This window comes from Chenopodium album, chromosome 16 (assembly GCF_948465745.1).
Source record: "Chenopodium album chromosome 16, dcCheAlbu1.1, whole genome shotgun sequence".
NCBI classification, from domain to species: Eukaryota; Viridiplantae; Streptophyta; class Magnoliopsida; order Caryophyllales; family Amaranthaceae; genus Chenopodium; species Chenopodium album.
Window position 1 is genome coordinate 4337385 of NC_137849.1, and position 68284 is coordinate 4405668.

General features: G+C 33.4%; 4 protein-coding genes, 1 long non-coding RNA gene and 1 pseudogene across 7 annotated transcripts; 2 read left to right on the forward strand and 4 right to left on the reverse strand.

The window, feature by feature from the left end:
• Positions 1 to 515: 515 nt before the first annotated feature.
• On the forward strand, positions 516 to 6603 carry LOC145586109 (uncharacterized). Of its 2 annotated transcripts, none has more exons than XM_081642851.1 (3): positions 516 to 827; positions 2584 to 2720; positions 3044 to 6603. In XM_081642851.1, the coding sequence occupies exons 2-3, from the start codon at positions 2600 to 2602 to the stop codon at positions 6316 to 6318; spliced, it is 3396 nt and encodes a 1131-aa protein (XP_081498977.1). In that variant the 5' UTR covers positions 516 to 827; positions 2584 to 2599; the 3' UTR covers positions 6319 to 6603. The 2 variants fall into 2 exon arrangements, with proteins under 2 accessions (XP_081498977.1, XP_081498978.1); XM_081642852.1 differs by having other exon boundaries at positions 3057 to 6603.
• Positions 6604 to 8328: 1725 nt separating this feature from the next.
• Positions 8329 to 18088, reverse strand: LOC145586111 (putative aarF domain-containing protein kinase At5g05200, chloroplastic). The gene is made up of 11 exons (XM_081642853.1): positions 17771 to 18088; positions 16121 to 16235; positions 14467 to 14609; positions 14147 to 14260; positions 13771 to 13959; positions 13537 to 13692; positions 12355 to 12620; positions 12167 to 12264; positions 10755 to 10933; positions 9452 to 9568; positions 8329 to 8888 (listed from the first exon to the last, which is right to left on the reverse strand). Exons 1-11 carry the CDS (start codon positions 17843 to 17845, stop codon positions 8709 to 8711), a joined length of 1632 nt encoding a protein of 543 aa, XP_081498979.1. The 5' UTR covers positions 17846 to 18088; the 3' UTR covers positions 8329 to 8708.
• Positions 18089 to 20030: 1942 nt separating this feature from the next.
• Positions 20031 to 39242, forward strand: LOC145586112 (uncharacterized). Of its 2 annotated transcripts, XM_081642854.1 has the most exons (19): positions 20031 to 21008; positions 21101 to 21307; positions 24593 to 24654; positions 27406 to 27883; positions 29402 to 29602; positions 30124 to 30379; positions 31091 to 31331; positions 31456 to 31619; positions 31742 to 32293; positions 33448 to 33614; positions 34255 to 34471; positions 34560 to 34757; positions 35064 to 35180; positions 35393 to 35638; positions 36569 to 36749; positions 37069 to 37265; positions 37375 to 37526; positions 38175 to 38445; positions 38748 to 39242. In XM_081642854.1, the coding sequence occupies exons 1-19, from the start codon at positions 20212 to 20214 to the stop codon at positions 39000 to 39002; spliced, it is 4959 nt and encodes a 1652-aa protein (XP_081498980.1). In that variant the 5' UTR covers positions 20031 to 20211; the 3' UTR covers positions 39003 to 39242. The 2 variants fall into 2 exon arrangements, with proteins under 2 accessions (XP_081498980.1, XP_081498981.1); XM_081642855.1 differs by lacking the exon at positions 24593 to 24654 and having other exon boundaries at positions 20808 to 21008.
• A 13157-nt stretch (positions 39243 to 52399) lies between these two features.
• Positions 52400 to 56044, reverse strand: LOC145584714 (uncharacterized). The gene is made up of 2 exons (XR_014100398.1): positions 55782 to 56044; positions 52400 to 52696 (listed from the first exon to the last, which is right to left on the reverse strand). It is a non-coding gene; the product is annotated as an uncharacterized LOC145584714 (long non-coding RNA).
• Positions 56045 to 59356: 3312 nt separating this feature from the next.
• On the reverse strand, positions 59357 to 60819 carry LOC145584715 (glucan endo-1,3-beta-glucosidase-like; annotated as a pseudogene).
• Positions 60820 to 67389: 6570 nt separating this feature from the next.
• LOC145583767 (glucan endo-1,3-beta-glucosidase GIV-like) lies at positions 67390 to 68111 on the reverse strand. Its single transcript, XM_081640744.1, has 2 exons — positions 68078 to 68111; positions 67390 to 67733 (listed from the first exon to the last, which is right to left on the reverse strand). Exons 1-2 carry the CDS (start codon positions 68109 to 68111, stop codon positions 67390 to 67392), a joined length of 378 nt encoding a protein of 125 aa, XP_081496870.1.
• Between the last annotated feature and the right edge of the window lie 173 nt (positions 68112 to 68284).

Below are 68284 nucleotides of genomic sequence, written 5' to 3' on the forward strand. Positions count from 1 at the left end.
TTTTAATAATATACTTCCTCTGTTTTTTTAGTTGACACCCTTCTATTATTATGCTTGCCAACGCATGTTTTCAACGATTAATATCTCTAATTATTAAAATTGTAAAATTATAAAAAATGGATATTAATAAAATGTGCATTGAAACAATTCAAACAAGATGCCAAATGAATATATTTTATCGGATCTATAAACCACAAAAGCGAGTCAAATCGTGTTGTGTGAATAGTGCAAAAGTCAAACGGTATCAACTAAAAAAACGGAGGAAGAATAATTTTAAGTATTACTCCGTAATAGTTAAAATTGTGTATGTATTAGGCCTTATTTTCTTCGGCTTAATTTCAGTTCAGTTAGTCAAAATGTTGCGATTATTGTTGAACCAACCGGGGGAATATAAGTAAAAAGTACGGAGTACTCCGTAGGCGACTCCGTATTGACACAATCCACTCTCCACGGAAACCCATAGACACGTCAGTGCCTCAAAACGTCCCACTCCCCCCATTTATTTCTCCCTCACTTTCTCTCTCCTCAAGCCGCCAACTTTCAACGCTCTCCCTCACTTTCTCTCTCCTCCTCTGTTTCTTCGGCTCTTCTGCTGGTGTGAAACCACATAATTAAACAAATGGGTTTTACATTAGAACAACAATTAAAAATTCCCAGGTGATTTTTTCATAATTTCCCACGAAAAATTTTCATTTAAAGAGTGGGTCAAAATTTAATAGTAAGCAGAAAAACCCAGAAATAAATATGGTTTATTTGGAATTTTAGAGGAAGAAGAAGAAAATTTTCTTTTTCTTGACTCTTTCAGCTTAACTTCGAGGAATTTTCATGTAAGTTTCTTTCTTCTTTTTTCTTCTAATTTCAAAGTCACAAAATAATGTGTTCGATTTTAATCATATTTCCCCTGTTTCTATTGTAATTTTTTATTTTTGAGCTGAAAATATAAACTCTTGACTTGGTTAATTCATCTTCTTCAATCTTCAAGCTTGTTTTGTTGCGTAGTAAATGCGCCTACTACAGTACTACTAATAGGTATAGGAGTTATTTGTTAATCATAATAGTTATTAATGTTTATTTGATTCCGAGTATTTCTATCAATTATCTATTTTTATATTGAATTAAATTGCCTACTCGATCTGGGTTTATCCTATATTTAATGCATACTGCTGAGTTGTTATTTTTACCATCTCGGTATTTGTGCAAATTTATTTTATTTTATTTTATTTTATTTTTTTATATTTTTTTTCCTTTTTTCTTTGGATGTTTTTGATTGAAGTTGGTACTCCCTCCGTCTAAATTATATTTCTACTTCTCTTCATTACGTAAGGAATAAATGTTAGAAATAGGAATATAATTTAGGAGCGGAGAGAATACGATCATTTTGAATTTTTCATACATTACCCTATAATTTCACATAAATTTTACTCTAATTGAATTACGTACATTTATGAAACGGATGAAAACGAAAAGTGAGATAGTTATGGAGCAGAATTTAAGTTGATTAAGTGAAATTAGCAAGGTTAGATGCTAAATGGAGGGACCAAAAAATTGAAACTTGTTCAGTAGATATTTTTGCTTTTGCTTTAAAAAGGCTGTGAAATAACAACCCTTCTCCAACAACTCCCCAAAAAAGAAGGGATAACAAAAAGGGAAAGTGGGATTTATATGGTATAGTACAAATAAAAGTTGGCTTTAATTCAAATATATGCTGATTCTATATTTTCTAAATTTCAAATTTTTCTTGATTAACATTATTTGGATTTGTGAGTTTGAAACTTATCCATATAAAGTTCTGGATATTTCATTTTTGTGAATCTTTATTGTCTTTCATCCTATTTTGCTTCTATATGTACACGTGTCAGACTGTCATTTATGGGTTTATATGAACATTTCCGATATATTATAGGGGTAAGAATGCGTACATTTGATCATTTTGTATTGTTGTATCTAATCTATGTGCATGTTTTAGAATTTTTATTACAAAGCAGGATTTCCTAGTAAAAATGAAATTAATTTAGCTAATCTTGGATTAGTTTTCCATTGTCTAGATTTTACAACTAAATAATTTGCTTTACATTAGTAAGTATCATGAACCCCACTATTTGATGCATTTGAGCAATCATGCTAATGAAAAGCAGCACCGAAATCTAGGGAGTATTTGCTCTCTTTACTACCCTCTTTTGACTAAAAGAGATTATGAGCTACTTTTTCCTTTTGAGCTATTCTTCTTTGAAATTTCTTGTTTGAAGCCTTAAACTTTGCACGATAGGAAATGTTAATCCTAGCTCTAAGAGATTCTATGTTTGATGAAATGGAAGAACTTGTCCCTGATCATGTATGCTCATAATGCACTACTTGTAAGATTAATCCAACATTGAGTCTGAAATTTCATTTGCATTTGCATCTTTCAGAAACCATGAAATGTGTGATCTTTTATATACATGTTACTGTCACCTGAGCTATTGAATGTGTCTTGCTCAGCGATGATGTTACAAGGCAGTTTTTCTTTTAAGGGTGGCTCATATTTGAGATTGATTTGAAATGGAAAGTTGGGTGTTAAATTCAGCTCTTTTTCTTTGGTGCCAGATTGATCAGGAAAAGCATGACTAACAAACAGCAGTCAAATGTTCGATTAGTTAAATGTCCAAGATGTGAAAAGATCCTTCCTGAACCAGAACATGTTCCTCTATATGCCTGTGGTGGATGTGGTACAACTCTCCAAGGTAATACATTTTGTGAACAGCTCGGCTAGTATCTGTCATTTCAATTTACCTTCCATGCATCCTTTTGTTAATCAAGGGGTCAAAGAGACAAAAATTTTCACTTCATTATATGCCCTGCATAAATTTTGTATTGTATCAATTAATTAGGGCACACCATCACATTCAGTGATTGTAATTAAATCTTTTCTTGGAAGGTATCATATTGTTACTTCATTTTGTCGTTTTTGTATTGTGACGGCCTTGCAAACAAAATGAAATTTTGTGGGAATAACTTTGTTCTTCTGTTTATTCCTGAGCTTATAACATTGCATACTTCAATGCAGCTAAAAACTACAGAGATTCCCGTAAAAACACAACATTGAGCTCGCATGAACAAAATTTCAAAGAGAGTAATGGAATCATCCAAGCTCATAATGGTGGAGAATCCAGCAGTTCAAGTCGAAGATCAAGTTCTGCTAGTGAACAATTATCAGTTCAAGAAAAAGGCAGGGATCAGGATACAGTTGAAAAATTAGGTGATTTTGAGCAGAATGGAGCTGCAGATTCTTCCAAGCATACATTATTGTCTAAAGAGTCTAGTTTTCTCAAGAAAAATGGACAAGCGGACAGCAAAATGGACCAATATGTTTTAAAGGATCATAACGAAAGGAGGGACAGGGAAGCTATTCAAAGTTCTGAGCAGAATGGAGCTGCAAGTTCTGTCAATCACATTGCATTCTCACAAGAGTCTAGTCTGATTGAGTACAAGGAAAATGGAGAAATAGACAGCAAGCTGGACCAAGTTGTTTTGAAAGATCAAAACGAAGGAAAGTATCAGGATTCTTTCAAAAGGTTCAGTAAATCTGAGCAAAATGAAGCTGCAAATGCTGCCCATCATTCAGCATTGTCAGAAGAGCCTCATTTCACAGAGAAGAAGAAAAAGGACCTGTTTGATTCAAAGGATCAGGTTGCTGATAATTATTCTACTGTCCTTGAGAACAAAGATTTGGAGCAACTTAGCACGGGAAACTCAGTGACAGAAGATGACAATGGTCAAGATGAACGGTGTGATGGCATTGTTGAGAATCACCATGAGAAACAGATAGGAGACGTGAATCAGGGCAAAGACACATTTACACTGGAAGATTCTCAAGTCCTAGGAAAAAAAGATGGTAAAAACCTTGCTGTGGTAAGAGATTCAATGGTAGATGAGGATGATCAACATGATCAGAAGAAGGTTGGAAATGTGAGCTCTGCCGAAGACACTTCTAGCCTGATTGAGTCTCCAGCCATCCAGAATCCAGCAAAATACCAAGTTTCTGATCACCAAATGCCTGAAGAAACCAGAAAGATGCACCTTGAAGGGAAGTATTCTTACCAAGACCAACTTAAGCAAAAGCAGATTGGATACGAGATCTCTGCCAAAAGCGCTTCTTCATTGATTGAGTCTCCAACAATCAAGAATCTGGAAGAACATGATGCTTCTGAATACGAAGTGTCCAAAGACACGAGAACGATGCACGTTGCAGGTGAACATCCTCATGAAGATGAACGTAAACAAAAGCAGGTTGGATATGCAAGCTCTGCACAGGACACTTCTTCAATAACCGAGTCTTCAGCCCTCAAGAAGCCTATACAGTTGAATTCTGAAAACTCAACAGATTACAATGCTTTTGATAATGAAATGTCCAAAGAAATCCCAAAGGTTCACAATGTTGGGAAACTCTCTCATCAAGATGTATCGGAAAATGAGATTACATGCCTTGAGGCAGAAAAATCAGAGGTACAAAAATCAGGCAAGAAATATGGAAATGGGATTGGTCCTAACGATTTTGTAGAGTGCATAGCAGAGCGACTTGAAAATGTAAAGCTTTCAAGTGCACCTTCACTCTCAGCTGAGATTAATCAGGGAGGAAATGCTGATTTAGTATCTGGGACTGAAGATGGCTTAGAAGCCTATGGAAGTCTTAGTGTTTCTGGTCCTTCAAATGTTACAGATATGAAAATTTCTCATGAGAAGAGTACTACCAAGGTTTCAAGAGATATTCATCACGAGAAAAAATCATTAGACAATACCAAAGGAAGTTCAAAGATGAAAATAAAGAACTTCAAGGATAGTGATGCTTATTCAGACGGTGAAATTGGGAGTTTGCTGAAAGAAATTCCAAGATCTCCCACCAAAAGGTCCCCTGCTTATGATGGTAGTGTCTCTTCCTTTGACGGAAATGATGATCAAGTCCCAGGACAGCCTGTACTAATGGGTGAGAGAACATTGCCCACATTTAATGATGGTGCTGAAGATAGTCCTGAACGGGAAAACGTTCTTTCAGAGAGAAAGATCTACAGGAATTCAAGAGTACAAACTCAAGCGAGAAGTTCTTCAACGATGCTATCAGATCAGAAGTTGAAAAGCAGCATGGTAGAGGAAGATGGACCACCAGAAGAAAATGGAATTCCTCCAAGAAACAACAGATTTAGGCCTGATAGAGACAGCTTCCTGCCTAGGGTTCCTTACAGCAGGAGAAGTTGTGAATTGGTCATTGAAACGGGCAGCTCTTCTAGTTATGCTCTACGTGATGAACCCCGAAGCCATCAAATGCATCATCATCCTTACAGAAGAAGAGTTCCTGAAGTGCCTGTTTATAGGGAAAAGGAGTTTACTCCCAAGTACTATAACTATGAAACATCAGGAGAAATTTATGACAGACCGAAGTATCACCATGCTTATATTGACAGAAGAAGGCGATCTGAAAGTTGGTCTCAGAGCGGGACCCTCCCACGAATGCCATATTCTGGAGAGATCTTTGATGGAAGGTACCCTTACATGCATCGGTACCCAGATGATCAAAGATGGTCTGCGCAATTACCCCCACCTGCTATCTGTTGCCACCAAGGGGTATGCATGGGTCCCACCTGGGAAAATAGGTGGGACCCATATGACTCATACCCATCAAGTCCACAGCGATTTGTGGAGTCAGAATCATCCTGTGGTTGGGGTCATGAGACTATGTATATGTCTGATGATCATAGACAGAAAGATCAGATCATGAGGCGATTGTACCTGAGGGAGAAACGACAAGCAGTGAAAACACGGTATCATCCCATAGCAGGTGGAGCTCCATTCCTGACATGCTACTTCTGCCTCAACGTTCTACGACTTCCTGAAGGTTTTCTCCATTCCAGAAGAAGAAGAGGAAAGATAAACAACAAGCTGCAGTGTGGTGCTTGCTCTAGAATACTAGAAGTTTCCCTCGAAAATGAAGGCTGTATTGCTCCTTCTGAAGCTTATGTTGACAAGAATGTTAACCTAGCTGCATCTTCACACGTGAATCATTCTCGTCGGAGCAGCTTAAATTCTGCAGATGGTAGAGATTTGCTTTCACGTGATACCTTTGGAGCTTCTGGTCGAGAAAAAAGAAAGGTCATTCCTGGAAGCTCGAGGAATAGAGAAAGAATGGAAGATTCAGACGATGCTGCACCTCATACTACTCGAGGAAGAGAGTCTAAGGTAACCTGGAAAATGCCTGCTAGGAGTAAGTCACCCCTTCATAGGCTCATGGGCTACTCTTCACCCCAGGACTTATTAATTGGGCGTGAAGATGAAGATGATGTAGAGTGATAGTCTGAGTTTGGAAATTAAACAAAGAAAAACCGTTCAATAGTCATAGAATTAGCAAGCTACGAATCGTAACAGATTCATTTTTCCTGATGCACTCTGGAGATTGTTAAGGTATCGTGACACGTCTGATTATTAGTAATCACTGTAGATGGTTGAGGCCAGAATATATTTTCTATTCTATACATAGAGTTGCCTTGTAACATATTTGATGTGTATAAATTATCTTGATTTGATTGTTTGAAATATGTTCTCAGATATATAGAAAATTTCAATTTTTTTTGAATCTATCTTCTGTGTAATTATCTTGTGAACTCAATTTACCATTTCAGGCTGTGGTCAGATCTTTAGAATACTGGGATCTTGCTTATTCTAAACTTCACTGCACAGAAAATGCGAATGTTCCAAAACCTGTAAATTTTAATTCTTCACTAACACAAGAATGCAAAAACCTTCTAAATCTTAGTACATCATTCCAGCCTTCAATCCGTTTTGTCTGTCGTGCTCCATCAGTCCAACACTTTCAACCACCATCACCCACCACATCTCCACCAAACCACCATCCATGTCCACAAATCTTCATGCCGACTTGTCTTCCCACCCTCATGAATGTAGACAAGATTTAATCATTTATGCTAGACCGAAATCACATAGAATAGTTTGCAAAATTCAGCCCCTTATTTTAGCTCTAGAGAATGGTAACAAAGTGTATCCTACACTTGGGAGCATCAATGCATCAAGCATTGAACGCAACTGCGCATGTATGCCCCCTTTTCATAATCAAAATGATTGATTTGGATGAAACAACTATTAAGTACATGATACTTTATAAATTTATCATGGACAAGGATCATGTTCATGTTAATTAAAGTACAAATTGATTTTGAAGGTATCATAACACAGGGTGCTCCTGAGAACATACCATATAATTATGTATATTCTTAGCTATGCTTCAGTATTGAGGAATTCTTGTTAATAACTATCTAGTTCTTTTGCCATTCTCCAACACCATCATAAACAACTCTATCTTTAATCTTTTATCCGACTGATATTATCAGAGAATCAGTTGGCCTTTACATTGCTATGGTGATCTTAAGACATATGAAGCACAAAACTAACATTAATGAAGATTGTGAATTTCCTATCATCTGTTCTGAGTTGAAGAAATTGAAATGATTGAAAAACAAAAGAGAAAATTCTTATCTTGCAAGAAAAGTACGTTCTAACATCTGCTCAAAAGGTTTGCAAATGAATGATTACAATTCATCAGCCAATTAAAGCAATGGCAGCAAAAAAGAAAATGTGGCAAGATGATGAAACTTTGTACAAAAGTCTTGTTGGCTTCTTGCTATATGTGACACAAAGAAGGCGATATTCTGATCACCTATAATGTTTAGGCTCATGAGGGCATAAGCTAAGTGAGCTTGTCATCTACATATGCTATAGAGAAACAATGGGATAGTAAAATTATATAGGTAGCAATTGGGTTGGTTTATCGTTTAAGTTGTAGTTTGGTTGGATATGAGGATTAGTACTTCAGCAGAAGTTTTTCACATGTAATTCCTAAACGTTGTTTGGTTGATCATAAGAAATTAGACCTGCTAAAGGGAAATCAGTTACTAATGGAGGCTGAGAGGTTGTTATATACACCCGGGTGTACCGTACACTCATGAATATTTGTTCTCATTTTGGTGATTGTTTTTCATTTTATCATCAAATGAACAACAAAAACTAACTTTAGGGTGTATATAACAAATTCTAATGGAGTCTAGGTTACACTTTCTATGAGCTTGTCAACTAAACAACTCACTATTTTTCACTTTCCTCTTTATTATTTTTTTTTTTTTATTTCATTTTACTTATTTATTATCCTTTTTAATGTCAATCAGACAAGCAATAAACACTCATTTAAAATTAGAGGCAGTTATGCAAATAAAGGGACTTTAAAAAATAAGGAATTATTTCAGAGAACAAAATTTGTGGATTAAAGTGAATATTACATGCACAGTCAGATACTTTTCAACAGAAAGTCTGTATTTGTTTATTTTTTGAGGTAAGGTCTATGTTTGTTTATACATTGACTTTTAAAAATATTTTGTATAGTACAAAATTATACAAAAATTCTACTGAGAATTTTACAAGTCTACAACACAGCTATTCAAATATGCATGTTGCTATTCATGCATGCAACCCTTTCGTTTATATTTACATTTTAACAAAGAATTTCTCATTCAGATTATTACAGATCATATCATTGCTTACCAGGATATACATATGCTTTTTCATCAAATCACCCGAACAAAAGCGGCTCGAGTGTGTGCTCAGAATCATATTGGGAGCCAGAAGACGATATCCAAGTATATGAGATATATAAGGATAGTGCACACTTCCTATTAGAATCTACCTCTGTTGCTGCTAGCTCTTCGATTTGAGACAACAGTGACTCGCTGGTCTTGTAGCATGTTCATATTGGGAGCCAGCAAACGAGTGTATCGATCAAAGTACAGAAGTTGCTTCAACAGAAGGGCGAATTCCCGAGGGAATTTTAGTCCATATGACTCACTCACCCGTACCTGCAAATAACATTTGAACTTGCTAGTTATTATCCACTACATAACCTGCTAAAGTTTTTTGCACAAAAAATTACTTTCGATGCTAAACACAGCTTGAAATTCTAGTTGAAAAGTTAGTAGAATCATAGCTTGAAATGTTCATATCATGACCGAATGCCAGAAAACCTAGTTTTCCAGTGAAAGAACTTGAAGTGCCATAATTTGCACAAAAGCGTCAAGGAGTTTTTTAGGCAATTCAAATCAAAATCACTAGATTAAAGGGCAAAATGTGTCATTCAATAAAGTGAATAAGCAGAAAAACAATCAGATTAAATGAGAGAAATGTCAAAATATTCCGAAACACTTTATAAGAAATGGTCAGCAATTCTAAGTCAACACTCATTATTAGCAGAAACAACAAATTATAAACAATAAAACACTTATAATTACATTACTCCAAAAAACAATTGGTCATCACTCAAAATTACCTACCCATGTTAATATTTGCAAGAAAAACCAGCATATTGATCCCCCAAAATCACAATGAATCTCGTCCTAGAACAAAACCAAAAAAAATAACTTACTAGATCAAGAAATAGTGCATTCATTTGCCTCTCATCAACAACCACATTAGCAGCAACAGCAGTTGCATTTGCACTTGGCCCTCTTGCTGTTGCAACGACAATTTCTGTATCTAAATCCTGCAATAAAGAAATCAGGAGTATAATTCTACACTGCAGCATGAATCTGATGAATTTAGCATGGCTGCTTAATTATCCAAGACCATATCCACAGACTTGCAGCAGGTAGCTAAACCCACTTAATTTACAGCTCTGCTAGTCTCAGTTATGTGCTTTTGGACCTGTTCCCATTGTAATTAATATTTTACGCTAAAGCACAAGTACGCTTGCATAACTCCCATTTAAAAGCATAAGAAAGAAGAAGAATTGGTTACACAATAATACCAAAAAAATTAGTCAAAAGCTAGACAAGGACAGTGACTAGAATTACATAGGTTGTGGAAGAATGGAAGATGTTTATGTAATAAACAAACATTTTATACTGTAATAGGAAAATTTTGTGTACTACCACCTTTTATTTATCAATTTTTGTGAAAAGCCACCTTTTTAGTTTATTTTTGTAACTACCAACTTTAGTAACAGAACAAATTCACTAAATCTGTCAAAGAGCTCCAATTTCGGGGTCCAAATTTTCCCTTCCCTCCATGTTCTTCATGCAAAATGACAAATTTATCCTAATTTGAAAGAAGGATTAGTACTCCTAAATTGAAGACCCTTTTGTGGAGATTTCAATATTTACCCCAATTTTTATTAAATTTAACTTGGGAAGTTTTTCTTAATTTTTATTATCCTAAACCACCATCAATAGATAATCAAGCATGATATAATATTATAATTCACGTTAATAATTAATTTAATGCTTGAATTCCTAATTGGCTAATTGTAACCCATTATTGATGAACTCGTGCAAGGAGTTGAACATTCCCCCCAAAGTCGAATAAGCCCTAAATTGAAATTCAAACCCAACAATTCATAGACCTAACGATAGAATTACTACGGAATTTTGCGAATTTTTTACAATTGATTCTCACAAAAAGCACAGTATTAATTCTTTGCAGATCAAATAGTCATTGTTGTATTTTTATAACAGGGATGATGGTTGGATTGATTGGAAAAACGTAAAAAGAAATGAAGGTCGGAGTATAAAGTGGGCTCCACAAATGGAATCGTGTAACAGTTGCCTCAAATGGTAGGGATACTCATCAATGTGCACATTTCCACTTTAAACAATTTAAGAAATCCTAAGAGTCAATATCAGAAGCCAACAAAGTTCACTGGAAACTGAGGACATATTAGTATTACCAACCTGTATTGAGGAAAATATCTTTTCAAGATCTCTTGCAAAGGCATTAGTATCCACATTCTGGTTAGTCGCACCCATTTCAATCAAAGCTGATGCCATTGATTCATATTCTTCTGTTGCAATAGATTGAAGAAACACTTCCATGGCAGCCCATGTCTTTGGAGAAATACGACCTACAATACCTGGAAATAAACACAAATGAAATACAGAAGCATTTTGCAGCAACAGAAAGGAGGCAGAGTGCATGACACAATAATTGATGCAATTGGAGGAAAAAATTGCATATAAACAATATAAATAAATAAATTCAAATTACACTAAAACATGTACACACTTTCGTACTGCCATTAAGGAGGTACTAGCGCAGTGTACCTTAGTCATAGGTGATAACTGAATGTCAACAAACAAGTAAATTTATCATTTACTCACATAAATAAAGATTCTACAAGAATAATCAAAGAAGTAGCAGTTGGAAGTAGTTTCTTTATGGATTAATGGATCATATATTTAGGAGTATTAGTTGATGCTTTTGTAAGTGGGTCTTATGATTCCAAATTATTAAAGGCATACCATTATTGTTATCTATTCCCTCCGATCCTCTTGTTCTTCCCATTTCTCAATTAGGAAGGTTCAAAAAGTTCTTCCCATTTAGAATTTTTCCATATATGAAAAATTCCTTTCTATTTTCCTTGATTTATTTGGTGAAACCTTATTTTGTTTTCTAGACAATTTTTTTTTTTTTTTTTTTTTTTAAATACATTTTCAACTAATTGAATTTCCCAATATCTTCAAATTGTTTCATCATTTTCTCTCCCCAAATACCACATTAATTACTTTTTTTTTTTTTTTCTTTTTCATTATTTTTTTTTTTATTTTTTTTGAAAAAGTGGGACTATTTAGTGTAAAATTAGAATGTTAATTACACTTTTATTGTTTCTCACTAATCAAGATTCATTTTTCTTAATTTACTTCCCAATTTCAAATAGGAGGAACAAAAAGGGTCGGAAGTAGTAATTGAGAACATGAAAATACAGAGTAGGGAATGTACCCTGCTTCTCTAGTTGCTATTCATTAACTTGTTAGTTTATGGACTATTTATCTGGCTTTGTGGTAGTAAATTTACAAAAGAGGATGAATTGACAGTGTAAGTAGTCTTTTGTTATCTCTGCTCTTTCACTTTATGCTTTTCTTTCATATTTTCCAACACCAGCTGCAACAACTTTATTAATACATGATTGAGATGCCAAAGCTTTCAACAAGATGACAATTGAAAATCCAAAATTAATTCCATACCCAACATCATTTTTAACTCCCATCTGAAGGTAAAGGATAAGACAAAAAAAAAAAAAATTTGTTCAATATGAATAGTAACAAAATGTAGATGTTAACTTGGTAACTCCAGAAAAGATGCATACCAAAATCAAGAAATCCAATACGGCCATCACGTAACAGCCACAGATTACCAGCATGCACATCTGCATGAAAAGATTCGCATGAAAGCAAACTGCCAAACCTGCAAAGACATGAACAAAGCGAGTCTCAGGAATAGTCTTAGATCCTAAATGCAGAAAGTGGGGCTCACTAAAATTGTTAGAAATCTCACCAGACATTAAGAGCAGTTATTAGACTCGTCTCAGGACTAGAAACAAGGGAATTAATGGAGTCTAGGTCAGTAAGAGGAACTCCATAAAGCCTCTCCATTGTCAAAACTCGCTTGGTGCTACAATGATAGTATACTCTTGGAGCTGTAGCCTGCCTAGTGAGTCCCATAGTGTCCAGGTACCTTCTAAAGGCCTCAATATTTGCAGCCTCCTTACTGAAGTCAACTTCTTCAAGCATTGATTCTCTAATATCTTTGACAATACCAACCTAAGATAGGAGAGAAATTTACACAGTAAGCTCAGTCTGCAAAAATAGACCTTCCATAATATATAACCAAAAAATTTGATGAAGCATGGAGTTGCTAATTCTCACATTACATATTATAACATAGTCTAGTTACTAGTGCCTTTGATGCTTTGAGAGATGTTTCAATTATAGCTATAAATATGTCGCGGCAACATAAACTCGGTTAAGTAGTCTACAACGTGAACATTTGTAGATTATGCAAGCATATTTTCCATGAACGACCAGGAAATCAGGAATATAAGAAGAGATCATATAAAGACAAGGAGCATGAGAAATCAAGACGTGGTATACGAAAGGTAAATGCCAGGTGTTTCCATGCAGTCATTTGACAAAGGTCTAATATAGTCGTTATGGTTACCAAAATAATTATATTAAGTCAAAGCATCATAAAATATTTGCAGACGCCTATTATCCACACCTTGTTATAATATTAGATTATTAGCAAAAGAATTATTGAAAGAGCAACCATATAAAGCACCTCCAACTTAAATACAAGAAAACAGGAGAAATTACGATACTTTTACCAGGATCAACCTATTATGAATTCCAAGCCCAAGCCTCATATCATTAGGACAACTTCTCTTTCATGATCAAGTTGAGTTCATGGACTTTAAAGTGATGATATCGCAAGTAATAGTTTAGTTGTATTAAAAAAATAGGATTAGTTTCTCAATCATGTTCCAAGTAAGTGTAAGTCAAAAGCTGAAAAGTTACATAAATTTTGGAATCGAGTAGAATCATATAATTTTCAAAAGTTGGATCTTTCTCGGCTTGATTTTCCATTAGAATCATTCAAGGATTCAACAATGATACTCAGCAGAGTACAAATACTATGATAAAAAGCTGCAAAATGATAGAAAACTGCTCTATGTATTACCAGTGAAGTGCGGCTGAATTCAGGGTTTAAAAACTCGAAAATGCGAGCCACAACGTAGACAAAATTCAGATCGGCTACTAATATATCTTCTATCCCAGGTTTCAAAACTTTTATGACCACATCTTCTTGAGAGCCTTTTAGCCTGGCACCATGAACCTGGGGACATAACTCTGTACTTTTGTTACTTGTCTTTAGTCAAATTAGCCTGGAAAAAGAAGAAGAGAAGAATAGAACCTGTGCAATTGAGGCTGATGCAAGGGGTGTTGGATCAATATATTCATAGACACTATCAATCGGCCTTTTTAGTTCTTCATTCAATATTGCTTTGATTTCTTCAAAAGAAATTGCAGGGGCTCGATCAAAACACTTCTGAAACTCCTCAACATACTCTGGAGGGAACAGTGTAGGTGCAGATGCTATGAACTAAACAGTAAAAGACAAACCTTCAAGATGAATATCATAGCTCAGGAAAATGGCTCAGCACAACTCCCAACACAGAGCGAAAAAAGAGATGCATTAAATAATCTTAATAAGTAGATAGAGAATGACGGGACTTATGAGAGAATAACCAGTAATATTCAGCCTTATAGATGTACCATCCTTGCCATACCTGACCCAATTTTATATAGGTTGCCCCTAAGCGTTCAAACAATTTTCTCAGATAGAAGGGAGAAACCAAACCCAGTTGTAATTCAGGAGGTAAACCAGCTGATGTATTTGTCCACTACATTAAGTGAAAAAGCATTAGTTTCCTGGATTATTGATACAACCAATTTGTAAAGAGCAAGTGTACTTTACAATATATATATATATATATATATATATATATATATATATATATATATATATATATATATATATATATATATAAAATAAAATAAAATAAAGGAGGATGTAATACTATGAGATCACAGCACACAGTAACAGTACCTTTGAGACATCTGCTAGCCATTCACCCCCCACCCCAACAACTGCTTGGACTCCTTGAGCTAGTCTTAAGGCTCCACGAGGACCAGTATTTATGGATGTCTGGACTATATCCTCGACAAGCCTTGGCAGGTTTTGTAAACGTTCTATAGAGAAATGAAAAACATAATAAAATCTAGGATTAAAACAGTATGCATTTTTGCAATTAAGTATATGACTCTTTATGTGAAGAAAACACCGCGTGCAACACTGACATTCTTACATTACCCTAGCATCATATGTCAAACGCATATCTGACTGCTAAACAAAGTTTACTACTAAAATTTGACAAATAGACCATATTAACAACCACAGATTATGACAAGACATAAAATCAAATTTAACACAAGGCATAAAAGAAGAAGAGTACTTCGTTAGTAATCTATACATGAGGGGAATAGAATTTGGCGAGAGTGCCTGTATCAGGATCAGATTGTGCATTCAAAAATTGAAATCTCCGTATAGAATACTAACCTATTTATAGTCTATAGACCAAATAATATGACACCAAAACAATTTAAACTATGATGTCATGGCCAAACATACTTGATTAACTATTCTACATAAATTGAGGTCTTCAAGGGCAAGCTAAGTAATCACTCTTACCAGAGGTGCACAGTAAGACACATTCTTAAAATGTTACAAGTCAGCCTTGGTACAGGTGCACAAATGCACAATACAGGCACAGGAGCAGATCTGACTCCTAGATTATTCATTGCTTTATACTTCTTTCCTCTAATCCTCTCCTCCCCCCTCCCCTCCCCTGACCCACCCTCCCCTTAAGCCCTCAAAAACTTGTGTATCCAGCAAAATCCATATTAATTATAACAGTTGATCACAAAAAAAATTTACGAAGGTTTTAAAGTTTTCTGAAGAATTCTTAGAGATATTTGGTAAGAGTCATAGAGACCCCAGATGTGAATTAATCCTCTGATACACCATGCCTGCCTTAAACACCACCTTATTATTTTCCACCACACCCCCACAGTCACAACCAAATGGCAACCATTGTACCTAATAGTAATAGAAACTCTAGAAAAAGAATATGATGAAACAGAGCACAATCCCCTGGCCCCTTCAGCCATCCAGTTCTGCTTGCACTGCCATAGTTAACATGCTACTTCCTGCAAATATCTGTTCTTAATTACACACTACAACCACAAAATCTACTCTTCTCCAGTGCAGATCTATCTTCTGCTTTTATTGTCCTCCCCCCCCCCCCCCCCCCCTCCTCTCTCTCTCTTTATTGAAATGCTCCCTCTCACTCATTGCCTGTTTTTACTCCTGTGTAGGAGTATGACATATCTCCAAAAGAATAAAAAAAATTTATTCAATCCACTCTCCCTGTAATCTGATTATTTCATTTATAAGTCTTTTAACTCTAGGCCTGGACATGTACTTAGCCAGAATTTAAAAGTCTCTATCAAAGTCGAGGAAAATTTTAATGTGTGCCATTAAACAGTATTAGAATGCTGGCACCAAAGTTTGACAGTAAGCATAACAACACGCCAAAACAACTATGAGTTTATGATGAACGACATTCACAAAAAGAGACAGGTAGAAATTGTATAACTAAGCAGAAGTGGACAACATGTTAAGTAAGGAGGAGGAAAGGTACCCTGAAGACGTGATGTAAAAAGATCTTGTGTCTGTGAATACTGTGAAAAAACTATCATGCGACGGGAGTGGTAGGGGAGCTTCTTGGACCACGTGGAGACACATGTAGTAGTCAACTGCAGCCAAGATGGAGAATCAGAAAGTAGAATTTGATTGCATAACAGAAGGAGAGCAAATAACAGGAAGAAAACCCAAGTAGCTTCAAGAAATTGTTCTGATCACAAGTCTTCTATCAAAACAGCTAATCAAGGTTGAGTTTATCTAAATTTATAATCTTCTTTTCTTAACTGCCATACTTAGTGGAAACAGAAGGTATCAAAACACAAAATGTTTAAGAACTTATAATAATGTTATCCATGCTTAGGGTGACTATGAATGCATTGTTGATAATCCTAACCAAAACTAATAAATCCAACAACTCACATACAATCCATGAACCTTTAACAACAGGAGATTAAAAAAGCAGAGGGGAAGAGGAAAGAGAAAGTAAAATGGGGTGGACAAAGAAGCAGGGGAAAGGAGGTGAGAGAAAGTAACAGAATTGTTATCATTATCTTTTAAATCCCTCCAATATTGAAGAGAGAAATTTCTTAAATATTATAGGAATAAAGGACAATATTTCCTTCCATTCCCTTCCCCTCCTTTCCCTCACCCTCTTTAGTCTTAATGTACTATCCAAACAATGGAGTACCCCTCCCTCCTTTTCCCTTCTTTTCTTTTCTCTTCTCTTCAAATCCTTCAACCCAAACGCAATGTAAATGTTCAAAGCACATATTCCCAAAGACTAATTGAAGTGTTACATACTCATATGATTGGTATAAATTCTCTTCAAATTTTAACCCAAACAAAAAATTTGTATTCTTAATGTCATAAATGAGTAATTCATGACAAATGTGGATTTCACAATCATATCTTCAAGTAGTTTGCAAGATCATACAGTTTGATCCTAGAACACTTTACATTCCAAGGTAGTATCTCAATCTCAATCACAATCACAATCACATACATGTATTTAAATTTTATAAGTTCTACTCATATGAGCAAACAAGAAGGAACTTATGAGTACATTATCAATTTGATAGACAACTCTTGCACTCAACTCAACTTGATGTTAGCTTGCTATGGTGCAAATTCACAGTAATGTCAGTACATCCTAAATATGTCAATGAATCCACCTAAACACACACACCTCGCCATTTCAGGGCCGAAACACAAACGGAATACTCATATGCATCCTAAAGCTTAGACTGACAATTACTAAATTACATGATTCCATAACACAGTTCCCTAATAAACACATCACATAGCTTATTTCTGTACAAAAAAAAAACCACAATTTAAGCTTTCAATACAATGATACAATTACCAGAAAAAATCTTCCTTGCTCTAAAATCCAATAATAAACCAACATCAACCTACACTAAATCCCAATTCTTATCTTTCATAATCCTAGTTACTACCTTAAATAACCCAGAAAGAGTTTTTGAATTCAAGCACAAACCCACCATACAAAGATACAAGAAATTTATAGTGTAAGTCTTGAATGTAAATAACATCAAAACCCCATGAAAAAAAGCGCACTAAAAACCCAAAATCACAGTATGTTGTAAATAAATGAAGAAACCAATTATGAAATTAGAGAAGGAGAAACCTGAGGAGGAGAGAGAAAGAAAGGTAAGCGGCCATAAGAGGAGTAGGTTGATGTCTTGAAAGCCATAATCGCCATTGATTTAGCTGCAAATTCTTGCTGAAAGTTGGAAACTTTGAATTTTGAAAATAAGGGTAAATAATTGTAGAGTGAAAGCGAAAGAATTTAGGAAATGGGTGGAATTTGTGGGGGAGAAGCTGAGATGATGATTGCAAAATTGACCTGATTACGCCATTTTTGTTTGGTTTTAAAAGAAATCTGTGTTTTCTGGTTCAAACTTGTAACACGAAGCTCAACCAGACAATCATACAGCCATACTACGGAGTAGTATACTACGAAGTACTACTACCGAATTACTCATACTAAATAATCACTCAATTAACTGAATTCAATAACTTTATCACTCAATTAACTGACTTCAACAACTTGGTAAACATTCCATAAATGATACTCGTAAATCCGCTAATCGCTCTTCAAGTATAATTCTTTAGAAAAATTGATACGAATATTTCGTAATATTAATCTCAACTTTAGGCAATTTACTTTTATTAGTTTCAACTATAATCACAACTTTAAGGGCGTTTTAATCTATTAGGTCATGACCGGTCAATAAAAGTCAACAACCTGTTATAACATGTTACTTACACATGTCAACCCTGATTAGTCCAAAAAAATTAATCTTTTTTTCTAAAAATTTTATATAAAATGAAAAAAAAAAAAAAAAAAAAAAAACACCAACCCCTACCCTCCTCCCCTTCCCCCGCCAGAATCAACTCCCATTGAAAATACCCTTCGCCAAAAACAACTCCCACTGGAAAACACCCCTCCCCTTCCTCACCTGCCGGAATCCAACCCCACCCTTCCTCGCCTGTTGGAACTCGAGAAAATACCTGTTAATATGTCATGTTAACAATTTTTGTTAATATAAGGGTACAGTGGTCTTTTTGACTTCTTTAGCAAGGCTAGTGGAGTAAATTCACTACCAAAAACAATACTACCTCACTAGAACTAGATTGCATCGTTAACTCCGTCAGCCTATATCACCATTTCCACTTCGTCTTCACTCAAAATTAAAAGCATTAATGGAGAAATTGGCGGCTGCAATGAACAAAACAAAGGTGATGACAAATTTCTATCCTTTGGGATTAATTATGCCCTTTGTTTCACTTTTTATCCTTAAGGTTTTCATTTAAGTGGTGGTGGTGGATATGCTTGAGCATCTTTAATGGTGGATGAAAGCTTGGGCATCTTCAGTGGAGGACGAAAGCTTGAACTGGGCATTTCAATGGAGTACGAAACCTTGAATTGGGCATTTCAATGGAAGATGAAAGCTTGAATTAGATAACGTCAATTAACTCCCACGTAACCAGCATAATAGAAAACTAATAAAATAATAGATTTCACTCCTCATATTTGCAAAATTGCCACCATATCAACCTGCTTTGTTAATATGACATATTAACCTGGCTCTCCTCTTGGAACCCCACCCCACCCTTCCCTCGTCCCCGCAAATCGCAACCGACGTTCCCCCACCTTAGAAAAACCTCCCCCTCTCTTCCTCTATCCCGTAAAACGTCCACCCTCAAACCTTCCCCCTCCCTTCCCCAACTCTCATCTCTCGAAAACCGCCCATTCCCCAACTCTCGTCTCTCGAAAACCACCCATGAGTCGATTTCCATTTTTTTTTCATAAAATGAGACATTTTTAATCATTTTTTTAAAAATAATACAAGTAGTTTTTTTATGATAGAAGATAAATAGGAATGTTATTATCGGAGATTAATTTTGGTTGACTCTTTTTCTTTTTTCACTTCTATATCTATTCTATATATATACTATAATAACAACCACTGATGTCATTATTGCTTATGTGTCACTTTTTTATTTAATTTTTTCCTTTTTAAGCTACCCTATTTAACATAACTTTGAAAATATATTCCATTTGAATTTTTAAATTTTAAATTTTAAATTTTGGGTTTTCTACCCATATTATGCTATTTAGTTATTTACGAGTTGTTAACAATAGTTAATAAATAATTTAATTGAAATTTCTCAATTATATATAAAAATTATGCGCTTTTGAGAATTGTATATTTATATTTAATTAGAAATTAGTTAGAAAAAACGAGGAAGTTATTTTCTTTCATTACATGTTAAAAGTCTATAATTCAATTCTTATTTTAAAATCGTGCATCGCACGGGTTAATCTAGTATAAGTAACAAACAAAATCATCAATTTACACAAAATCCTCGAGATAATTTTTCCCTGCTCTCCTGACTCATTCTTAACTCCCTCTGTTCAAGTTATCACTCTAATTTACACAACCCATATCAAATATCAATACTTTCTTTCAATTCCCATAATTCTGGGTTTCTAAACTCAATTCATTCAACAAATTTCTGCAATGGTTGCTTTTTTTGATTGAATTTTGGCAATTTTTTCAGATGGGTAGGATAAAAAAGAAACCCCGGCGTTCTGTGAGATTTTTTGAGAATGGAAGCACAAGCAATTATGGTGAAAATACAGCAAACCCAGGTGCTAATTTAGCTAATGATCTCAAAGTTGATGATTTTGGTAATATTCAAAACCCCCCTTTATTTTTTGATGTTGATAAAAGTAGTTGGGATTCATTAGAACATAGAGATTTATCTGAAATTGTACTCCATAATTTGAATTATAGTCCTGAATTTATTGGGTTTGAATTGAATGAGGAAATTTTCTTAAGGGTTAGGTTATGTGATGTGAATGAGCGTGTTGTTAGAATAAAATCAGGGTATTGGCCTGTGTTTTCGTCTGAAAACATATATTTGGAGTTTATTAGTAGGAGGGTAGTTAACGGTATCGAAGCTCGTGATGTGGTTGTATGTGGGCAATTTGATGGGAGTGATGATGGAATTACCGGGTTAGTTCAATTAGTTAGTATGAAGTTCTTGACAATGAGGCCGGTTTTCGGGGTTAGGTTATGTGAGGATGTATGTTCACTTAGGATTAGGGTGGAGATACTTCAAGATGCATTTAGTGCTTGTACATCACTTCTAGATAACACTAGGCTAGCATGGAAGAAGAGCATGATGAGTGTAATGGCTTGGCTTCGGCCCGAGTTGACAGCTTCTGAGGCTCGGTATGGGGTCCATGTATCGAGTGAAATTGAAGAAGATTTGAATTCGGAGGTGGATAATGGCAGCTTCAAAGATTCAAATTTTGATGTTGGTGGATTTTATGAAGCCATTAAACGATCAAAGTGAGTGTTTTATATGGAATTGTTGAAAACTTGGAATACGCGTGCTTCATTAGATGATTTACTTAACCATTTATGCTTACTGTATTATGTAGAGATTGTCCCATGCTGGATGCTGAGTTGCCTGATTTACTCCCTGAGCTTAGACCATATCAACGTCGGGCTGCTTGTTGGATGGTACAAAGGGAGAGGGGTGCTTTGCAGGATTCAGTTGCATGGGAAAATATTTTTTATTGTTCTCCTATGTGTGTGGTTGTGGATTTTTTGGAGTCTCCGTCGAAAATGTTCTACAACCCATTTAGGTATGTCTTTGTAGTTCTTCGTTTTTTGGTTACATATTCTTTGCAAATGTCTTCTCTCCCACAAAAAAAACAGCTCATTTACTTCAGAGGATGAAGAGAAAATCCCTATGGTTTGAGGTTAAATAATGTGAAGAAATTGGATCCATAAACTAGGTTTTTGGGATGGTCAATATGTATGCATCCATGTCCTATAATTACTTGAGCAGTTGTTTCTAACTAGCTCTTTGTGATCGACATTTTCTGAAAGGTTATTAGGAGGGGTTCGGCAATAGCAATAGAGTCATATTGAAACATTTTTGGATAAGCACGATTAATAAGGAAAGGATGATGGTTGCAACTACAACTAATATCTCATTTTACAATGATAATGATGTTAATACTAGTAGTCTAATACTCTTAACAATGAGAGACAAAGGATATACAATGATAAAGAACAAATGCTAAATGAAGAGCAATGTAATTTGTGGTAATAGATAAATAAAACGTAAAATTAGATGTTTACAGTTTCACACTAGTAGAAAAGTGTAAGTAATAAAAGGAAGGGGAAGGATAGACCGATCGACAGCAAACATAAATTGTAATTACCCTCCATTAATATTTTGTGAAACCAAGCAAATAATGTTTTAATTTAAAATAGAAAGAGGAATGGGATCCAATTAAAGCCTTGCTATTTTCCCCTTTAAAACATAATATTTAGTACACTAAGTTAAGGGCCTGTTCTGATTTTCTAAGCTGAACTGAAGTGAACTGATTGGAGCTCAACCGAAGAGAACAAACCCTAAGTTCAGTATAAACAATATAAATAAATTTATCAGTTTAGATCAGTAACTTCAAAGAACAAATAATCAAATATAATAGGGAATCAGTAAAAATAAATCAAGTTCAGTAAACTAATTTAAGTTTAGCAAAAATAATTTAAGTTCAGTAAATATAAAAAGGAGAAACTTGTTTGGTATGTGAAACGAAAAACAAAAGAAGTGACGGGAAGGAAAATAGAATAGTGGGAATAGGATAGTCTTAAAGAGGGTGAGACCTAATGTGACTTAGATGGAAGGAGCTAAGGATAATATGTTAAAACGAGTTTAAAAGAAGCACCTAGCAGTTGAGAGAAGGGTAGGGAGAGAGAGAGGATCATGGTTGATGATCACTAGAGATGAAATCTTGGCTCATGTAGCCGACCCCATCATTACTATTAAGGCTTCACCTAAATTTAATCCCTTTCGTTCATTCATAGATTCTCAACCCTAGAAAATTAACTCATCTAGCCGACCCCATCATTACCATTAAGGCTTCACCTAAATTTAATCCCTTTCGTTCATTCATAGATTCTCAACCCTAGAAAATTAAACTACTCATACATGTTGAAAATAACATAAGCAATAAACATAATTGAAGACATTATAAAAATCTAAAGATAGAATAATTGCAATAAAGGAATAGAGAGCAAAAGCAAATATGAACAATACCTTTGAAATTACAATATTTCTCATTCAAGGAGAAAGAGATCTAAAGGTGCAATATTGTATTCAGTGTACTTTGGAATTTAACTAAAAGCATTCTAAGCTCTTAAGAAACCACACTAAAAATAAGGCATCCCTTTTCATGGCTTTTACAATGGGTATTAATAGGCAATAAACAAAAATCCTTAAAAACGAAGAATTTGGGCTCCGCTTGCATTCGACCCTAATCGATTGTGAAACCAACTTTTAAAAATAGCGATTTTGGCTCAATTGGGGTGGCGCGCTCAAGAAAACCTGTCGGTGTGCAAAAATCATTGAAATAGCTTATTTCTCATAGAATATTGGCGTGTGACCTTCAAGTCCGTTTTCCAATCCAATTAAATTCACTCCATTATTTATAGATCAAAAGTTATGAGCAAAAGAGTGAACACGAGTTATTTCATAAGCATTTTCCTCCGTTCCAACTCATTTATTCTGAAGAGATGCATTGCGATCCTCGTGCAAGATAATCTATTTGTATCGAAATCACCTAAAAACATCAAAATATGAAAACAGAGAGTAGTATAGCACAACTCGAGCAAACCATGCAGATATGCCCCTAAATGTTCTAATATGAACTAGAAATGTAACTTCTATATTTATATGTACTTGAAAAAACTATATGATTATGACTATCACCGATCCCCTTTGCTCAATTTTAGGCCCCTGATAGTGTTGTAGCTTTACCTTGTATTTCCATAACCTATGATGCTCTTATTGGGGTACAGGCTGTACAGCAGTGGTACTCAAATATGGATCAAAGAGTGGCATATAATAATTTTTTTACCTTAAAATAATGTGGTTACAAGGGCCTATGGTTTTAGTGATACTCAAATATGGATCAAAGAGTCTCATAGAATATTCTTTTACCTTGAAATAATGTGGTTACAAGGGCCTATGGTTTTAGTGAGACTCAAATATGGATCATAGAGCCTGTCTTGAAAGTGATGAAACATGAAATTGAAGATGCAATAATGTGGTCACAACATTTAGTAGGGCCTAGAGAGGTATGAAATATGTAAGTGGAGATATCTGGTTAGAATGAGAAGCATGTATGTGCAATTTTTTTTCACACTGTTCACATAGTCAGTAGTCTGTACACCTTGTATTAATTGAATGTGTTGGCCTGTGGGCTACCTGTCGTGTCTCGTGCTGTGCCAATCTTTGAGAATATGGTGCTGACTACTGGGGTGCTCATGTTATGCTGGGCCATCTTTGTTTCACATAGATGATATGGGAGGTAGAACTGTAGGATCATCAATGTCGTCATGTCACTATTCCCCTGGATACATGTGGGGCAATCTTTTGAAATTGGGATAATTTTGACATCAATAATGTGTAAGGACCTGAGGGTGGTTCACAATGATGCAAAAAATTCATAAGTTTGTGCTTCATAGTTAAGCACTGTTCTTGTGGTTGATACTCTGATTGGAATTTGTTGTTGAGTGGTGGACAGTAGGATAATTTTAGTCAAACATGCCAAGTCTTTGTTGGCTGATAAGTAGGGCAAAGTATTTCATGTGTAAACCATGGTTTCCTTCCATTTATGTCTCAATAGAGTTCCTTTTTCCCCCAATTTTATTTAGGCAGACTTTTCAAATACGAAGGATAAGTATGATTGCTGTAGTTGAATGTCTTTTTTCCTATTTTGTGCGTTTTTTTTTTAATATTTATATTCTTTGAATTTTTTTTCTCACTTAGAGCGGAATTGTCCTAATTTCATTCTTTCCATTAGTCTAGCCTTTTCTCTTATCCTTTTCCTTCTTTTTCCCCTCTCTTTTGCTAGTGGGAACGTTTCTTTGTGTCAAGAGATCGCCCCTTCATATGTCTTTGGCGGTATTCTTGCTGGTAAGAGTCTTTGATTAATTTTATAATCTCTTCTGTATTTTGGTGTGTGTGTGTGTGTGTGTTTTTGTTTGGTAAATGTAGCTATCACCTGTTAAGTGTAAATCATTTATATAGGTAATACTTAAGAATTTGCAATTTGGGAAAATGAATCATGTTTTAATTCCTTTTCAAAAAACCATGTTCATGTTTGGGTCCATGTTGATATAGTGGTTTTTAAAAGATTATTTTGTGTGAATTAAAATGTTAAATAGTGACTTTATAACGAATATTGATTAATAAATAATTTGGGTAAGATGTGCTCCCGTTATGCTAAGTTTTATTTTTTTCTTTCTTGTGCTTGGTTGTTCTTTCACATCTCAGAGTTGACTCGAGTATTAGATAACTTTATACAACAACAACAACAACAACAAAGCCTTAGTCCCAAAATGATTTGGGGTTCGTTAACATGAATCATCATAAGGAAATGTTCGTAAAAGAAAAAGAGCATAGCAAGATGATCAATTTAATAAAAGTTTGGAAAAAAAGGTGTGTAAAGTGAGAAACAAAATAGAGAATACAAACAAAAATTTAATAGAATATTAAAAGATTGGTAAGGGGATAAAAAAGTGGAAAAACATGCAAGTAAAACACATAAAGGTTGCAAATGAAATAAGTAAAGTTTGCAAAAACATGAGCTGATTACATAATTAAAGTAAATACTAAAATCTTGACACGTCCTCGACATGAATTTTCTCCCTCCTCTCCGCCTATCCAACACCATATTTTCCTTAATCCTCATAGTATTCATATCACTCTCAACCACCCTCTTCCAAGTTTTCTTAGGTCTTCTCCTACCCCTCGCGATCCCAACACTCTGGGACTCTTTAACCCTCCTTACTGAAGCCTCTCTTGGTCTCCCGTTTATATGGCCAAATCACCTTAAGCGTTTCTCCCTCATCTTGTATTCAATGGATGTAACCCAACATTCTGAACCATTTAACAATGCAGACCTAATTGTCATTTGGTAGAATTTACTTTTAATCTATAAGGCATGTTAGGACAATATAAAAACCTCATTGCACTCTTCTACTCTAACCAACCTTCTTTGATCCTATGAGCTATATCTCCATCCAATTCTTTATCCTTTTGAATAATTGATCGGAAGACCTTATCACCTCTGCCTCCCTATTTTCCACTCTGCTAAACTTACATTTTAAATACACCATCTTAGTTCTGCTTACCTTCAAGCTAGATTTCAAATTCTGTCTCCATAATTCTTACTTACTTTCCACGCTTCTTTCGTCTTATCAATCAACACCATATCATCAACAAATATCATGCAACATGGTATATCATCTTATATTGAACTTCTCAATTCATCCATGACTATGGCAATAAGAAAAGGGCTAAGTGTATAACCTTTATAAACTTTAACTGTAATAGGGAACTCTTCAGTCTTCTTAATAGTAGTAAGGTAAGCACACTCACGCTAGCTCCCTCATACACATCCTTAGTGATGTAAATATATTTCCACGAAATGCCTTTTCTTGTTAAAGCCCACCAAAGTATCTCCCTTGGTACCTTATTGTAAGCCTTCTCCAAATTAATAAAAACCATATGCAAATCCTTCTTCTTATCCCAATAAATCTCCTTTAGCTGTTTCATATTATGTATTGCCTGATTGCCTCCATAGTCGATCTCCTGACATAACTGCATAATGCTCTTCACACTTTTCCTTAACCTTTGTTTGATCACTCTCTCCTAAAGTTCCATAGTATGACTCATTAGTATGATCCCTCAATAGTTGGCACAATCTTAGACATCACCTTTGTTTTAAACTTTTAATACTAGGGTATTATAGTACTTTTCCTCCACTCTAAAGGCATCTTATACATCCACAAATCTTGTTGAAAAAAAGTTGTCAACCATTCAATTCCTCTTTCTCCCAAACGTCTCTAAACCTCAATAGGAATGTTATCAGGGCAACAGCTTTCTTCAATCCCATCTATTTTAATGCCATTTTGACTTCTCCCTACTAAGAAAATTGGACACAAAGGGGTAGTAGTTTAACTAAGGCTTAAGTGCTCAACGAGATGAAATGCATCGCTGAAGTTGTGAAGCTAAGATATATGATGGTATTGAAGTTTTTGGCATCAAGTTCACCTAATAGATGTGAGATGAATTTATTTTTCTAATGAGGGATTTGTGGTGTTCTTATGATAAGGTTTATACTCTAGAGTTGTTCAAGCATCACTAGAAGATTTTTACTTTGGAGGCTCAAATGCTTTTCATATGATTTTTTTTCCTCTTGTTGTGAGTCCCAATATCTATTTTATTTTTGAGACTTAAATGTCCAATGCTGAGACTCTTATAAAATCACTTCTCATTTACTGTTGGATGGAGGACCCATAAATTTATTATGTTTGAGTTATTTTTTTTTTTAAGTATAACTTTCCTTTTCCCCCCAAAAAAAAAAAAAAAAAAAGAAAAAAAAAAATGTTAACTTATCTGATGGGTCTCATTTTTGACAACCCACTCTCTCATCTTGAGGTTCCCTGTTCCCATTAGATGCTACATGTTATTTTATCACTTCTCAAATTTATATGCTTAATATTTGTATCATTGTATAGGATACAATGTAAAGATGCTAAAAGTGTTAGCTTTTTAAAGTTGAATAGTTTATGTATGTGTTTATTTTCTGCCTATTACTATACACATATGCAATATCCTTTTGTTGTATGTTTATGCTAGTTTTATCTATTTTTATTGCAGATGAGATGGGCATGGGAAAAACTGTTGAGCTTCTTGCATGTATATTAGCTCATCGCAAGTCATCATCTGAACAAGGCTGTTGTTCAGGAGGTATATCAGATATTACTGCGAAGGAGAAAACCAGAATTAATAGACTGAAAAGAGAGCGTGTTGAATGTGTATGTGGTGCACTTAGTGAAAGTTACAAGTATGAAGGATTGTGGGTTCAATGTGATGTCTGTGATGCATGGCAGCATGCAGACTGTGTTGGTTATTCACCCTCAGAAGGAATACAAAGAACCAAGGAAACCTCTAAGGGAAAACACAACAATAACAGAAGGAAGAAGAATGTTGCTGATATCGTCATAATGAATAATGAGTATGTGTGCCAAATTTGCTTGCAGTTGATGCAAGCTACTAGCTCTCCGATCGAGTCTGCAGCAACCCTTATTATTTGTCCTTCTTCCATACTGCCTCAGTGGCATGCTGAAATACTTCGGTACTACCTAATGTACCTATGTCTCTGTTCTTTATTTCATTTTTTCCCCCTTGTATATGCATTCATGGAATTGAGTGGGGGTTTGAGTCCATCCCGGGAGAGGGGCAGAGGAAGAGAGGGGATGAGTGAGGAGAAAATGTAGACTATAAATATGTTCTAAGTCATGGGGTTGAGTACTGTAAGCTCTGCAACATTCTCTTAGTCATGTGGTCCATGCAGAGGAAGAAATTTGTGGCTGTAGAGTTGCAGATGTTTGGTGTTATGACTTGCTTTGCAACCATTAGAGTGTGAATTGACAAATTGAATAGGATTGACTTTACGATTGTAAATTTACATGTCAAAGGGGTCAGGTTCTGGTTGGGAAATGGATGTTTATAAACTAAATTGTTCAGCTGCACATAGGCCCAATGGGCTATACACCACTATAATTATTATAAATGGTTATATTTTTAACCTAAATTATACTTTCTACAATATACATATTCTACCAAATTACCATATAGGATTTTATGTTTAGCAATGCACAAATTTGACAATTAATATCTTTTAGTAAAAATTTTAAAAAATTGATACTTTTTAGTACTTAAAGATTACAACAAATGGTCTAAGGGGAGTTTGTGAATAACCTTAGGGCCTGTTCTGATTGACTGAATTGAGCTGAACTGAACTGAACAACTTATTGGAGCTGAATTGAACTGAACTGAACTGAACTGAATATTTTATGAGAGAAGGAAATTAAGAACTGAACTAAACTGAACTGAACTTATTGGAGCGGAGCGGAGCTGAACTGAACTGAACTGAAAATAATTCGAAGAGAACAGACCCTTAGTCTAAATGGTGCTATTTAATAAATTTAATTATCACCTAAAATTTTACAAATGTGTTAACATATAGAGAAATAGTGAAAAATTGAGATAAGAATGTAGTCATGCATCTTTTAGAGTTGTAACTAATGTTGGGGAGTATATATATACAAGCATAGGGAGACTATATATGTGGCAGTCTAATAACAAATTACTATAAGAGATATGATATATGAAGTATTTTATCTAATGGTTTTAAACATTTATAGGTAATAGATGAACAATATAAGAGTCTAATCTTATATTATATGTCAATTCAATTGTAGCAATATGTGTAATGGTTTCAATTATGGATTATGTTATTCTATAATGGATGTTGTTAGACCTTGTGGAATGACAATTTCAATCATCTTTACAGAACAGCCTTTTCAAAAATCCTTTACAGAATGTCCTCTAAGCCCCTCTATGTAGTTAAACAAGATTGTTTCTATTGTTTTTATTTTATTGGTCTGTGTTCCTATATGGATCCTCAATAATTCTTTTCATAATTCACCAAAGTCCACAAGCACAAAGTGATCAAGAAAATTTTGTAATGCTATTTTTGTGGCTCACTTAATAATTGCATTTGAACGCTTATGATACTGAATTTTGCTTGACATGTAACTGTGCTTTCTTTTGTTCTTAGCTTCTTATTGATTGCTTATCCATCTCTTAGTCATACAAATCCAGGCTCCATGAGAACTTATGTCTACGAAGGTGTGAAAGAAAAGTCATTATCAAATTCCACTGCATTGGATATCAATGAATTAGTCTCAGCTGATATTGTGCTGACGACGTATGATGTTCTGAGAGATGATCTATCACATGATTCAGAGAGGCATGATGGGGATCGTCGCTTAATGAGATATGGAAAAAGGTTTCTTCTACACTACCCTCTCTCTCTCTTTTCCCAGTCATTCTGCTCAGTTGAAAGCCGTTCTTAATGTTTTACTTATAATATAATATCTTAAGAGGATGGTATAAGCTTTACAATTTTCTCCAGTTCTCTGTACTTGTTGTGATAGGATCCTAATAAACTGTGCCCAAGGTTATTCCTGATTTAAGAGTTTATCAGTTTGTCCATTCTATTCAATGCAGTCTCTCCTGATTTAAGAGTTGTTTTTGTTGTTGTAAAGGATCCAAAATTTTTAGATCTTTTATTTTTTTTGTTTGTTTAAGAAGAGGGGGGGGGGGGGGGGGGGGGGTTGGTCTTAGAAATTTCTTCATGTTTACATGCCTGTCTGAGTGATGTCTCCTCTGCCTTTGTGTTTGTCATGATCTAGTGTAATATTTCGCTTGGAAAGACATTGGATATCCTGTATCTGAAGCTGTAAGCTGTGATACTTTAGTGATTTGTAATGAGCAAGTTACAGAATTCTCCAGTATATTTTGTTACAGGTATCCTGTGATTCCAACCCTTCTGACCAGGGTGTTATGGTGGAGAATTTGCTTAGATGAAGCTCAAATGGTCGAGAGTAGTGTTGTTGCTGCAGCAGAGATGGCATTGCGTCTACATGCAAGACATCGCTGGTGTATTACTGGAACACCTATCCAAAGGAAACTAGATGATTTATATGGTCTTCTCAAATTCCTAAAAGCAAGTCCATTTGATGTGTCTAGGTGGTGGGCTGAAGTTATACGAGAACCATATGAAGTATGTAATTTTTTCTTTATTAAATGTTTTAATTATCTTAATTATCTAGTGTTTTATATTTGTGTCCATACTCCATACTCTGGGAGATATTATTGGGGTTATTTAATTATGAGCGATCATGTTCTTAGTTACATTACAAGATGGTGTATTTTTTTTTTCTAAGAAAAAAGCAGAAAAAGTGGAGTTCTGACATACTTGGTTCAGTTGGTTGTGCATCCTTCTTTGTGCTTCTGAATTTCTCTTACAGCACACCATCATCCTAATGCTCTGCTAAGGAGGCTTTTGCCTAGGCCATGATTCCAAAACTATGCAGTCTTATCTGTAGTCTGTACAGTTGTGAATAGGCTGTTTCAAACTTATGACTCGCCTGTTTCAGTCCTCATGGCTTACCCTATTGCAAGATGCTGTCTACAAAAGATCTTTGATACCAAAAGCATCTGATTACTTAATACCTCCATAGAAATAAGAATTAAAGAATAATCTTCAAGCTGAGTTACTAATTTTGTTGTCTCACAACCAACTTGCGAATTCATACTACCTCCGTTTCACATTATGTGCAACAATTGAATATTTTTTTATCTCAAAAATACCCAATCGTTGCACATAATATGAAATGGAGGTAGTATAAGGGCATGGAGGAGCTGTCTGAAGAGTTACCTTTTCCATTTAGAAGTCTGTTGTTTTTCCTGATTGTGAACCTTACTTTTGTAGCGAAAGAATGTAGCAGCTATGGCATTCACGCATCAAATATTCAGACAGTTGATGTGGCGCTCCTCAAAGGCACACGTTGCAGATGAGCTTGAGCTTCCTCCGCAGGAAGAACAGGTCTCCTGGCTTTCTTTCTCTGCAGTTGAAGAGCACTTCTACCAGCGGCAACATGAAACTTGTGTGGATTTTGCTCGTGAAGTTCTTGAAAGGTTCAAAAGTCAGAGTTTGTCTAGACATTGCTCAGGTTTGCAAAATGTTTTAAACCTTCATTATGAAGTGAAATACTTACTTAATCATCCATTCTTCTTTAGACTAGGAGAAAAAGAGGAAAATAGTAGAGATTTAATAATATCCGTTGTTTCTCTCAGCTTCCTCGTCGTCTGTACCTGATCCCTTTGTTACCCATTTGGAGGCCACAAAGCTGCTAAACTCACTTCTGAAGCTTCGTCAAGCTTGCTGCCACCCTCAAGTGGGAGGATCTGGACTACGTTCTCTTCAACTATCTCCCATGACCATGGATGAAATATTATCTGTGTGTTGTCACTTAGATCATTCATCTTACATGCTGGAAAGTGATTCATCTGTACTAATTACTGATAGATTTTTTTTTTTTTTTTTTTTTTTTTTTTTTTTTTTTTTTGGGTGATGTTATAGGTACTTATTAGTAAAACTAAGGTAGAGGGAGAGGATGCATTAAGGAAAGTAGTTTCTTCATTGAATGGGCTTGCTGGTATAGCGATCATCCAAGGCGAACTATCTAATGCAGCATCTTTTTACAAAGAAGCATTAGATTTAGCGGAAGAACATTCTGAAGATTTCCGTGTGGACCCTTTGTTAAATATCCACATACATCAAAATCTCGCTGAGGTTCTCAAATCAGCTTTAAACACCTTGCAACTAGTATCATTTTGTGGGGGGCAGCTAACTGGAAAAATTGAAGAGATGCCTTCTCAAATTAGTGGTGGCATCACTGCATGTTTTGAACATATAAAGAAGACTCAAAATGTTACTGAAGACATTTTAGATAGGGCTAGGGATACTTCTAAATTGAACTGCAGTTCATCAACAAATGGCTCAGAAGGTGTTAAAAAATCTAGTATTGAAAGCTTGATTATCATATGTGAGGGTCTAAAGCAGAAATATTTATCTGGATTTTACTCAAGGTTGTCACAAGCTCAACAAGAGTTCCAGAAGTCATATATGCAGGTATATACTCTCTTGACTTTTTGTCTTCATTTTGACTAATTTTTATTATGCACCGTGTGTCATTGCATGTTCAGAAATCAGAATCCTCAAATGTAACATGGCATTGGTATGTTAAAGATAAGCAAGGACAATTTTTTGCAAATCTTCTAGCATAGTTTATGACACATAACTTGTGTTTCTATGCTATCTACTTGTTTGTTGCGTTGCATTGTGATGCACATGCTTGTGCGTTTTGTATTATGAAATGGGCGTCTTTTAGCCATAATGACCTTTTTTTCCTTTCATTAACAATTGGGACGATCATTCGTCATAGTATATTGATACTACACATCTTGATGTTGGATAATGGAGGTGGCACCTACCATCCTCACTCCCAAGTGTGTCCATATGAGGGTGAAGAAACAGATAACAATTTCTATGGTACCTTGTTACATTACTTACATCCCATTTCAAGCATATCTACGATACCTTAAGACAACAGAATATGGGATCACTTGGTATCTTCTTCGAGGCATAGTTGAGAAACATTATTGTGCTTGATGTGATTATGTTTCATATTTTAATAATTCCGACTTGTAAGTTACAACTGGTACAGTTTGCTTCATAGCATGCAGCCCTGTTTGGTTCCATGAATTCTGGATAAGTGCTGAATGTAGCTTTCCTCCTTTTTCATGTGGCTACCTTTTTGTTGTGGTGTTTTTGTTATGCCTTCTGTTTTGGTGGGCATGAAGGACTTTTGTTGTTTTGTTGATACCATGAGAGATGATTTTCTAATTTTTAGCTTCTGTGTTGTTTCATGTCAAATTTGTACCCTGCTTTCTAAAATGCATGTAATTTTAGTATCTGGTACATACTATCAGTGAGCTGTTCATGTATGGGTGAGGCATGTGGTCCATCAACTGCCTCAAAGCCCCGCTTAACAAATTGAAAATTTTCTTGTATAGCAAACAAATTTATGATAAAACATGTAGTCCCCCTGATGGAGCTAAGTTGTTGCAGAATACCGTTGCTCTCTAGGATAATTTTATTTCACTAAATCATGTTATTCTCTTGTATGTTCTTTTTTATTTTCTCTAGTTATGTACTTGGTGGTTGAATCTTGCCTTTTGTTTCTTCTGAGTGCCTAAAAACTACTAATGTATTGCTTTTTGAAGGTTGATGACTCTATAAACAACAGAGAAAACAAGAATAGACTCTGGTGGTTAGAAGCCCTCCAACAAATTGAACAAAACAGAGATTCAGCTAATGAGTTGTCAAGGAGGATTGAAAATGCTATTTTAGACAGCCAGAACATTACAAAATCAGCAAGAATTGACTCCCGGTTGGTTCTAAATCTTTAGTCTTTTCTTCTAACTGTTGTGATTTGAAGCTTGTATGCTATACATTTTGTATTCTTAGAGATCTGAAATTCTCTGTAATTTGTTTTTATTCTGAATGACAAGCCAATGGGCAAACTCTAGGATGATCCTTATTAAGTGAAATAAGTTGCCAGCTCTTACATAGCTCACATTGACTGATTCTAAGCTATGAGAATGATGTCCCTTATGATGAATAAGAACCTGCTGATACTATTGAATATTCTTGACTCATTAAGAAGTGTGGCTGCTGTCTTTGCTGAATTGTTGCCATGTTATGGTGAATAGCTATGCTTATTGACAACCAATTTGTCTTTCTGATCTATGAATTCTCAACTGATTTATCAATTGATTGAATTTTAATCTTACTGAAACACTCTATCCATGTATAAACATTCAAATATCATTTGGCACTGAACACTGAAGCTGTTAATATTGAATTAAAAAATTGATAGTAGTAGCACAAAAGAGTTGGTTTGACAGAGACAAAAATTGGTTGTTAGCTGGACAGTAAATGGAAGGATTACATTGAGACATCCTAAAATGGGTAGTCATCTTATGTTTTAACTTTTTTTTTTCTTTTTTCTTTTTTGAATCTCCTTTCAGTTTCCGGAGTATAGATGCACTTAAATACTCGATTCAAAGTGGCTTAGACTCACTGGAAGCTGCTCGGAAAAGGTTATTAGACCAACTGTTGGAAATTGATCAGACGATGGAAAAACCAAGAGATGAAGATGTTGACCGCATACGGTACTGTCCAAATTGTTATATGAATGTGGAAGGTCCTTTGTGTGCTCATTGTGAATTGGATGAGTTATTCCAGGTATGTCTTGAGTTGGTAAATTTATTATGAGACTCAATGAGGTTACTGCTTGTGGCATATTTCTAAGTTTCTATCTACCATATCTTAGGCTTATGAGGCTAGGCTCTTTCTTAGAAAAGAGAACAATGGAGGATTCATCTCATCAGCTGAAGCAGTAGATCTAAAGAAGAAAAGATTGGAGAGGAACCGTTTTTATTGGAATTTGGAGCAAAAGTCAAACATTGATGCATCATCAGGTCCAAATAATCTAGGCAGAAGTAAAAGGGATTCTGCAAAAATGTTTATGGTGAGCTTCTCTTAATCTCATTCCTTACTCCCCCAGCGTGGTGTATTTGCCTGTTAAAATCAGTGTCATGGTGCTTCCACTTAAATGATGAGTTGGAACTTTGTGCTCCCTTATCTTCTAACTTCAAAAATAAGACTTAGAGCATGTTGTTAGAGCTGTGCCACATGTGTTATGTGTGAGCTGTTATCCAGGATTTTGGGATGATGGAATCAATATGATGTTTTGATTCAAACTTTCTAATTCAGTTTATTATATCATTTATTAATTTCTTGCTCATGGAGTTTGTCATGATACTGTGTTTTGTAGGATTCAAAACTTCCCTCTGAATTGGAAATAATCCTTGGTGTTATAAGGACTTATTTCAGGGCACACTTGGGGAGAGAAGGTATATCAGCGGCCAGCAGACACCTGGTACTTCTTGAGGTATGCCATGCCAAGTTCCTTGCATTTAAGTTGTTGCTAATTATGCCCCTTTCTGAAGTCTTATGAATTTGATTATGAGAATTATGACATGGTTTGGTGATATTTTTGGTGTTTTTTGTTTAGCTTCTCGCTGATGCTGATTTTATAATGGGTTGTGCAGTTGTTTAGTGTGATGCTTGTACTATTCTAACCTTTTACCTTCTTCATTTCAGGAAATGAAGAAGGAATATGCTCATGCAAGATCGTTGGCTACTGCTCAAGCTCAGGTTCTTCGTGCATATGATGAAATTAAGATGGCAACTTCAAGATTACGCTTAAAAGAAAGCGGTGATGATGATAACTCTGTAGATGCTCTAAGCCTAGAAGAACTTGAAGTTGCTAACGTGGAGAATTCGAGTGAAAAATTTGTTTCATTGGCAACATTATCACGAATACGGGGAAAACTTCGGTATTTGCAGGTACTAGCTTATTATTTATAGCATCATTTATGGCTTCCAATGATTTATTTCATGTACTCTGGTGGTTATGTTACATGGATGGCTTTTCTAGTAAACATTTGCTCAGCCTCTAGCTGACAAAAGTGCTTTAATTTTTTTAATAATTTGGTAAAAAAAAAATTATTTTAGTTCACGACAATTTGGTTAAAAAAATGATCTGGTGACAATTTGGTATTAAAAAAAATGAAATCTGGAGACAAATTGGTATTAAAAGTATGAAGGGTTTTGGGAAGAAGCATTGGAGGCCTGATTGTAGTTTAGCAATTACAATTATCTTGTCAGTGTTATGTAATAAACTGATTTAAGGAGGGGCACTTTGGGTATGCTAGACTGTCTTGGTTAAGTTAGTAAGTCCTTAGTTTTTATTATAAATAGAGAAAGAGGGAGAAAGGAGAAGGAGGTTGTTATTGGAGAAAGTAGTAAGTAGTGTAGTAGTAGTGTAGTAGTAGGGTAGTGAAGTAGTCAAGGAAGTAGCTTTAGCCATCTTTCCATTGTAGCCGTTATCTTCGTATTAATAAAAAATCCTTCAAGCTTTCCTCTATATTTCTGTTGTTACAATTACAAGTTCATATTCAGATTTCCCAGTCTATTACATGTTTAAAGAATCCTACATAAAGATACAACTCTATCTTCGAAAAGAAAATTTTGGATCTGTATCACCTGATTTCAATTATTGGTATATAACTATAGATTACCTGCATTTTTATCATTAGGAACATATGACCTTCATTGCATTTCTGTTCAAAGAGGCTTATGGTCTGCTTGTTCAAACATGTGTACTATTCTATTGTTGGGAACTATGTGGCTTTCGTTGGGAACTGAACCTCCTATGTCCTTTATTTTACTGTATATCTATTATAAGTGACTTATCAATGAGTCTTTTTCTTCCAGGGACTAGTAGTTTCTAAACAGAAAGAAGAATCAGATAATGAGGTAGCTGCTTTAATAGATACTCCTTCCCCAGAGAGCGCAAAGAGTACCAGATTGGTTGAGGAAATGTGTCCTGTATGTCAGGAAATTCTGCAAAATCAAAAAATGGTGTTTCAGTGTGGACATCTAACGTGCTGTAAATGTAAGTCCTATCTAATAACGCAGTAACGCTGGGTAATCATGATTTTGGTTAGCAAGCCAACATCTATATATATTATTGTGAAAAGTATGGTTTGTGCAGTCTCTCCCCCCACCTCCCCCCCCCCCCCCTCCTCTCCTCCTGCGCGGAAAGTTTCTTTGCAATTATGAGAGTTTTTAATTCACTTCAAAATATCTGACCTTTGTAATTCATGTAGTAATTTTTTTTGGCTGTCAGAAGAGACTTATTCTATGACTTCCAAATTTGGCTTCAGCGCGTGAAATTTATGTGTTTACTTACATTACAGAAGTTATTTTTGTAGGTTTCTGTACAATAACTGAGCGAAAGATGGTTTCCTACAGCAAGATGGATGATAATTGGGTGCTTTGCCCTACTTGTCGACAACCTTCAGATTTTGAGAGCATTGCCTTGGCTGATGATGGCCAGAGTAAATCATCTGTTGAAAAAAGTGAAAATCTGGAGGCTACTGTATCTGTCCAGGGATCATACAGTACAAAGGTACTCATATCCATAAGTATCAGGGTCTGACTTTCATAATAGTTGTTAACATTGTTATCTTTTAATAGTTTAATACTGTGAGGCTCATGTTAATTTTTACTTTTCGAAGATTGAAGCAATTACAAGGAAAATCCTGTGGATCAAGTCGAGCGATCCAGTGGCTAAAGTTCTTGTTTTCTCCAGTTGGAATGACGTCCTTGATGTGTTGGAGCATGCTTTTGCTTCTAATGAGATTAGTTATGTTCGTATGAAAGGGGGAAGGTAATGGGGCCTCTTCAGACTCTACTGAATTATTTTTATGAATGTTTTGTTTGTTGGGAGATATTATCTTTTGATATGTTGTGTCAATATTTTCAAAAGTGTCTAGTTGTCTGGATGTCTAAGTATAAAATCCATGGTAGAGCTTTTCTGGATGTCTAAATTTCCTTGTAAAACCTATTTAACACGTAGCTTTAGAACAATTTGAATCATATTCTAGGCTGCTTTGTTTCCTTTCTATTTTTCATGCTACTGCTTACCACCCTTTGCTTGAATTACAACATGCCCTTTCATTTTGCAATTGTTCGCATATTCCATCCCCTCGATGATTTTTTTTTTTTTTTTTTTTTTTTTTTTTTTTTTTTTGGGGTGGGGGAAGGCCTCTGTTATGGTGAATCTAATCTTGTTGTAGATCCTTCAACACTTTTGAATGATACTCCAAAAGTCCAGATCTATCAGACACGTATTCTGATACTTCTTGATCTTCTGTTTGTTACAAAGTTGTGTGTCTATTGCTGATATCCTGCTCAGGATTCTTGAAAAAGGGTTTAGCTTACATCGGGAGCTCTTTAGTCCAAGCAACATACAGGTATTTAATTGGGTGGTTTGATGATGGATGGACTACTAAATGATTTTATTTTGTAATGACAGAAAACAATCACAAGCTGCTTTAAGCATTTTCAAAGGAAAAAAGATGACAGAAAAGGGTTGTGTCAAGATCAATGATCAACGGAAGTCAGATTCTAAGTTTATCCAAGTGTTACTCCTCTTAATTCAGCATGGAGCAAATGGGCTTAACCTCCTAGAAGCACAGCATGTCATTCTTGTTGAGCCCCTACTTAATCCAGCAGCTGAAGCGCAAGCAATCAGCAGAGTGCACCGCATTGGGCAGACTAGGAAAACCACTGTTCATCGATTTCTAGTATGTGTTTTCCACTTTTGAAAGTATTCTATATTTATAATTGCAGTATCATGGCTATTGAGTTTTTAGTGTTATTCTCTTGTTTTTGTTTGGGTTTTCAGGTTTGTTGTTAATAGAACTATTCTGTGAAGAAAGCTTGGGATTTTTTATTTATTTATTTATTTTTTAAAATAAACAGTTATTTTTACATTTGTTTTCTTTGCTAAATTCACAATTGATGCTTCTTTACAAATTTCATTCTGCTCAGAGTCTTAACCTTTGCTTCTTATCCTTTTTTTTTTTTTTTTCCATTGGCTAAACAGATTAAGGATACAGTTGAAGAAAGCATTTACAAGTTGAACAAAAGTAGAAATTCCAGTTCTTTTATAAGTGGGAATAAGAAGAATCAAGATCAGCCTATTTTAACATTGAAAGATGTCGAGTCCTTGTTTGCAGTAGCACCTCCCGCAGCACCGGATAAAAGTAACGAGCATAGTAGTAGTAGTCTAATGCACTTACCACCTTCTGTTGCTGCTGCCATCGCCGCTGAGAAAAGGCTTGGCCAATCTACAATGTGATTATAGCTTCTGTGTAGATTATTAGTGCTGGGTATCTCAGTTTCTTATATTTTTTCTATTTATTTGCTAGGAGTTATTTAGGTAGGTGTACATATAATTCTTTTTATTTTTTCAAAAAATAATACTTAGTATTTTTTTAGGGCTTCAGCTTTAAGCTGAATTTATGTATATTAAGCAGCAAGGATCTTCTTATGGCTGTATTTAGCTGATTAATATTAAAGCCTAACTTCAGTTTCTCTATTTCTCCAATTGTTTCTAATTATTATACTAGTATTTAAATTAAAAGTTGTTTATGGAATACAGTATAAATTATAGTTTTTTCATTATACTTTGTACTATTTAATTTGAAAAGGCTCAAATTAGAATAGAACTCAAAAGGCAAAAAAATATGAAGGTTCCTAATGGAGTCCTATGTATTATTATAGAGGTTGCAAAAAAGTCTTTGGTTTGCTATTAGTTTTAAATCCAATTCGGATTTGTTCAAGTTATGTACTTATGTTCAAATGTCACGTAGTTTAATTCAAGTTGTAATTAGCAAGGGTTATATGTCAATTTTTTGTTAGGCTTACATTTATATGTTTGAATTTGACTATAAAATTTTAGTTATCAATGTTTCACGTAATAATTTTTTTTTTTTTTTTCTCGTGAATTCTATTTTGTTTAATGCACCTGTTTGTTTTTACCCATTTTTTAACGCATATCTTTAAGAATCAATAGGTTTAATTTTGTATTATAAAAGATTGATTATAAAAATTATTCTCAATAAGATCTTATATAAGTAATTACATTTTTTTTGCATATAAATGTGAAATTATGGTCAAATGTTGAACTCTAACTAAAACATTTCAAATAGGTACATTAAAAAAAAGTCAAAGAAAATATATATTTCTTCTGTTTTCTTATAGTTGCAACAGTTTAACTTTTATACTATTTATGTGCGTCACTTTGACTAGATTTGACGATTTATATATAAATAAAAATATAGTCAAGTGAGATCTTGTTAGATTCGTCTCAATTTGTACAATTTTAATATCTGAAATTTATTACAAATTGGTAATCAAAGATATTAACAATTCAAAACATGCATCGGCAAGCGTGAAAAGAGAAGGGATGCAACTATAAAAAAAAAAACAGAGGAAGTACATTGCGTAAAAAACTTCATCTATCCACTGCTAATAAAGAGTAGAGATAGTAGAATCCAACCCAGCATGATTAATGATATTTTAATACGTCGTATTGTGTACCCAATGAACAGATGTAAAATTTTGTTTAATAACAAGAAGATAAAAGAAAAAACAGAGGAAGTATCAAAATTCGAGTACAATATCATCCTCGATCACGTAATTCCAATCAGATAATATAATCGAATATCAATTCGTTTCACGCAAGAATAGTTTCCAAACCTAAGTTGGGAACTTGTATAATCCATCTTTACCACTTACTTCACTGCTTGCGTCATGCATTACTATGTTATTATCATGTTTTTATTCATTAAACATTGGATTAGTTTGAAATTTTGTATTATTGCATGAATTTTGAGAACCGTGCCTCTTTCGTAATTTACCAAAATTAAAAATTCTTTCAATCCCCCTAGATTGCACCACGTGTAACCCAAATTCTGACCCACAAATTGACACGTAGCAACCAAAATTTTCTTATCTATAAATTTCCTTAAAACTCTTTCTTCCTCAATTAATTCCCAAAAAAATTGCAGAAAAACAAAAAATAAAGATAAAAATGGAGTTTTCATTATCAAACCCAAAAACCTTAAACAATAACATTTTTTCTCCTCCAAAAATAATTTCTCAATCCAAACAGGGCCCAATTAATTGGGCCATGCCCAAGAAAATGGGCCCAAAAAAAGGTCGTGGGGGTATGATCAAGTGCGGCAAGAACACGAGATTAGTGGTGGAATTGGAGAGAGAATTGAAGGAGATTGAAAATGATCAAGAAATGAACAAGAAATGCAAAGAAGGATCAACGACTTTGGTTGAATTGTTAGAGTGTTTGGAGAGAGAAGCAATCATGGGTGATGATCAAGGACGTGAACCGATTGATTATAATCGTAGGGCTCAGATTTTTGATAAGAGTTCTAAGGTTTTTCAAGCTCTCAAGGAAATTACTACTACTAATGAATGATTGAATGATGTCACTAGCACGACATAAGTCATGTAGACTTTACTTTGTGTTTCGTAGGGTGTTTATTATATACTCGGATCTAAAATTTCACCCTTTTATAGTCTTTCCATCTTTCATGAAAATCGCTTATTTTAAGAATTTTGCGGAACTTATATTCCCTCCGACCTTTTTAATAGTCACTTATGTCATTTTTGTTGATCTAAAATGTTAGTCATATTTGCTTTTTTCAAGTATCATTAATATTATTTTTTTACCAAAATTATCTCATATTTGCAAAAATGTTTATGCAAATTTAAGTTTCCCAATATAAATTTTGTTTTTCTATATACTTTAATTACTTTCTCTCTTTATTTTTTTGCATACCCAATGTAAATTTACCTTTTCAATGTAATTTTGCTACTTCTTATTTATATTTATTAATTTCCGTGATTTTCTACCAAAAGTGACTATCAAAAGGGGACGAAGGGAGTATTAATTTTTATTTAATTTTTTTAATAAGTAGAATGTATGAAAAGTTATTTAAACTCTATGAAATTAATTGACTAAAGGCTTAGTTTTTTTTTTTTTTGAAAGAAAAGGCATTTACAAGGGAAACGGAAATTCGCACTACCTCCATTTTTCCTTTTTTTTTTTAAAAAAAAAAAAGTTATAAATACACTAAATTTCATTAATTAAAGCCATATGACATGTACAATTGACAATTAACGATAATGAAAACGAATTTAACAAAATCAAACAAGAATTAATCGGGGAAGGGCTAAGAACCCAAATTTGAAAATGATTCGTTGTCTCATACAATTTTTAGAGTGGATTCGTTATCGTTTCGCAATTTTGTGAGAAAGTAAATTCTTGTTCTAATTCCGTAACCCGAATCTGAGTCATAATCAATCGTAGTCCCGCACAACCGTAGACCAAATTAACCACAAATAAAACCTTGTCTTTTGAAGGAGTCCGAAAAACCTTGTCTTTCGAAGGAGATAAACTCTTCTTTCGAGGGAGACATTATTGTACCGTAAGAAACAAAAAGATTTAAAGAAAATAAAGATTGGGGCTTTTCACCGTTGAAATCCGATGGAAGCTCTTTCAAAATTGACAATGAAGGCTAGGGTTTTGGAGAGAGAAGAGAAAGAGAGGAGGCTAGAACCACCATTTTTTTTTTTGACGAGAAGAAAAAGGATTTCATTAATGAAAGAAGATAGCCAAACGACACTTTCAAACAATTCCAAGGAAATCTAAAATTCCAACACAAGTACAAATCACCTTAGAACTAGTTACATTGCAGATTCGATCAACGATCGCCTTAATAAAAAATTTCATCCGAAGCAATATAATCTATGAGTTAGCACTAATTCGGCTTGATAGAGATCTACGGATGATTAGTTGTTTGGGTGAAAAAACTCATATGACCTTCTAGATACTTTCGGAGACGATGAAACCCTAAATCTTCAAACTTTAGCACACGAACAAACAAAGAAAATAACCCTAATTGAATAAACACCATCAAGGGAACTCTAATATGAATGCCAACCAAATCAATAAATATTTGTTATGGAATTTGTTACCCTTTTAAAATCATTCTCGTAACAATTTAACTTTATACATTGTTTTCTTTTTCAATCAATAATTAATTAACAAAATATCAAAATCAAAATTTAAAAAATATTCAAAATATATAATATAAAATATAAAAGTACATGTCATAAATAAAAAAAAAAACTAAAAATTTAGATCCGGTGGTTCTTGATAAATGAAGCACCACTGAACTCCCTCGCACAAGTAAATTTGGGTTCGTAATCCGACTTGCAGTTGAAGTCGTGTCCTCGTGCGATTAAGGTTGTGGTAGTTTTAGTTGGTCATGCGGTGTGGTATGAGGGAGATTGAAAAGGATAGTTAGAGAAATCAAAGAATGGTATTAAGAGAGAGAGTGAAATAGGGCTAACATTTATATATACTAGTTGAGCCATCGCGCGCGATGCGCGCGATAGTCCAATAAACAAGAATGGATTGTTGTTATTAATTTTAATTTATAATAGATGTATTACTAATTCGATTTATTTGTAGGTTGGGTTATGGGTTTAGTTTTGAAAATTGATGTTAAATTCTTTATGCGCTTGGTAGCCCAATAAAGTAGAACCGAGTATTGATAATTTGTAGTGTAAGCAAATGAGTAATAGTAATAGCTATAGTTATTGTTTGAAAATATTGGTATTGTGAAGAAGAAAAAAAAGGTGTTTTGTAATTAGCAAAAGCGTGGAGAAAATACAAAAGGAACTTTCAAAGCATAATATGAATATATCTAGCTAAATGAAACTACAGGTATTAAAGTTTGATAAATTGGTATTCATATAAACTGCAAAGGGAATTTTGAAATAAATCACCATAATAAATAACAATAAAAAAAATGTGTCCAGTTTTCTGTAGAATAATTATGGACCATTTTCCTCTTAATTTTTTCAAGATTTTTTAAGAGTATCAAGCATTAAAACTCAAACAAGATATCAGATCTGCATGTAATAGTGAAAGGTAAGAACAAAATTCATCTATCAAGAGTGACATTGATTGTATTCAGCCATACACAGTGCAATACTACAATGCATATACATGACAAAATAATAACTGATATTATGGGATGGTTTAATACATTCGTTAATGACAATTAAACAGGTTAAGTACCTTTTCTAAGTAGCAAATAAATAGTAGTATAAATAATTGAAAGCAATAGGATACACATTTTTCTCAACTGTTCTATATATAGCATTGATAAACCAAATAGACATCGCCAAAAATCCTCATACAAAACAGTCATCCAATTAAGATAAGAATTTTGAGTCGCCTCTCAAAATCACAAGATAGAAGAGTACTCAACTACTTATACTATAATATTAGTAGGTGATTTACACAAGTCCTTGGGTAAGAAAATATCCAATTATTCCTGAAAAAAAAAACATATGTAGAATAGGTAAACAAAATTTTACCCAAAATGAGACATTTTCAACACCTGCAAATCTGCAATAATCTACACTATTCATAAAATAAATTAATTACCAAATACGAAAATTATATAATACTCAGATGTTCATTAAACAATTCCTACGTAGTGTACATTAAATTATCTAATTAGAGCCACATTTAAGGGTGTAGACAAGCAAGCACTCATGGTTCAACTTTTAAAATTGATACAAAGCTTATTCATTATTCTACACACCCCTCTACTGCACGACATATTAACAAGACTTACAAGGACACATGATAAAAAATTCATATGAATTCCAAGTATAAGCCAAACAAGCATACAACACAATTAACTTCCCACAGTACACTCCTTAACAACATTGACTAATGAATGTCTAAGTCTAATATACATAATACCCCTAAACAGAATATAATTACATATGATTATGTAACAGCTATTTACACCTATGCTTTCTTAGGATCACCGGAGAATTATCAGATATTTTGAATATTTATTGCAATACATCAAATATCTAATTGATGAATTGAGCATAACAAGAAAGCCAACAAGAATATACATGATATCCATCTTCCACAGTAAAACACCTATTATAACCACATATCAAATCTATCATTTTATGTATAGCAAAAAAGACCAGAGAGCAAGAAGAGGACTCGACTTATGGAAGGCGATATAACAGAATGGTCATCAAGGTGCGACAGGCATCATTTAGATTCTACTCATTCTCATTCCCTTCTTTTACTTCTAATTCTAACTCCAACCTTTTGTTTAAAAATTTTCACTCCATTTCCTTCCACCCTCTCTCTCTCTCCCTCTCTTGCTCATCTAATCTAGTTTCACACTACCTTCCCATCTCTCTTGCTCTCTCTTTCTCTCCCTCTCTCCCTCTCTCTTGCTCATCTAATCTAGTTTCACACTACCTTCCCATCTCTCTCTCTCTCTCTCTCTCACACACACACACATCTAATCTAGTTTCATACAACCTCATCATGTTTGTCTTTCTCATGCTCATGTAACACACTACATCCTCATGTTTTTCTCTATCTCTTGCTCATCTAATCTAGTTTCTCACTACCTCCTCAATGTCTCTCTCTATCTATCTAACACACTACCTTCTCAATAATGTTTCTCTCTCTCTAACACACTACCTCCTCATCTCTCTCTCTCTATCTATCTATCTATCTATGCTAAAATAAGTAGTAAATTTCTTATCGATAAACAAAGCCCAAGGCCCAAAAGACAATCAGTGATACTATTAAGAGATGGACTGATGGACGAAGTGAAAATATTTAGCCATGCAACCAACACCTATCACGGGGTATATGTTTGATAAGGAGTGTAGGTGGGATTGAAAAGTTTAGTACCAAACTCTCAAATTCCCATGTTTGTTAAGGGGTAAGGAAAACAGGAGGTTTCTGCTCCACCCAACCATTTCTAGTGTAATTTTGAGATAAGTAATTATCAAGGACACAAATAAAGAAAATTATGATAAAAATTAACAACAAAAAAATATTGGCAATATTAAATTTAGTAGTTTGATTTAGCAATAGCATTAACTACACTCAATTCGTGTTTATTTTTAACTTTTGTTTATAACTTGTGTTTCTTAAGTACACTCAAAACTTAAAATACAAGTTCCAAATTCAAGATACGCTCCAAATCCAAAACCTATCCTTGGGTTTCATTGCTCCTACTCCATTCTTGCGATGAGATTTCAAGACGTTCAACCCATCTTCTTCACAATTGTAAAGTTGATATTTACTTGAATGGAGAATATAGAGTACGTAGTGTTTGTTTCAATGGGTGTAGATTTATTTCATCACTGTTGAAAAATCAAAGTGAAAGAGAATGAAACACCTTAGAGGGGAGAGAGACAACTTGAACATTGAATGGTTAGAGAGTTCAATAGTTGTGAGGAAAAAAATTAATTTGGACTGAAAGGACAATTGCCAAAAAAAAAAAATGGCGAGGGCAAATTCGAAACGACACTAATTGTTTCTACAATTACGCATACTCTTTTTTTTAAAAGGGTTGTAGATATAATACTTGACAAACTACATACGACAAACACAATAAAATTCAAAGCAATGGCATCGAATGAAACCAAACACACAGAAGTACATAACACACGAATGAGCCAATACATTTTCCCTCCCCCGCAAGTCAATGGGTTGTTCTACTCCTTCAATACTACTAACTATTTTAAAAAGTTGGTCCAAATAAACCCCAATAAAACTAATTGGAAATTAATTAACTCATATTCCTAGCAATTATAGTAATCAATCCTAAAAAAAATTATAAGTTTATAAGTAATATTTTAATACCCAAAAATTCGATTAAAACCGCAAAAGAGGAGATAAAAACCCCTCAAATCCTCCGAAACTCTTAAGTCTTAATCAATCACCAGACTTCATATGTCCTCGATTTAAAATCTAAAAATAATCATAAAATCAACTAAAACCCCATTATCTTAGCATAATCTAGCATAATGGGCTTTTAATTCCAAGTTTCAAGCTTTAAATTTCCCCCAAAAAAAAAAGGATATCAAAAATCTCAAGCTCATCAATAGGTTCAACCGCATACTCATCACCGACGATGTATATATCTATAGCGTAAATTTCCTCAATTTATTATGGGTAATCTAATCCATGCGGTTTAACATGACTTTCTGATTTTATAATTGATTTCAATAGTAGTATTTTTTTGATCCCAAGTATCTCTTTTTTAAGCCAAGAAATATAACCCAGTTCATCCCACACATATAACCCAATTAATCTCACATTATAACCCAAATTATAGGGGGAAAAAAAAGCAACAAAAAAATGTACCTTAATTGAGTGAGCAGAAGGCTACGATTCTCCATAGCTTTTTCGATTCATCCCTCTGATTTCAACACAATTAATCTGACATAACAAAAAAGATAAAGCGATATACCCAATATAAAAAAACAAACATATGAATAACCAACATCAGAGTAACCCTTCGGAAAACATTTCAACGATATTGATAGGCCGAGAGTAACCCACTGCCCTAACTCTCTGCATTAAGAGACTATGCCATCAATTATCTTGTCCTCTAAGTTATTGGTGAATTACAAAAGCAGGAACCAAGCATATTAAAACAACAGTCCAAACCACGAGTAGAAAAAGCAATCAACAGTGTAGGACAATTTATGAACCTAGCAAAATAACATAACACATCTCTAATTATTCCGATAAAATACTTAGCATATATGGCACAGCCTACAGAAACAACCAGAACAAGTGCAAATGATAGCTTTCATTACAGCATAAATTTAATCAGATTTATCAAAATTATCAGTGGTAAAAAGCATGTAGGCCATCATTTGTGTTTCTACTTTTACAATCTAGAACTCTTTACTTAGCTTCTATGTTAAGTGATGGGTTACCAGGGAGGGAAAACCCCATATGGTGAGATCCGAGATTTTTTTTAATTCTTCTAAATTCTATCAATTTGGTATTAGAATCCGGATTGCAATTTTTTGTGCTAAGCGACAACAGATATATTTCCTTCAAAATTCTTAGGTTCATAGTTAACACACATTTACACATGGATTACCTATATTACAGAACGGTGACACTATGATGTGATAAATTTATGGAAAGAGAAATTACGAAACATTTTATAACATACCATTAGACCATGAGTATAGCATGTCAAACCCATACATGAAAAGCCTGGTTAGTAAGTCTGATTTTTCTGAACTTCTCCTCAGCTGGATTCTTCAACACGTGCCTGCATAGGTAAAAAGTGCCGGAATGCTTTCTTTATGCTGGCATCCTCATCCTGGTTTAGCAATCGTCAACAAAAAATAATAAGAATGAAGGCTATATTGTGAATTTTATATTCATGAAACATGTACATTCAAGAATTAGAGTGCAAACAAGCAAAATCATTGAACACATCATTCACCTTATGATTCTTTTTTAAAGATCGAAGGCACTCTCTCATTTGCTCTGCTTTTGTAATAGGCTTAACTGGAAAAATACTCTGCAAGTCATATATAAATACATCAAAATAATGGCAAATTCTAAATATATAGATTAACTTCACAGCTATGCCCATCTTAACAAGAATCCACCTTCTTCTCCTTAACAATGGGTTCAGAAGGTTTTGCAGCAATGGGATCTTCTGGAGGCAACCCAAGATTGCGTCTTCTTTCATCCTGTGAAATCAAGGGAAAGAAAAATGTCAGGTTACCACTGGTCCTCAATATTCAACTAAATAGATCCAATAATTTTAAGGCAAGAAACTTCAAGATGGCACTTATGAAATGCTTGACATAGCATTGAATTAACTCCATTGAAAGAATGTACTATACCATAACCAAAACACAAATAGATAAACCAAGGCTAATAACAAATTACCATCTTATTAGATCATTAAGATCAACCACAAAATACAATCCACCATCTTAAATCACAATAATTATTCACATAATCCCACAATCAGTAAATGGATTGATATTTAAATTAAAGTGTGTGTGTTGGTTTTTTTTTTTTTTTTTTTTTTTTTTTTTTTTTTTTTTTTTTTTTTTTTATAGTTTTGGGCTGAAATGCTCAATAACACAATCAGAGTCCAAATCACCAAATAAACAGATCAGCCAAAAATTCTATCCGCTATTTTTAATCACATTAATTATTCACATAATACCACAATTGCTTATTGAATTGATGATTGAACTAAAGTTTTTTTTTTTTTTTTTTTTTTTTTTTTGCTGAAATTATCAATAACACACAATCAGAGTCCAAATTATCGTCTAAACACATCAGCCCAAAATTCAATCCACTATCTTAAATCACATTTATCATTCACATAATCCCACAATCACTAAGAGTTTTTTTTCCATAAATTCTCGATAAAACACAATCAGAGTCCAAATTACCATAAAAAAAAGATCAGCCAAAGATTCAATCCACACTATCATAAATCACATCAATCATTCACATAATCCCACAATCACCAATAATACGATGCATTGTAGTCTGGACATAGACATCCCTCCCATATACATACAAACCAACATAAGATTGATGTTAAAATACTTTGACACATATACCCTAGCAACAACACCCTATGCTTTGATTAAAAAAAGCAATTAGTTCCTGCTTCAAAATATGATTAGAAAAAAGGGTGATTATGCTACCAATTCTTCATCAACCCCAAATATTATTGCCATTAGTTTAGTAAAGGTATACTGGGGAGGAGGAGAATAGAAAGTATGATTGAAAGGAGGATACTGATGAAGAAACGAAGGCAAATATCTGTAATTGGTGCCATAAAATCCTTTTTTCTCATCTCAGGTCCAATTCTACACAATAAGAAATACTCGAAGATTGGCGTCATATTTGAACTTGGAGTTTTGACACACTCTCAGTTAAGTATTGAATTGAGAAAAGAGAATCAGATCTGTTTGAAATGATTATGGCGGTTGAATCTTTTTTGCGAAATACCATTTTAATAAATACATTTCCCAGAGAGCATTTAGTTACACAAATAAATGAACTAATTAACTAAAACAAATGCGGTATATCAGATAGGTGAATTTCAGGGTAAATAACATTACTTTCACAGGGGTTGTCACTAAAGCACCTTAAGAAGATATATTAGACCACAAACAACCCAATTGCCATACCTAAAGAGACTTCTCATCACAAACTCGCCCTCCAAAATAGCCTTGTAGCAATAGCATGCTAGCAACTCAACAACCTTCGCGTATTCTTGTAGCATATATGGATGATATTTTCTTTTGTTTTTCCATATCATTTTATATCATCCCAGTATCCCACCATTACTACTATGTGCTACTCTTATCATCCATTTTCTACACCCATTGAATGGAATTTTCTTGCATCAATAATTAAGCATCTAGAGGATTTAACCTTTGCAGCTTGGAGCTAAGATTCAATCACTAAAATGACCACCAAATCATCAGCCTTTACAATCCTTTTTCAGCCAACACATTAGCAACCCAAATTGTCTCAATTATTAAATTAAATTCCATTTTCATAGTTTCATACCTACATTTAAGTATTTGATAAAAAAATTTTACAATCACAATTCCATTTTAACATTAAAGCGTTCTTCAACACATTAGCAACAAAATTGACTCAATTATCAAAATTCCATTTTCATAGTTTCATCCTAACACTAAGTGTTTTACAACACATTAGCTACCAAATTATACTCAAAAATCAAAATTTCATTTTCACATTTTTCGAAAAAAAAAATCATTTTCATAGTTTAATCCTAACATTAAAGGGTTCTGCAACACATTAACAACAAAATTTGACTCAATTATCAAAATAAATTCTTCTCCTAAGGAATATGAAGAGCAAATTTCTAACATGGAAATTTCTCGCTAAAAATAATTCAGTGATAAGAACTAATATCACAATAATCCACCTAAGAATAACACTAAATTGACTATAATGACATTTAAAATAATATCCGATTATTAAGAAAAACAGATCTTACCTCGGAAGCTTCATCAATGGAGGAAAGAAAGCTCACAATTAAGCTTCGATGGAGGAAAAAGGGGTGCACCGTGAAATAGCTCCAAAATCGTTTAGGAAATTTAACGAATTCGGAAAATCAAAGCATACTCTATATATCTTCTTCTCCTTCTACTAACATCCTTTTCAGCTTTCTCTTTGATCTTATTCAGCGCAAACATAATTAATTTAACCTCTTTGAAAATTAATCAGATTTTTTTAATAGCAAAAATTACACAAAGGTGACTCTTAATCCCGACCCTTTACGATAATCCCTAGATTGAGAAGTTCAAATTCGATGATATAATAAAGAAAGAAAAGTCTAACTTGCTTCAATGGAGAAGAAAGCTCAGAAGTCGCTTCAATGGAGAAGAAAGCTCGGATGTCGCTTCAATGGAGAATCCGGAGTACATGTCTAAATGGAGGAGAAAGAAAGGGGTGCAGCGTTATGTTGAAAAATCAAAATGAAAGGGAAATGTAGTCAAACAAATGAGTGGAGGTGAGGAAATTCGGGAGAGGAAGAGGAAATTAAGTAATTTTCTTCTTTGTTTTACAGCAGTCAACAAGGGCAACAGGATAAAAAAGAAATAAAGAAAATAGGAAAAAAAATAAGCGAGGGTAAAATAGTCACTACACTGTAGAATTGAAATAGTAACACATGTTGTGGGATTTATAAGGGAGAGGATTTTTAAAAAATGATTTTTGAACGATATTTCAGTAAGAACCTGAAACCTTGGGGTTTTATCCGGATCGAACCAAAAACCCGGAATAATACCCGGAATTCTTGATTTTTAAGGATCGGGACTGTATCTGAATCTACAGGTTCAATCCAAACAAGTAAGCAGGTTTCACGTATGGGTCATTTTATGTACAGTCATCACAATATATCAAACTTTTATATTGTATAATTAATCAATTTACATTGATCGAAATCAATAAGAAAATTTTCAAAATAACGGTATACCAACTGAGTTATCCCTTAATTGTTTTCATTTGAAAAACATAATCGTACAAAATCTTGAAAGAAAACAACGCCAAAGCATTAAAAATACAAATTCCTATGTTTTTTATGACTGAGTAAATTTTCAAAAAATACTACATGTTTTGAACGATTTAATAAACAAATGGTAGAATTTATAAAATAAGCATTACGATACATATTAGGCTTTCCTATAATCAGATAAATTTAATTAAATAAATATTGATACGACGCAAAAACTCGACATAATTTATGATAAATAGATATTTGTTCATATATATATAAATATAAAATTTTGAAAATGAAAATCTCAAATTAATCAAACACAACATATAAGGGGAAGGCTTATATTATGATATGATATGGCTTCTTATGTGAATACTTGATTGTATGCCCAACATCAATTATATATAGAAGATAAGGATGGTGGCCAAAAGGTATGGTTAGAAGATGGTAGAACTAAAAATTTTTCATATTTCTTGTGGCTATAATGACATAATGTTCTCTAAAGTTCATGATCTATTTGCTTCCAATTTCATGTATTCTCTAGAATGTTCAATGATTTTGCATAATATTGCTTCCACTTTAGAATAATTGACACAATTTAACCTTTTTCACTATTTATATGTTGACTTTGACGATAATTTTATTATTAATTTATCAAAAGAAATATATCATATTTTGGAATAGGTATTTATATAAAGTTAAATTAATATTGAATTCTCAATCCTGAAAACATTCAGCAGAACTAAATTAAGAAAAGTACAGCAAGTGATATGCCAGGATAACCTACATGCAAATCAGTCTCCAATAAAAAACAGAAGTGCTTATTGCAAGCATGAAATAAAACATCAAACAATCAACAGTAATCATCTAAATTCGATTTCATAGTCGATTGCCAAAACTCATGACAAAAAAGCCTCGTAATCTGATTGGCAGAAATTAACAAAAAAACCAAAGGTATTTATTAGATTCAAGGCTGAGTTCAATATATTCTGAAGACTGGAGGGACTTTTGCAAGCTGAAACATATTTTAATTCTGCTCTTCTTGCTTTTCAATAAAAGTCCTCTTGATCCAACCCCAGGGCTGCAAAAAAGAACAGAAATGGTTAGATAAGGGAAAAATAGCATGTACAGCAGTACAGCTAATGAATGATAACCAAATTTATGCATAACATACTAAAAAATGATATAACAGAAATTCCATGTCTTCCAGGTTATGATTGTAGATGAATCATATGTATATTTAAGATCAAAAGGAAACATCTTGTATTGTTACATAGGAACTATTTAAACTATGACCACCAAATTCTGAGAAAGCACTTTTTTTTACGAGACTGACAAGTACTTTGATCAGCCCATCTAAGGAATATTATACAAGGGTATCTTAAAAGACAGATTCCAAATGAACTCTTTCCATCCAAAACAAACAGCGGCACAAACTAAATAAGGCTGTTCAGAAAAAGTTGTCAGAATTCCTCCCGTAAGTAATGCATCATTGGTTTGTCATTAGTTTCCCTAAGTCCCATATTAAAACCGAGTAATGGCGAGTGTCACAATAATAAAACCCAAATCCTTCATTATGAGGGATAAGATATGGTGTTTCCACAGGTTTTTGTGATTAGTTTATCTAAACTTATTTAAATTGAGTGGTGGAGGGAGTTACAATAATCAAATCTTATATGAGTCACATCCTTTCATTATGAAGGCTTTATACATGGTGTTTCCATAGGTTCATTGGTACCACTAATACAAGCATGTCACGCAACTGAGAAACACAAACAAGCAAGCACTAAAAAATATCAAAGCCACTAGATTTAGATCCAAAGATTCTGTTATACACCTCTTGTCAAAAGTCCTAGTCGATCCATAGCCAAATTTCCATGCTCAGTTAGATCAAAAGAGTCTTTTATACACCTCTTGACACATAAGTCAAATTCATTACTGATAAAAAAACCCTCATCAATAATCCTACCCAAACTTTTAAAAGTACATACCAATTACTGAGTGCAAGTGCCATCACAACATAAGACCTAGACTCTAAAAGTTATAGAGCAGAGGCTGGTAGGATAACTGCTAGTGAGATGTTTTAAAAAGTTGCTAATGGGGCTAGTTTTGAGCCATGACTTCCAATTTCCAAACCAGTAATAGAACTAGTGTCACTTGAGATGGGATGTTTTAAAAAGTTGCTAATGGGGCTAGTTTTGAGCCATGACTTCCAATTTCCAAACCAGTAATAGAACTAGTGTCACTTGAGATGGATGAGGGGGTTGGTACAGCTCCAATTTAGATCCAAAACATCATAGAACTCAGGTCCCCTGTACTTTATCTCTTCGATGTAAATTCAAACTAAACAATATTCCAAAAATACACAAACAAATGCATCAGAATAGGAATTCTACAGCACCACCAATCTGGATTTCCTAGATGAATTTGCAGCCAAAGCATATCCTTGAAATAACTTTAAATACAAAAGTTCAGCTCAAACTTATAGCTTAAATAAGCCACTCACCTACTTCACGCCATCCATGCTTTAAACATAAATAATACAAACACCATAACCCATAAACCATTTTACAGCTTAGTCTCCTCCAATCTCTCAAGTAATTTAATAAGAATCCAAAACCTAAGCAAGAAATGCCAGTATCAAAGATATTTCAGGTGTCAACTTGCTTCAAAATTTCCAAGGAAAAAGTGCTCCTTCATTATCCTCAAGAGGACTTTCAAAGAGTTCTAAAATTTTCTCAACAATCTCATACATTATGATTGATCTAACAACAAGAAATTAGAAAGGTTTTGCTTCAAAGCATATCAAAGTGGAAAAAAAACGCTGCCCCTAAAAAATACTTCTTTTCTTTTTACTAGCACCATTTAGGGTTTTCCTGTAAACCAATGCATATCTTTGATGGTAAATATGTATAATCTTCACTTATAAAGAGTATAATGAGTTGATATTTTAAAAGTATCAATTGATTTGAATTTGATAAGATTCCAAATAACTACACAATTACTTGCATATAAATCACAAAACATGATAAAAAAAAAAAAAAAATTGTGAATAGGGTATAAGTCTAAATGGTACAAGTTATACAGAATGGAGGAAGTACTATGTGTATAACAATGATTTTTAGAAAGAGATTTCCCTATAAAAGCATATTGCAGATCGGTGAGTAAAAACCTAGTCCCATAGAGGTTCATTTATGATTTGCAATCAAATTCACAAGTCATTACATGTCTGTATATATCACTGCTTCATATTTCACCAATCCTGCCCCATAAAAGTAGCTAATACTGCAAATTTAGCTGCTCAAGTGTTTGCCAATGCTAACTTCAGATGGAGGCAACAATTCACAAGGACAACACATGGGGATAATCTCTTCAAGGAACGAGTCAAATGGGAAATAGGGAATCACAAATCCTCTTAAACCAATGACTTAGAATGAAAAAATAACAATTTGCTTCAACCAAAAAGGTCAACCAGAAAGCTAAATGTTTGAGCACATATTTTGATTAAAGAGGACAATGTTTCTTTTATATCATCCAAATTGACCCAAATAACCAAATCACACGCATTTCTCCATAAATGAGCATAAATTAGAAGTTAACAAGACAAGAAATCACATCCAAGTATCAGACTCAATTATCAAATAACAAAGTTCCATCTTATGAAGTGTTAAGGTATCCATACCGATGCTGGGATGTCAAGGATTCAACACTAGTATAGAATACATAAACACAATTGAAGAGTCCAATCAAACACACTCGTAAATTAGAACCCTATTACATAATTCATGCAATTCATGATGCAAACCAAAATAACATTTAATCATCAACTAATCCCAAAGATTTAAACCCAAAAAGTTCTTCAACAATTCTGCTATTAATTACTTGAACATAGTCAACCTTCACTTTCTACCCACCTTTATAGATGTAAATCAACCCAAAACAAACCAAAAATGCAATACAATAATACACATAATTGCATCAAATCAATTCACACCCATCAGATCTAATCCCAACTTCTATCAAACCAAAATCAAAAGGATTTCATCACCCCACAAACAAATCCCACTCAATCAAAAAACCCAGATGAAAAATCACGCAAAAAATTCAAATTTCAATCAAATTAACCAAAAAAATCAACAAAATAATAAGGGAGGAAAGAGAAAAACCTGAACAAGATAAAGGCCAGCAGTGGCGGCAGCAACACCCCAACCAACGGCAGCTTTGATATCGGTAGGTTGAGGTCTCATAGATGGCTTCAAAAACTTGAACATTCCAGTTGATGATGCTCCAACCATTTTCAGAAAATTCCCCCTTTTTTTTTCAAACTTTTTGGATTTTGGTAAGAACCCTAAAATTGAAGGAGATGAATTTGCGATTTCAGATGTTAAATTGGGTCAGATTTCAATGTTTAATTTTGTATTTGAGTATTCCGAAGAACAAGAGGACTTTGTCAGGCCCATTATCAAAGCTTTAAGATTATATAATTTAATGAGGGAATATGCTACAAGAATGGGCATTTGGTCTAGTGGTATGATTCCCGCTTAGGGTGCGAGAGGTCCCGATTTCAATTCTCGGAATGCCCCTTTTTTTCCATTTGATCTTTATATAAATTGGTTTGATCACCTTTTTTTTTTTTTTTTTTTTTTTGAAACAATTGGTTTGATCACTTAGTAATACTTCATTAGTTTTTCAGCTTTTTCAATCCCCAAGATGTATGTAGAAAAAACGAAATTTAAGTAATTGAAAGCGTTTCATTGATATACTTAATGAATTGAAATTTTATGTCTAAGTGGTAGTAATGGGTAAAAATTTGAAAGTGATAACCAATCATGAGTTATATAATATGAATTCAAACTATACATAATATTTTCTTAACACATTATATACAAATATCAAACTTAATATTTTTACCAATTAGCTTAATAAATAAATAAATCTCAAATCGCATTCGATCTCCTAATAAAATGCTCAAAACATTAATATCAAATTAGTTAAATGCGAAAGGGACCTTAAAATTATAAGAGTGTATGAAAAAAGGAAAAGTAGTCTTCAACACCATCAAAAGCATCATGAGTCGTTAAGCATCGTGACCTAGCTGGTGTGCCCATGGACTACCTAGGCACGACCTTCATTCCTTTGTATAAAATTATTTTAAAAAGGCTAAAGATTTTCAATGAACACCACATTGACAATAATACAATAATGAGTCATTTGATGGATCAAACAAGTTCCAAATGAGCTAGGATTTGGGGTTCCTCTATATATCAAGTGCTTTGAGTTTTCTTGTGTATAAAATTCTAGCTAGTATTAGTCCAGAACTATATTGTAAGTATTTGCAGTGAGGTGTGTGGAAACTCATATATATATATATATATATATATATATATATATATATATATATATATATATATATATATATATATATATATATATATATATAAATATATATATATATATATATATATATATATATATATATATATATATATATATACATAAATATATATATATATATATATATATATATATATATATATATATATATATATACATATATATATATATATATATATATATATATATATATATATATATATATATATATATATATATATATATATATATATATATATTAATACTACCATTAATTTTCTTTGGAGTTGAAAACATTCTAGATATTATGAGTAGAATTATAATATTTTAGAAAGAGAAAGAAGGACTATAAATATACATACCCGACAACATTATTAGAGGGCTGAACAAAGTGATATTATAGCAAATATTTTAAAATACTAATAGAAAAATTGCTATGGTAACCATTAGAGTTTAAAATGAGGATTCGAAATAAAATGATATTTTGGTTTTAATTCTATATTAGAGTTTACTTCTTATTTGTTCATTATCTAAGGATACAAATTTATAGCATGTAGTTCATTAAAAAAAACAAGAGATATTAATAGAGTTGGGGAAAAATTGAAATGAGAAAATAAAGAAAAAAGAATTTGTAGTTCATTAAAAAAAAACAAGAGATACTAATAGAATATATGTGATGATAGATTAAAAAATTAGTAATATATTAATTTTAACGTTTCTAATTATTTTATGCAATAAAACGTGATATATTCCTTTAAGATAAATTATAATACCTGTAAGATGCTAACTACTCACACACCATGCGCTACTTGGCCACCCTTAGTGCTAAACAAAGCTTCGGAATGTCATTACTAGATGAGTAAATATAGTATTTTTATCTGTTTATCTATTTATTTTCAACGGTATTCAAATTTATTTTTATTGAAAAATTAAAATTCATGACAATACTAAAGATTAAATCATTATAGTGTTAGTTAAATGTTATGTTAGATAATTAATAATAAAGTGACTGAGTTTAGAGATAGATTGATTGAGTGAACAAACCCTATTTTATTTTAAACAAAGTTGTAAGCCCATGCGAGGTACAAATTTGGATATTTGAACAAAAGTACTCATTAGTGAAAGTTGTTACAATACAAAATTGTTATACAAATTGTGATTTTTTTGAATAATTGATAATGTTGATTATTCATATCTTATGTATGTTATTGTTATTATAGAGAAGATAATAAGCTTGTGGATTCATTTGTTTGATCGTTGTTTTGTAGTAAGGATTAACTAGTTGCTTACTTATCATCGATCCAATTTTTTTTTTCAAAACAATTAACTCAATATTTTAAGTTTTGAATTCAATTGAAAGTACAAATTCGAGAGACATGTGCAATTCAAAGGGTATTATGTTATCCAAGAAATCCCAATTATTCTCATTTTGTATCAAGTTTGTGGTAGAACAATTTTCATAATAATAATAATTAGTTTGTTAAATTAGATTCGTTTCATTGTGTAGCTATATAAATTAATTTTTTTAAAATTTTTTATAAACATGTACGTATTATAAAATAGTTACATTTAAAAATATGTCTTAAAAACCGTAAAAAATATATTGTAATATGCACTATATGTTGAGGGCTCCAATGTTCAAGATCAATAATGCTACAATGTCGTTTTCCAATTGAAAAAAGAGACCAATATTATTGCCTTCTATTTCAAGTATCCTAAAATGACCATTATTATGGAGTACAAGACTAAAATAATTACAATAATTAATATGAAAGATTGAAAATGCTACTTATAAGACTTAATTAGTCTTATAAAATGAAAACAAAAGTAAATCAAGTCAAACTTGAATTAGAAAAGCAAGACCACTCCCTTGAGTCCCTTACCCTTCTTGTGTGTTACGCAATATTCATACTTACAAGCCATGCATAAATCTTGAGAACTTTTAATCCAACAATACAAAGCTTAAAATTGAAGGGATAATGTCATACGAATACCTTTTAATCCAACTCTTACTTTTTTATTTGTTTGGTTAAATCATTGAAAGAAATCACTTGAACATTATAATGAATTAAGTATTTAAATTACTCATAAATAATGGTAATTGTTATCCAAACCTTCCAGTTAAACATTTGATAATAATAATAATGTGGTTGAATTGAATTCGTTCCCAATCAATATACACCATTACCAAACATGAGAATTGTAGTTGCATGTTACATAATCACACAAAACATATACGGAGTATTAAAAGCCCAAAATATAAAAATTTTATTTCTTATCATGCATGATCAAATTAGTATTCGTAACAAAGGGAAGTTACTCTTATTTAATTAATACTACTCCAAAAAACTAAATAGTAAATTAAACTACATAAATTATATGAATAATACAATTGCCATCAGAATATATATCACTTGAATTCTTTTTTGATAAAATGTAATCTATGGATTGAAATTAAGTGGACCATACTTAGGTTGTTGATCAGGAGTAAAGAGTCCAAAATGCTGCTCACTTGGAGCTCCTGGTTTGTTATCTTCATCAAACATAGCAAACAAATATGTCTCAATTCCTTGCCCTGGTTTCAATGGAGTCCCCTGCTTCACATGGCCGATCACGTTCCGATATTAAGTCCCTGCATTCTCAACCGTGGCATCGTCTCCACCTTCGGACGGCCATCCAGTCTCTGACACCACAATCCCTGCATTAGGTGCACCCGCCTTCCCTAGAGCCGCGTACACGCCATCCACAATCGCGTCGAATAAGTTCTGATAGTCCCTTCCACTGTCAGAAAACACAGAACCAGGTGCAGTAAATAATGCATAGTCCAGCCTTATATTTTGCTTGTCACTAATGCGAGCAAAGTACGGTAAACATTAATCAACAGAGGCGAACCATTGCTAGTTAAAAAGTTGATTATCGGGGTAATGTATCCTACATTACTGAATTCAGTGGTAGATGGTGGGAAGTATTTGTGAGTAAGCTCGTATCAATAGCTGTCGAAACCAAGATCTGTCCACCCAAGTTGTTTGCAACGAGTGCATTGAGAATGTTCTGCATTGCTGGTAACACAGCAGGGGCTTCCTGATAATCAGGATGGATTTCATTACCGACTGAAATGTACTTGATCACAGTCGCAAAAGAGACGACCTTGGTTTGCACCTACTGGGTGGCAGCTGCTGGGTCGGAGGCTATAGATGTAAGGTCTCTGTTAGCGATACCGACAATGGTTTTGATGCCCGAACCTTGTAGGGCTTGGAGAGCTGCTATATTGGGATTAAAGAGCCTCATAGTTCCTATTGCATTGGATTTATAAAGGTTTATAACATCTTGGTCGGACGGCAAGTTATCTGCAACATTACCGTAGCATACTCCAGCTTGTCCCACTGCATATATATATAATCATGAATAATATAAGGTTTAAATTATATTATCCTTTATGTAAAATATAAAGGAGAGCAAGAAAAGAAAAGACTAGCTATTTAAATAAAATGATCCGAAATGTGTTCGCTTCAACTTATTTAAATCATATTAAAGCATAAACTAGAATTTTTATTAGTTTGTGTATTCATAAAATCTTCGAAAATTACAAATCATAAATTGAATTTCACTTGATTCATTATTGTAAAAATAACTTCAAATTTTAATCATAATTAGAGCAAACCAAATTAAACCAAGTCAGATCAAAACAATTCGAAAAAAATAAAATTAGACCAACTAGACTAAAACTAGTGAAACTTAATACTTGTAATTACAATTAGATTATGTACCTGTTTGGTGTACATTACGGAGTAAGTATACCATAACAAGCAATAGCATCGCAGTAGCAGCCATTGTAAAACAAACAGGTTTATTGATGAAGGTATGTATTGAATATTTTAAGAGAAATAACAAACTCTAATTGGTTGTTCGAAATTCATTAGATGCATGCATTTATATGTATACTATTTGTAAATTTTATTATGGTAATAACGAGAGTATAAGAGGAATATCGATCATGCAATATTAAATTAGGTAATTTGTCAATATATAGGATAGTTTTCAAATGGTTACAATAAAATTATAGTCATTATACTAGATTAAATCTCAGCCATTCATTAGAATTTGACTAATCGTAACCTTTTATTGGGATGACTTTGTGATTTACAAAATAATTTAACAAAAAAAAAAAAAAAATCTTTCCTACAATTACTGTACTTTAATTTGCTTTGCTCCATTATTTCATTCATTTTCGATTACTATGTTATGAAAATAAATTTATAATCACAAATCCTCGCACATGGGATGATGATGATGGAAGTTGGGTGATTTTAAAGCATGATGTATTGATGATGATGAATGTTTAATTTGGGTGGGGGAAAATCCAATTACCCTTTGTTAATTCTTAACTAGCCTTCTGCCCCGTGCAATGCACGGGTTATTCATATAAAATTGTATTGAGAGATAAATGAGGAAATATCAGTAAGTCATTATAGGGTATAATATGTAATCGGAAAAATTGTATTGAGAGATAAGTGAGGAAATATCAGTAAGTCATTATAGGGTATAATATGTAATCGGAAAAATTGTATTGAGAGATAAGTGAGGAAATATCAGTAAGTCATTATAGGGTATATTATGTAATCGGAAACATGATTAAAGAAATTAAAATTTTGGAACTTTAATCGAAAAAGAGGCTTAGGTGGAAGGGCTAAAATTAAAGAGAGAGAATAGGAAAAGATTGAATTAAAGGGGAGAGATGAAGTGTGTATGAAAGATGAAGTATAAGTTTAATGAAAAAATTAAAAAAAAATGGTGTAATAAAAAATTAATAGTGTAAGATGATATGTGGCACTATGGTTAGAGAAGTGTAACAGAATGGATGAGGACATGTGTCTTTCTTGGTTATAGTTTTTAAATACTAAGTATAGATAGATTACATAATCAGATCACCATGTTTACAACATGATTATATGGCTCATGGCTGTATGCATATTTGATGGAGATGTAGAACCCATAAATGGCGACAAAACATTTTTTCAAGTAAGAAATATAGTTTTTTTTTTTTAATGTCAAAATACTACACGGACGGACTAGATTGATCCACAAAATTTAAAGGGTCAAGATTGAAAACAGTTTCAATGGCTACAATAAATTGTAGCCATTGAAAAGTCTTCCCAATATATACTAGCAATATTTTCTCTTTCGTGGCAATGGATATATATTTTCCTTAATATTACACAATTATTTTTGGACATAAATCAATAATTTTTGGACATTAATAAAACTGTCTTCAACATTCATTTTCTTTTTATATGTAAAGATTATCACGAATGTATTTTTACGTAAATTTTACTCCGTGTCATATTTAGCAATTATGGATCGAAGTATTAAGATTGTTATATTGGCTAAATACAATGTGTTTTAAAAAGTTAGGAAACTACATTTCTTCCTATAATGTTTTCTACATATAATGTACATGGATACAGTATATTTTTCGTGTCAACAATAAAAAAAAAGAATTATAGAAGATATTTTCTTTACATATTTATTTGAATTTAATTATTTAGCTTAAAAACAATATAAAGATGATCGTATCTTTGTAAGACACTAAGACCACATACATGACGTCTAGTAACTAAAAAACATAAATAGCACAACTAACAGTAAAATGATAATAACTAATCAAACTTTAATGTTGCATTCAAAGAAGTAGAGGCAAAAAAGAAGACTTTTTTCATTTTAATTTTAATTTTAATTTAATTTAATATTTTTCATAAATAAATAACTAATAGAGTGATATCAAAACTAACGCCTTGCTTATTTTACCTTAAAAAAATATTCACTAAATATAATTTCAGTTTCGTAAAAAAAATTTCAGTAACTTTAAAAAAGAAATATATACGGAGTAATAGAAAATCAGTATAAATAATTTCAGTTTAGAAAAATTAATTTCAATTTCGTAATGAATTAATGAAAATTTAAGTTCAGTAAAAATAAGGTGAAGTAGGGCCTAATAATAACTAGCTAATCACTTGTTTTATTTATATTTTGATTTTTATTTTTGTTTGATTGTCCTGAGTCAATACACAAATTTGACTCTTCGTATTGTTAAGTCAATAAATAACATTGTTAAATGGTTATTAATATCTCAAAACTATACAGTAAGACAAATCTAACAATATTTTATGTGACTATATCTTTATTTATACGTGTATAATAAGATTAATAATTAATGAGGCAATGATGGTCGAAGTTGGTTATAGGTCACTTCTGATATAAACAATTTTCTCATCCCTTTGTGCTTGTTAAGTTGTTATGCTAAACAAGGAGTGGTTTAATGTTAAGGCAATACATACAAATTCTTAAATGAACCTGGTTCACACTAATTTATTGTGGACCACCAACATTAGAGATAATATGATTGTTTTATTAATAAAAAAAAAAAGGTTATCATATTAAAATAAAGGTTATTATGTTAAAATAAAAGTTAGTGTGACATTATAAAAGCTATAAGAGGTTTTTTTTAATGAAATTTTTAATATAATGGTCAATATGAATAATAATAATCACTATGTTAAAATTAGGTCATTATTCAACATAATGTCGTACTTTAAATTCATAATAACATTAAAGGTCACACAAGTTTTAAAAAAGGTTATTATGTTAAAAAAATAAGGTTACTATATTAAAATTAGGGGTTACTATGTTGAATATAATGCCAGTTACGTGTGTATTAACCTTAGATTTACAATAATATTATTGTGGATCAGGTCCACGCAAGATTTTTTGGGCAATACAAGTATCGGCCTAGCTAGACATGCATATAGCTTATTAGTGTTCCTAATTGGGCTGCGGCCTCATAGAGTCACTTGTTTTTGGGCCTCTTTGAATTAACAAAACTTACCTTAACCCAATGAAAAAGATTAATTATAAGCTTAAAGTTGACTAGGACAAAGCACGTGAGGAGAAAGCATTGTTTTATGACATTACAATATCATACTCCGGTAATCATATGAGTACGAAACTTATATCATGCACAGCTTGTTTTATAGATGGATCTGGGTGGTTTTAGGTTTAGGTGGTCTGGGTCGATTTTAAGGTTAGGTGTTCCGTTCGATGTTTTAGGGTTGTGGTGGCCTGGTGGGTGGATTTGGGTCAGTCTTAGGGTAAGGTGGGTGGGTCATGACGGGCCTAGGTCGGTTTTAAGTAAACCTGATCAATGGGCGGGCTAGGCTGAGGTGTAAAAATTTTGTCCATTTCTCGGGTGGGGCCAAGCCTAGCTTCGGGCCAAAGATTCCATGCCCAAACCGCCCCAAACGGTCGGGCCGTACGGGCTTTCTGGGCCAAAATCGGGCCGAGCAAAAAAAAAAAAAAAACTAAAATAACTTTAAAATGTGTTCCCAAGCCCGGGCATATACTTAGCTGCATGCTTGTGCAATTAGAATGGCTGCAACAGCACAAAACGCAGCCTTTACTGAATGAAACGCAACCCACTTTATGCGGGCTTTAAGGCTTTTTATGTGGGCTTCTGGTGTAGTGGGGCGGGCTTTTCTCTCTCTTAATCTGGTCATCTTTCTCTCTCCTCCGTTTCTCTGACTGTCGTTGTCGCCGACATGCCATACCCTCATTTTCGTTTCCTTCTTTTTGTTCTTCCTTCACACCTCTAATTTCCTCATCTTCACTTCTAGATCTAATAACAACGTTTTTATTTTATATTTTTACTTTTTTTTATCTACTAAATTTAATTGGGGAATGAAAAATATTTCTAGAGTCTGAAGAATTGAAGATGATATTTCAGTGCTTATTTTAAAGACCCATAACTATTGTAGGTGGATACTTCGCAATAATGGGGTTCTTCATTCAATTATTTTATTTAAACTTTTTTTTTTTTTTTTTTTTTGGTTAAAGAGTTCCTTATTCAATTAGGTGGTGCATTTTGCGAATTTTGTTGGGGATAAAAAAAGAGAAATACAAGTTTCTCAACATGAGAAACATTGTATGTTTCTCAAAAGGGCATTTTGGTCTTTTGATAAAAAAAAATACCCACTGCTTTCAGCTTCTCTCTCCTCAACAATGGACTTTGAGCAGTTTTCAACCATGAAAATCGCATGGTTCTTCAACAATGGAGGGAAATCTTTCGAACAATGACAATAACCTACCATTAGGGGTTAACCATGCCCTTAATTTATATATTATTCTTAGGGTTTTTCGTTAAATTCGACGGCGAAGCCGCCGGATATGGTGGTGTTAAGATTGGGGCTTGTTGTAGTGTTGGTGGTGTTGGGGATGATGTTGGTTATGGTGATGGAATTCTTCTACCATTGATGATGATTCAAAAGGTTGAAGAAAGAATGATGAAAATTGATAGGAGGAAGAGGATGAGTCAGTAAGAAAAATAATAAAATATTGTAAAGTTTGCCATTATTTACATTATTTGCCATTTTGAGAAACATGATTGTTTCTCAATTGAGAAACTGGGGCAAGCTCATAAAAAAATAGTTGGCCTACATAATATTTTCCTTAAAACGCATCTTCTAGTGTATGAAATGCAGTCCACCTCTTTAATAAAATTGAAACATACGCATTATAAGTATCAAAAATATGAACATATGCATTCCAAATGTGAATATATGCATTTTAGAAAATGAGCATACACATTCAAAATATGAACATATGCATTGGTTCCCTGAACGTGAACATATGCATTTTAGAAAATGAACGTACACATTCAAAATATGAATATATGCATTGGTTCCCTAAAAGTGAAAATATGCATTTCAGAAAGTGAACATATGCATAAAAAAAATATATATGAACATATGCATTTAATAAAGTGAACATAAGAATTTAAATATGAACATATGCATTGGGTCCCTGAAAAGTGAACATATACATTTCAGAAAGTGACACATATGCATAAAAATATGAACATATGCATTTCAGAGAGTGAACATAAGTATTCAAAATATGAACATATTTTATAAACGAACATAAATACTTAGGAATATTTATCATATGAACAACAAATATTTATATTATGAACATTTCATAACATTCTATGAACATAAGGTATCCAAGTAATGAATATGCGGGATAGGCTAAACTGGGGCTTCCCCCCGTCTCCACCAAAAAAAAAACACTAATATAGGATAAACAATTTTTTTTAATATATATTTTAAAAAAAATATGGTTGGGAAGTGATGGTTTTCTGTAAATTTGCAAAAAAAAATTTATGAACATAAGATATTTAAATTATGTTAATCTTCATAACAACTTACCTTTTTTTTTTTTTTTTTTTTTTTTGAGATTTGGGTTGAAGCTTACTTTCGTCTCCTATATCCTTTGAGTTTGCAATTTTTTAGAGAGAGAAAATTAGAGAAAGGAGAGAGAAAGTAAATTGTGTTGGGAAGTAATTGATTTTTTGGGAGGAGAAGTTGGAATTATTTGTTGGTGAATGACGGTTGTTTTTTAAAAACATGACGGTTTTTTTCTTTTTTAAGATTGATGGAGTTTTGTTAGGTGGGCCGTTTTTAATTAGCCTGATCCGCGTTCGTGTTTGGGCTATTGGGCCTTGTTGCAGCTATCTTAGCTGCATAAGTATGTAGCTAAGACCGATTGCCCAAGCCCGCCCAAAAAAATAAAAAAATTGGGTCGGGTTGGGCCTTACCCGATTTCGGGCCAGAAAATACTGTCCAAAACCCGCCCAAATATTTTTGTCAGGCCAACTTTGATCAGCTCTAGTTTTAAGGTAAGGTGGGTGGGCCCATTTTAGGGTTAGGTGGGTCAGTGGGTGGGTGGTTGTAGTGGGTGGTTTTAGGGTTAGGTGGGTCGGTCGATTAGGGTTAATGGGTCAGTTAGGGTTAGTGTTAGAAGTGGGTGCCACTGGGTGGTGGTAGTGGGTCAATGACTGTTAGGAGGCCGTTGGTGGTTGTGGGGAATAACTTGAGGTTTCTTTTTATTTTTTATTTTTAGTGGTGGTGAGCTTGGTGGTAGTATTGGTGGTGGAGTGTTTTTTTTTTTTTTTTTTTTTGCATGATATTCTGACTAAAGTTTCGGTGAAAACCAGTTTGTTGGAAAATTCGAGGCTAGAGAATCTCATCTAACGCCCCAAAATCTGTGGGAAATTCCGTCAAAAAAGGTCGTATTTCCTACAAATATGTTTTCGATGACCATTTATGTTCCGTCAGAAAACGTATTTTCGACGGAATTTTTTCGTCGAAAATGGCCTGTTTTCTAGTAGTGTCTTTCGATCACATTTCTTGCTGAAGCATGCCTCATGTTGAACAATTCCTCTTTTTTGTTGTTGTAGGTTGTAGGTTGCCTGGGTTAAATTAGTCCATTCTTGTTAATAGTATTGTTTGACCTGTATAGGCGAGAGTGCGAGACATTGCTAAGTAGAAAGTTGATTATCGAGGTCATATATCATGCATCACCAAATTCACTAGCAGATGGTTGGTAAGTATTTGTGAGTAAGCTTGTATCAATGGCAATTGAAACCAAAATATGTCCACCTAAGTTGTTTGCAACGAGAGGGCATTGAGAATTTTCTACATTGATGGTAAGACTCTCGAGGTTTTCCATATAAGCAGAATGGATTTCATTACTAACTGCAATGTACTCAATCACGGTTGCAAAAGGTACAATGTTGGTTTGCACCCATTGGGAAGCAGCTGCTAGGTCGGAAGCTATAACCTGAAGGTCTCCATTAGTGACACCGAGAATGGTTTTGATGTCGGAGCTAGCCTTGTAGGGCTTAGCTTGCAGAGCTGCTATATTGGGATTAAAGAAGCCTCATGGTTCCTATTTCGTTGGATTTGTAAAGGTTAATGACATCTTGCTCGGAAGGTAAGTTGTCTGCAAAGATTCTATAGCATACTCCAACTTGTCCCACTGCATATGTTCAATCATAATGTAAGGTTAAAAATTATGCTAATACATGTTTTTAAATTTCATAGCATACTCCAACAAATCCAAAATGTATTCCAAATTAATACAAGTTTTAATTTTAAATTATAGGAAATACTATTTTTGTACATATATTGTACATGTATCGTAATATTCAATTATTGGCCCACATAATTTTGTGTAATTTAAATTTTTTGAATCAAACTTGCAAATTTCTTCCTCCTGTCAATTTTTTCCATATATTTATACTATTCGTAATTTTATTATGGTAATAATGAGAGTACAATAGGAATATCATGCAAAATTAGTTAGGTATTTGTAAATACTAGCAATATTTTTTCAAATGTATATTAAGGCAATGAACATATATTTACCTTAATACACATAAAATCAATAATTTTTCAACGTTAAT

What these genes read in the sequence shown, in the direction of transcription:
- LOC145586109 (XM_081642851.1), top strand. Translation starts at nt 2,600, where the DNA reads ATGACTAACAAACAGCAGTCAAATGTTCGATTAGTTAAATGTCCAAGA. An exon ending in ATGTGGTACAACTCTCCAAG is followed by an intron (nt 2,721 to 3,043) that starts GTAATACATTTT and finishes ACTTCAATGCAG; the next exon opens with CTAAAAACTACAGAGATTCC.
- LOC145586111 (XM_081642853.1), bottom strand. Translation starts at nt 17,845, where the DNA reads ATGGCGATTATGGCTTTCAAGACATCAACCTACTCCTCTTATGGCCGC. An exon ending in CCTATATAAAATTGGGTCAG is followed by an intron (nt 13,960 to 14,146) that starts GTATGGCAAGGA and finishes TTTACTGTTTAG; the next exon opens with TTCATAGCATCTGCACCTAC. An exon ending in TATTGGATTTCTTGATTTTG is followed by an intron (nt 10,934 to 12,166) that starts GTATGCATCTTT and finishes GTTTATTTCCAG; the next exon opens with GTATTGTAGGTCGTATTTCT.
- LOC145586112 (XM_081642854.1), top strand. Translation starts at nt 20,212, where the DNA reads ATGGGTAGGATAAAAAAGAAACCCCGGCGTTCTGTGAGATTTTTTGAG. An exon ending in TTTGTCTAGACATTGCTCAG is followed by an intron (nt 31,332 to 31,455) that starts GTTTGCAAAATG and finishes TGTTTCTCTCAG; the next exon opens with CTTCCTCGTCGTCTGTACCT. An exon ending in GACACCTGGTACTTCTTGAG is followed by an intron (nt 35,181 to 35,392) that starts GTATGCCATGCC and finishes TCTTCATTTCAG; the next exon opens with GAAATGAAGAAGGAATATGC.
- LOC145583767 (XM_081640744.1), bottom strand. Translation starts at nt 68,111, where the DNA reads ATGGAAAAAATTGACAGGAGGAAGAAATTTGCAA. An exon ending in CAGGAGGAAGAAATTTGCAA is followed by an intron (nt 67,734 to 68,077) that starts GTTTGATTCAAA and finishes CCAATATAGCAG; the next exon opens with CTCTGCAAGCTAAGCCCTAC.